The 72089-nt window shown below is 34.2% G+C and overlaps 1 protein-coding gene across 1 annotated transcript; it reads left to right on the forward strand.

Moving 5' to 3' along the window:
* Positions 1–10071: 10071 nt before the first annotated feature.
* Positions 10072–58067, forward strand: LOC126882745 (uncharacterized). Its single transcript, XM_050647736.1, has 2 exons — positions 10072–11608; positions 57715–58067. The coding sequence occupies exons 1-2, from the start codon at positions 10072–10074 to the stop codon at positions 58065–58067; spliced, it is 1890 nt and encodes a 629-aa protein (XP_050503693.1).
* Positions 58068–72089: the final 14022 nt, after the last annotated feature.

Below are 72089 nucleotides of genomic sequence, written 5' to 3' on the forward strand. Positions count from 1 at the left end.
GATCGGCCACATAAGCCGAATGACAACAAATAGAGTAGAAAGGACGGCAAGAGATGGTTCCCGGAAGATCACGAAAAGGATGGAACGACATTTATTTATTTATTTATCGTATGGCATAGATACAACAAGAACACATAATTTAAAAAAAAAAGTATATAAAACACTACATGAAGTATCACAAACGAACATCTAATGTATTAATATACTGTAAAACATTTTCGGTCGCATTCAGGAACTCATCGAAAACTCCAGGGTATCGCCTTCGGGGGCATTCCTCAATAATGTGGCGGATGGTCTGCCGTTGCGCACCACAATCACACTCAGGAGTAAGGGCCTTTCCCCATCTATGCAAGCTGTCAGCACATCTACCGGTCCCTGTCCTTATTCTGTTCAGCGCCGTCCATGTATTGCGGGGCAGTTCAAAGCCTGGCGGTTTCTGATCGATACAGGCCATTTGGTGTGATTCCTGTGGTGAGTCGCTCTCCCATTGTCTTCTCCAAGCGTTGGTGAGGTCGAAATGTTCCTGATGTAGGGAGGTGGCCCTTAACAATGGGGGATATCTGGAGCGCAGTCTTTTCATTTCGATATCAAGCTTATCATGGTGGATGGGTAGTTGATGGTTAGCCTCGATTTTTCGATATTCTCTGAGAAGAGAATGACTTCTTCTTAGTTTAGGCGGTGGAATGTGACTCAGAATGGGAAGCCAATAGTTCGGTGTTGGTCGAATTGTACCTGAGATCATTCGCATTGTCTGGTTTAATTGGGTGTCAATGATCTTCGTGTGTTTGCTATTGAGCCATACCGGCGAAGCATATTCAGCCGCCGAGTATACGAGTCCGAGAGCGGATGATCTGAGTACGGAGGCTGAGGACCCCCATGTGGTGCCACATAGCTTTTGGATTATATTATTTCGCGTCTTCAGTTTTTCTGCCGTTCTTTGTAGGTGTTCCTTAAAACTTAAGGTTCTGTCAAGAGTCACTCCAAGATATTTTGGTGTTGAGTTATGAGCGAGTAGTCTGTTTTCAAAGTGAACGGAGAGTTTTTTGTTGGCTTGGGCATTATTAAGATGGAAACAGCACACTTCAGTTTTCGTTGCATTGGGCCGTAGCCTCCATTTGCGAAAATATTCACCCATAACAGCAAGGTCATCCGTCAGTATTGTCTCTGTAACATTCATGTTATTATGTCTTGCTGCAATGGCCCAATCGTCAGCGTACCCAAATTTCTGCGAAGTTGTCCTAGGTAGGTCCGCGATGTATAAATTAAAGAGTAAGGGTGCCAAAACAGATCCCTGTGGCAGTCCATTGCTGAGCTTCATTTGGACACTTCTTAAGTTGCCCATTGTGACGTGAAAAGGTCTGTCGGTGAGCATGCTATCAATGAGTTTGGTTACCTTTTGGCACGGGATGGCACGGATCAGTTTGCAGATTAGTCCTTGTCTCCAGACGGTGTCGTATGCAGCTGATAGGTCAATGAAAGCAACGGATGTTTTTTGCTTTCTTTGAAAACCTGCTTCGATATGTGTTGTTAGGGATAGGATCTGATCTGTGCAGCTGCGGTTAGGTCTGAACCCTGCTTGCTCAATAGGTATCACCCCCAATATGGTGTTACTAATTCTGTTGTGGATTAAGCGTTCCAACAGTTTATAGACACAGCTCAGCAGTGCAATCGGTCGGTAGTTTTGGGGTTGATCATTTGCTTTTCCTGGTTTCAATATGGCTATAATGGAGGCCTTTTTAAGGAAATGGGGGATTTCTCCTGATTTTAATATATCTGTGTAGAAATCAGCCAGCCATTTCCTAGCATATTTGCCACAATGGAGTAAAAATTCTGGATGTATTTTATCGGAGCCGGGTGCCTTTCCAGATTTAATTTCTGATATTGCTGAGGTAATTTCTTCTGGAGTAAACTCGTCAGAGTATTCAGATGTAGGCGGGCATGCAGACTTTAATATTTTTAGGTCTTGTTTTACTTTGGTGGTGTGGTCACGATCTCTAGGTGCCCTTGAGTTTGCTACAATGTGGGAGGCCACTCTGTTGGGAACTATTGGTACTTTGTCTCTAGTTGAGTGTCTGCTACTACCAAGTTTTCTAAGTAAGGACCACGCTTTTCTGCTTGATTTACTAAAGTCTAGTTTTTCCACAGTTTCCATCCATTTTTGCCGTCTGGCTGTATCCAAACTGTGCAGCAGTTCGTCCGCAATTTCTCGGTCTTGGCTTTCGTTGTATTCTTGATACAATTTTTCGCATTTTTCATCCCATCCTGGGACATAATCTCTACGATATCCTCTGGGTATAGTTTTCTTCGCTGTAGATATAACTGCGCCAACAAACCTCATATAGTTTGTACGTGTTGGGGTTATCCATCCGAGACATTTGTCCAATCTCGCAGTAAAAGTCGCCCAGTCTGCTTTTTTAAAGTTCCACCTAGGTCGAGGGAAAGATGTTATTATTGGTATTTTGATGCCAACTTCTATTACAACTGGTCTATGTTGGCTATGTGGAAAATCTGGGAGCACTGTACGTGAAGCTGCCAGAGGTTGATTGTTTTCGTTTGTGGAGACAAAGGATAGGTCTGGGTTGTATTCTCGCCTCCAGGCTGCAGATCGAAAAGTTCCCCTATCTTTAGCGTCAAAGACTAAATACGTGCCAGCCCCTTCGCTCCAATTTATCAAAGCCTCGCCGTTTTGATCACTTTGTCTATACTTCCAGAGTTCGTGATGGCTGTTAAAATCTCCAACATACACTGAGGGGTGTGGGTGGGCGTGAATAACATGCGGAGGCCACAGGACTGCCGGTGGTTTATAAATATTGCTGACAGTAATTTCGCCAATTTGTATGGTAACCGTATGAATGTTATTTATGTGTGATGTAGAACATATGTGTGCATTTTCTATTTTGTTTCGTACATAGGTTGCTACTCCATAAGCTGGATGGTAAGTTGCACCCAGTAAATCGTAACCATGAATTCTTCCTCTAGCGAGAATTTGTTCCTCGTTTTCTACATGGGTTTCCTGAATTGCGACTACGTCGATATTATTTTCAATGAGTACCTTTTGAAGGTACTCACATTTACTTCTACTAATACCTTCTATATTTAAATGGCATATTCGGACGCTTGGTCCGAGTCGTTTTGTTGCTTGGTCCTGAGAAGGTCCCTTTAAGTTGTTGGTTGGAGGCATATCTTATTATTTTAATTATTTTAATGTGTTCCTTGCCAGGAGCTCTAGAGATTCTAGATTGTCTGGCTGCCTATTGTGCTAGTTCATTTAGCATTACCCAGGGTGCACGTGTAGTATTCTACTACGGACGCGAACTAGCTTTACACCCCGATGGAACGACAACTTACTGGAGACACATTGAGAAACAGACAGTCATGTCTACACAAATAGAAGAAGAAGAAGAAGAAGAAGAAGAAGAAGACGAAGAAGTTTTTTTGTTTAAATTTCTTTCAACTGCAGCTGGTCGTCATGTAGATGAAAAATTAAATAAGAGACGCAAAATTGTAGTATCCAGTAAAAAAGACAAAGCAGTTATTTTTCAATTAATGTTTAATTTTGTTATGGATGTACTGACACAGAAGGTAAGGGAGGTGACTCCTTTGGCAATGATCTTTGCAGATGATATCGTATTATTGGAGAAGAGCATAGAAATAATAAAAGAGGAGAAACTGGAGGATAAGGTGAGTTGGAAGTGTTGGAGAAAGGCTATTGAAGAGGGAGGACTTCAGGTTAGCAGGTCGAAAAATAAGTATAATACATATGTGGTTGGGAGGAACAGAAATGGGCAAATACATTAATAGTCGAGGAAATGAAACAGAAAAAATGGCAAAACCTCGCAATTTTTTCGTCCAGTATCGATTTGTACAAAAATTTGGGATTAGGCTCATTTCAACCTCTAGCTCATTTTCTATATTGAGCCGTTGTACGCTTTTGGTTTTTTTAGGGGTGAAAACTGAAAACTACCCCTAATTGTAAAAAAATTATAAAATAACATTTTAAACTTTAATATTCTCAACATTTCATTCTTATTAGTTACATAATGATTATTTTATGCTTTAAGATATAATATCATAATATTTCAAGAATAATTAAAATATAATATAATTAATTAAATATAAGAATAATTTCGGCTTGCATCGATTTGCATAAAAATTTGAGATTACCTGTACTTCATATTCCATATCATGTTCAAGGGCGTTGATTATTTTTAGGGGTGTAAACTACCCCTTATTGTCAAAAATTATATACAAACATTGTAAACTTTAATATGGGTAAAATTTGGTTTTGATTGGTTAAATAATGATTATTTTATGCTATAGGATATAATATCATATTTCAACCCTTAAAAACCACCCTTAGTAACATGGCATTTTTTATAAGTAGATAATTTAATAGATCTATACAGAAAAAAAACTAGAATTAATGAATTACAAAAACATTTATTTACACAAAAATACGAATTTACAAATATGTACAAATACAAATGAAAATGCTCTATAAGCGGACTATTCAAATTTTTCGAAAAAAAAAAATCGTTTTATAAACATAGCTCCTTTATTTTTGGTGATAAAAAGTTTTTTCAAAAATGATTTTGTAGGATTTTTGAAGAGCTATAAGATTGTGTAAAATAAATTCCGTAAGATCCCTTAGTTTTTAATTGGGGTGAGTTTAAAGTGCTCGATAAGGGGGTGTTTGCTCGTAAATAGAGGTCTTAAACAGCTATATCTCGATAACTATTCACTGTAATGAAAATCTATGCAGAAGGAAATTTTTGTTATGAAAAAAGCTACAATTTAGTAGTGTATCATTACTTTCGTATCTCCAGTATTTTCGGAGAAATTTTGAAGAAAATGGTGAAAAATAGGAAATTGCAAAAAATCAATTTTCCTTTAAACTCCAATTTTTCTAAAATTAGGCCTTTTAAATGAGTCAAACTTCTTGGGTGTATTGATAACACAAATATCAAAGGAATTGCAGAAAGGTGAAGACCAATTTTTAATTAGGAGGGTAGTTAGGGGGTTGTTTTCACTGATTTTTTCATAAAGAAAAGCAGGTACCGACTTTTTTTACATAAGTCACTCAATTTTTTTGCTAGACACTTTTGTTTTTTTATTTTGAAAGGTCTAATTATGTCCTTGAAAAAATATTATCTAACTTTTTCTCGAAAAATGCAAAGTATTCCCGTTATTTGGCTTTGAATATTTCAAATTACACATTTGACGAAAAAGCTAACTTTTAACATGCCGTATCTCGGTTTGTATTGGTCGGAAAAATATTATAGAAAAATAATTTGGTTTGTGTTACTAAAAGACACAATTTCGATAGCAACAGTTTTTTGATTAAATGCATATTTTTCCAGTTATTCTCAAAAAACTCTCTAAAAAAGTGGATTTTTCGTCGAAAAATTGTTTCGTCGAAAAAATGTAATATACATTTTTTTCTTAGAATTACGTTTTACATCTATTTACATGGTTAAAATTTAATAAAAAATTCCCACCCCCGAGATGGGGTGGCAAGCACCACCAAGGTTTTAGCGTACAGCGGCATGATAAAGAAAATGATTCTTGGACTATTCCCTACTTTCTGGGAAAATTTTAATAATAAGTAAATCCATTCTGGACGAAAAAATTGCGAGCCAAAATGCTACATTTCCTCGACTACAAATTGCTTAGGAAAAAATTAGTAGGAAAATTTAAACTTTGTCTCCTAAATAACGGAAAATGGGAAACTAGATCGAGATTGCCCACAGGATGGAGGCTGGTTGGTTCAACTGGAAGCACATGAGCGGGGTTACTCTGTGACCGAAAAATGAAAAAAAAAAAACTGTGTGGCAGAGGACTTGAGAGAGGAAGGTTTGAAAATAATGAAGAAAATACGATCGACGAAAATGGGTGGCGAAGGTACCCCATCAAAATAGCCCCGTCGAAAAAGCTCCGACAAAATAGCTCCGACATAATATCCCGCACACAAAACAGTTCCGACAAAATAACCTGTAGACAAAATAGCCGCGAAACAATTGCTCACCCACAAAATAGCCCCGACAAAATAGTCCCGACAAAAAAGCCCCCTTCAGAATTTATTCATTATGAAGTAATCCCTTAAAAATTAATTTTTTCGGAAATGGTAATTATCCTCTATTCAGATGTTTATCTTAACTACATTAAATAATAATGATCTTTTCAGAGAACTCGAATTCTGTGTCTTCTGTTAGGAAAAAACAGGAAAAAAATTCCTGGTTTTTCCTCGTGATTTACTATGGAATCACTAACACGAGAATTTTACTGTTACCATTGCGTGTGTTTGTCTTTTTAAAGACGGATCACATGCTATGATTTTTTTGTGACGGATATTCTTAAGTTAAAGTTGGTTTCATGTAGTCGAATGAACTATCTTTCAATAAAGTCGTCCCAGGAACGCATCGCATAAATATTGGCCATATCATTTTAAAGTTGTTCTGAAACTATTTCTTTGTGGCATTTTTATAATCAACTATTTATAATAGGAAATAAGCCACAATTTTACCATAAAAGATTTTATTAACGTTTCGAAGCCCAAATCAGGTTTCGTTATCAAAATACAAAATACAAAAACCCGATTTGGGCTTCGAAACCTTAATAAAATCTTTTTTTGGTAAAATCGTGGCTTATTTCCCATTATAAATAGTTGATCATTTTAAAGTCTTCTACTTTAAAATGTATAATATAGGTACTAAGTCTGAATTGGCAATAGGAATGAGTCAGATTAAATCAAATTATTAAAAGAATTTTTTTAATAAGCAGCAACATGTTTGTTTAATTTATTAATATTTTGTATTTTAACAACGACGTCCTAAGTGGAGGTCGAAGCGTTAGTAATATCATTTTTTTAAGTTAAATGGTGGCTTATTTCCCAATTTATAATAGTGATTTAAAATAAATGGTACTCCGTTAAAAGGTCCAACTTTTTATTGGGGGTGTTTTAGCCGGGGCTGTCTTGACCGGGGCTATTTTGTGTGCGATCTATTTTGTCGGGGCTATTTTGTTCACGGGTTGTTTTGTCAAATCTATTTTGTATCCGGGTTATTTTGACGGGGCCTTTTTGACGGGGCTGTTTTGACCGGGCCATTTTGACGGGTCACGGTGGCGAAGATTTTTACCTTTACCTGCAGATTTTTTGTTTTTTAGATTTTCAATTGTGTTTTGTATTCCATGCTTGCTTATGAGATCTATTTAGCAAGCAAATAATTCCTGGTGTTTGTGGTCCCAATGTCATTTTTTGTTCCTCTGGATATAATTTCTTTAGATAGTCAATCCATTCATCCTGTTCGATGTGTCTTGAGTCTATTAAGTCCTTCACCTCCGCTTTTTGACCTTTTATAAAGCACCATATTTTTTTGTATGCGATATGTCGTATACTTCTTATCAGCTTATGTGTTTCATTTTCTATTCTCTTATAATCTTCGTACGCTTGAATCATCTTTTTTGATATGTACTTCAGCAAGCTTTTTTATTTTTCGTGGATTCTTCCTGCACCTCTGTAAAAAGTCACGGAGTTTTTCGTTATGGGAGGGACTTGCTTTTATTTATCTTTCTTTAGCCCAGAGTTTCTTTATTTGATACTAAGATGTTTGTTTTAATTTTTGCCCAACTTTCCTCGACTATATGGCTTTGGATGATATAGGCGTTTCTGCATTTTTCTTCTATTCTTTTTTGGTATAAATACCTTGTTCTATAGTTCTAAGATTTTCAATTTCAACTTTTTCCTTATAGTAGGGGAGCAAAGTATGCTAAATGTGCAGTCACTCGAACGCTTTGGGGACCTATTGGGTTGTGAAGAGTAGGTCTTAAAACCAAAAAAAAGTTAAGTAAAGTTTTCCATTTTAGTGGGGACTTGTCCATTTTTAATTTAATTTTCCATTTCCAATAATCGTTTTTTAGATTATAGCGCCATCTATCCATAATTCGAAAAAATGTCTCGAATAAAAGTTACTTATTTTTACATATAGAATCCAAATCTGCAATAAAAATGGGGGCCCCCATTTAAGATTTTAAAGTAACCCCCCACCCCACCTCCGTGGGGGGTCGTGTTTAGTGCCATTCGATAGATTTTTCAAAAATATTGAATAAGTGTATTTTTCAGTTTTTTGATCTGATGTTCATTTCGCGAAATATCGCGGGATTCGTATTTAAAATATTAAATTTACCCCCCACCCCTCTCCGTGGGAAGTCGTGTTTGGTATCATTCCATATATTTTTGAAAAATATTGAGTACTTATTTTTTAGTTTTTTGATTTGTCATTCATTTTGCGAAATATTCGTTTTTTTCTTGTGAAATTTTTGGGACTCACCCATTTCCTTAAGAGCAAACAGTAGCGATCAACAGGTAGCAAAAACGCGTTCCTAGATTGCGGCTGTAATTTTGAATATTTTTTCGAGATATTTGGCACACGTATTCGTAATATTATAAAGAATGGAGGTACAGAGCCCAATTTGAAAAATATATTAATATGTGGAAATTACTCTGTAATTAAATACAATATTAAAAAAACGAGCCTGTACCGCCATTAAGAAGAACAAAAAAATACACTTTCTTCAAATAAACTTTTTTATCCTATGCCTAGATTTTGTGTCATTTTGGAACTACTAAAATTTTTTATTTCATTAGTAGTTCCAAAGTGACACAAAATCTAGGCATCGGATAAAAAAAGTTTATTTAAAGAAAGTGTATTTTTTTGTTCTTCTTAATGGCGGTACAGGCTCGCTTTTTTAATATTGTATTTAATTACAGAGTAATTTCCACATATTAATATATTTTTCAAATTGGGCTATGCACCGCCATTCCTTATTATATTACGAATACGTGTGCCAAATATCTCGAAAAAATATTCAAAATTACAGCCGCAATCTTGGAACGCGTTTTCGCTACCTGTTGATCGCTACTGTTTCACCTTAAGCTCCGCTCAAATCGTCATATTTTTTAAATATACACTGTTTTGCATGTACTTAACTTACCTTATCTTAATCTGACGATTTCGAGTTTTTCTAAGGATAGATTCTTTTTTCGGCCCCGCCTTAACGAACTCCCCTGCATTAAGAGCCAATATATTGTCACGGTCCCAGGCCGGTCCTGTCAACGCCAGAACTCTCTGGCGCCGAAGTGTCTGAAACCCTGTTCGTCGGCGAGACAGCTATTTACGTATCGGCATATCTAGAAGATCACCGAATACACCTTTTTTTATTGCTTTGTAAATAATACATATCTTTCGATTTTTTCTGGAAATCAGTAGAATAATTGTTTACGATTTAAATTAATTTGTTATATTTTATTTAATATTTATTTAAATCCCGCTGCGACGGGCCTGGACTGTTTTTGTCACAACATATAGATCCAAAATCTAGTGCCGAACCAGCCGGTTTTCATATATTCATTATTTTATGTATAATGACTTGGCCTCGAGACTGTGAAGAATAAACACGTTCTTTTTGTCACGCATTTTTGTAAAATTGTACAGTAGTCAGTTCTTAAATAAATTCGTAAAACTGTTATCTACGTTATTGTCACTCTACTGAAGTGAAAGAGATGTATTCTCATCAACCAATGGTCCTTTGTTCGCCGTATAGTGCATAAGATTATTGAAATTCAGCGTCAATAATAAATTACCAGTTTAAATTTTATTATTACCAGTAAATTCAGTCAGCCAGTTCAAGACGGCATATCATCACGGTAAAAAGTTAGTGAAATTTTCGATCGTCAACAACAAGCAGGTTTTAGAAGAAGTTTGTTTGCCGCTGTACAAATGTGAGTTTTTCCTTTTTATTGATTTATTCCTATTCTAACCAATATTTTTAAATATTTCGTTATCTTTCGCTTTGTGTGAGCCAGTTTTTATTCAAATTTATATTTAATGATATTTGAACTTTATATTTTAAATGAGTATGCCAATTTTATTTGTAATAAACTGAAACCTGAATTATTTTAAAATTAGAATCGGTTTTTTGGTATAAATTGCTTTCATTTAATTAATAGTATTTGAATTATTTCGGAATAGGATTGATATTAAGCATAAATTTCATTCATTTAATTAAAATAAAATGCCGGAATCAAAAGAAACGAAAGAATCCGAAAAGTTGCGTAAAAGTAGGGAATCTGTTAGAAATCGTCTCGATACCTTCGCAAAATACATTGATAAAATAGCTATACCGGGGTCGTCGGATAATTTGCCGGTCACCGAACTTTCAGTCAGATTAGATCGGGCTGAAACAATAATAGAGGAATTTGAAGTTGTTCAGGGTAAAATAGACGCGTTAGTAGATGATGTATCAGTTGAAATAAAGTATCGTGAAGATTTTGAAAATGTTTATTTTTCTACTATAGCAAAGGCAAAAGAGCTTCTGCAGCCTAAGCCTATTATATCTAGCAACGAAAATGCAAATCAAAGTTCAGTTTCTGATCGTAATAGCTCATTCAATTCAGGGATAAAGCTCCCAACCCTTCATTTGCGTCAATTTAGCGGGAACTATTCAACCTGGTTAGATTATCATGATTGCTTCGATACAATAATCGTTAAAAATAATGATATAAGTGACATTCAGAAATTTCATTATTTAAAATCATCCCTATCGGGGACAGCTGAAAAGATAATAAATTCTATTAAGGTTTCTGCAGCTAATTTTACAGTAGCGTGGAAGCTTCTTTGTGACAGGTATTCTAATGAGCCTTTACTAATCCATAATCACATCAAGTCCATTTTTAATCTAAAGGTAGTTAATCGTGACAGTTCTAAGTGTCTCCAACATCTAATTGATGGATTAACTAGTAATCTGCGATCTCTAGAATCCTTAGGGGAGCCAGTAAGCACTTGGGACTCAATAATAATTTTTATAATTCTAGAAAAACTTGATCCTGAAACTGTCAAAGATTGGGACAAGGAGAGTCAAGGTAATGCCCCTACGTCGGTAAAGCCTACTCTCGACGATCTTCTAAAATTCTTGCAGCATCGAGCTGATACTTTAGAAAAGTTCGAAGCAAGATCTATCAAGGGAGGTTCTAGTTCCAAAGATCATTCTCATTCTTCATCTCATAGGTCCAAAACTCATACAAGTCAATCATTCATCAATAATGGAGCTTCTTCAGATCTGTGTCCACATTGTAATGGTCCTCATAAAATGTCAACTTGTACTTCTTTTCAAAATTTAGATGTACATGCGCGCATGCGTGAGGTCAAAAGGGTACGAGCGTGTTTTAATTGTTTATTTATAGGACATCAAAATACCAGTTGCAAGTACGGTAAGTGCAAGAAATGTGGGAAGAAGCATCATACGCTTCTCCACGTTAATGCAGAAAATAGCAATTCTCCAAATGATACTCAATCCGTTTCTTCGGATAATCAAACTCCACAAACATTGTCATGTCATGCAGTCCAGAATTCGTTTGCACTGCTGTCAACTGTCACAGTCCAAATTCCAGATCGGTCTGGAGTTAAGCATAATTGTAGAGCCCTTCTAGACAGTGGTTCTCAGTCACATTTTGTCACGTATAGTCTGGTTTCCAAATTGGGTCTCTCCAAGGAACCTGCCGACATTTCAGTGGTCGGTGTCACTCAAATATCTTCAAGGATAAAGCACATGAGTAAGTTGTCAGTATATTCGTTATATTCTTCTTTTTCGACAACCTTAAACTGTCTTGTTACTTCTTCAATTTGTGGTCATGTTCCAAGTATTCCGATCGACGTAGACTCTGTCTCTATTCCATCGAATATTCGCTTGTCTGATCCAAATTTCAATATTCCTTCCGGCATAGATCTTCTCATAGGTGTAGAGCTTTTCTGGGATCTTCTGTGCGTTGGACAAATCAAATTGGGTCCTCAGAAACCCATTTTACAAAAAACCAAATTTGGCTGGGTAATTTCTGGCCCACTGCCCAAAAGGTACGATCATCAAATCGTCACTTGCAATTTCGCACATCAAAATGAATGTCATCATCTATCAAGATTCTGGGAAATAGAAGAGTGTCCACTTCTCCCACCTCTTTCAAAGGAGGAAATAGAGTGCGAGGAACACTTTAAATCGACTCATAAAAGAAATTCGGATGGTCGTTTTGTAGTCAGTCTTCCATTAAAGAATTCGACTGATACTCTGGGTGAATCTAGGAGCAGAGCTGGAAAAAGATTCTTTAATCTAGAACGAAAACTTCAGAATAATCCTATCATGAAGGATATGTATGTTTTATTTATGGACGAATATATTTCAATGGGTCATATGTCTAAGGTTGAGGAGCCTACAGACCCAGCTCACTTCTATCTTCCACACCATGGAGTCCTTAAGGAGAATAGTCTCACTACTCAGCTGCGTGTAGTGTTCGATGGTTCTTGCCCTACCACTTCAGGTGTTTCAGTTAACGATCTTCAAATGGTCGGACCAGTCGTCCAAAATGATCTTATATCAATTCTATTTCGATTTAGGCAACACACTTATGTGGCTTCTGCTGACATCGCCAAAATGTATCGGCAAATTCTCGTTTGTCCTTCTGAACGAAACCTCCAGCTAATTCTGTGGAGACGGGATCCTCAGGAGCCTTTGCAAACTTATTCTCTGAACACGGTAACTTACGGCACTGCCTCTGCCAGCTTTCTTGCTACAAGATGCCTGCTTCAATTATCTTATGAAAATTCTGAGCAGTATCCTCAAGCTGCAAAGATTATTAAAAATGATTTCTACGTGGATGACCTCCTGACGGGGTCTGATTCAGCCTCAGAGCTTCTTCAACATTGTCAAGAAATTAATCATATATTATCAAAAGGTTGTTTCCCTCTTCGAAAGTGGGTTTAGAACGACCCTTCACTTCTTACAGATATTCAGGATTCTTTGGTCCTTTCAGATCTTCCTTTCTCGCTAGGTTCTTTTGAAATTACAAGAACTCTGGGACTGCAGTGGTGTCCAAAATCCGACCTTCTTCAGTATCATATATCCTCTGACGTTCTTCCTAGAACGGTTACTAAAAGGTCTATACTTTCTGGGATAGCCCATATATTCGATCCTCTTGGTCTTCTTAGCACCACAATTATCATTGTAAAAATTTTAATGCAACGGCTGTGGTTGGAAGGCTTGGAGTGGGATCAAGCTGTACCTCTAGACATCCACACGAAGTGGCTTTCATTTCGGGATCAGCTCTGCCATTTAAACAATGTAAGAATTCCTAGACATGCTATCATTGCAAATGCTTCAACTATTGAACTGCATGGCTTCTCTGACGCTAGCGAAGCTGCATATGGTGGCGTTATTTATATTCGAAGTATTGATCACCGAGGTAATATATCGGTGCGTCTCTTTTGTGCCAAGACAAGAGTATCTCCTTTAAAAAAAATTAGCCTTCCTCGATTGGAACTTTGTGGAGCCTTGATATTGTCACGGCTCGTGAAGAAAGTCACAGAATCGCTCAGTCTTCAATTTCATGATATTGTTCTTTGGACAGATTCCACTATCGTCTTAGGGTGGATCAGAACCTCGCCACATATTCTTAAAACATTCGTGGCTAATAGAGTGTCTGAAATTCAATCCAGCACTTCGTCTAGCGCTTGGAGACATGTCGGTACCAAGGATAATCCTGCGGATTTATTGTCCCGAGGTGTGGAACCCAGTCTACTTGCGTCATCAAAAATTTGGTGGCACGGTCCTCCCTTCCTCATGGAATCTCCTAGTAGTTGGCCGGTCCTAATCATTCAGCCTGAGCAAGATCTTCCGGAGACTAAGAAAGTTACTCATTCTTTGGTCACAAGCTTCGTGCAATTCTTTCCATTCCAGAATTACAGCAATTTCTCGTTTCTCACAAGAGTCATTGCTCGTTGTTTGCGTCTCTTCCGAAATAGTTCAGGGTCAAGATGCAGAGTTTCCGATCCTCTCACCACCATACAGCTTCAAGCCTCTGTCATATGTATTGCAAAGATGGTTCAAGCAGAGATATTTCCAAAGGAACTTCATAACCTTTCCAAGGGAAAATCGCTGTCTTCTAAAAGTAAAATTCTTTCTTTAAATCCATTTCTGGATAGTGATGGAGTAATCAGAGTTGGTGGTAGATTACGCAACTCTAAATATGATTTTAATAAAAGACATCCAATACTTCTTCCTGCAAATCATCCTGTTACGATTATGATCTTTCGGTCGGAGCATCTAAGGTTGTTGCATGCCGGTCCTCAGCACTTACTGTCCGTCGTTCGTGAACGTTTTTGGCCTATTTCAGGTAGATCTATTGCGAAACAGGTTGTTCGTCAATGTATACGCTGTTTTCGTGCCAATCCTCCTCAATGTACACCCATGATGGGAGATCTTCCTGCATCTAGAGTAAATCCATCGTTTCCGTTTGCAATCACGGGAGTGGACTATGCAGGCCCGTTCACTCTCAAAACAAGACAAGGTAGAAACCCAGGTACTTACAAGGCTTATGTTAGTCTTTTTATTTGTCTAGCTACTAAAGCTATACACTTGGAACTGGTCACAGACTTAACTACATCTTGCTTCCTCGCTGCTTTAAGACGATTTATAGCTAGAAGAGGCAAGCCAGTTCAAATTATGTCCGATAATGGCACGAACTTCGTAGGTTGTCGTAACGAGCTTAAGCATCTCGGTAAGTTTATCAAATCTAATGAAAAACAAATCGCGGAATCATGCTGCAATGATGAAATCAATTGGCAATTTATTCCTTCGCATTCCCCTCATTTCGGCGGAATATGGGAGGCGGGAGTAAAATCTATGAAATCGCATTTAAAAAGAGTCGTTACGGGATCTCATTTAACTTATGAAGACTTTTCAACTGTGCTCACTCAGGTGGAAGGTATACTAAATTCACGCCCTTTAAGTCCTATGTCCTCCGATCCTTCAGACCTTTTACCTATAACCCCGGCTCACTTTCTGATTGGGAGGTCCATGAATTCCATACCAGAAGTAGACGTTTCTAATGTCAACCCTCTTCGGTTATCAAGATTTGAACATCTTCAGCAACTCCGTCAACATTTTTGGCGAAGATGGTCTTTGGAGTACGTTTCGGAGATGCAGCAGAGACAAAAGTGGAAGGTGAATCAATTCCAAATTAAGGTTGGTGCTCTTGTCCTAATTAAAAGTAAGGACGCCCCTCCTCTCCAGTGGTCCCTGGGACGTGTGGAACAGTTGCATCCAGGGGCTGACAACATTTCAAGGGTTGTCACACTTAAAACAGCTAAAGGACTCGTTCGTGTAGCAGTTGTGAACATTTGCCCACTTCCAAGTGAATAAAAGTCGCCAGGTGACAGTGATTATTTATTGACTGTAATATATTGCGTTTAATTTCATTTTTTAATTTATTGAAAGCTTTCCCTTTCAAGGTGGGGGGCATGTTTACGATTTAAATTAATTTGTTATATTTTATTTAATATTTATTTAAATCCCGCTGCGACGGGCCTGGACTGTTTTTGTCACAACATATAGATCCAAAATCTAGTGCCGAACCAGCCGGTTTTCATATATTCATTATTTTATGTATAATGACTTGGCCTCGAGACTGTGAAGAATAAACACGTTCTTTTTGTCACGCATTTTTGTAAAATTGTACAGTAGTCAGTTCTTAAATAAATTCGTAAAACTGTTATCTACGTTATTGTCACTCTACTGAAGTGAAAGAGATGTATTCTCATCAACCAATAATTTTTATAACTATATAAAGAGACATTTTTGAAATTAGAGTTAGTTATAAATTTGTAGTCGTCGGTCGAGTAATATTTTCGATGTTCGGACGCGAAATAAATGTAAATGTAAATTGTACATATGTATTAGACATTTAGATAAATTGTTGTTTTAGTGTAATCTTTAATAAAGCCGTGGATATTTTGTAACGAATAAAAATAATGCAGTATTTTAATGTTAAGTTTGTAAATTAGTGTTATTAAAGGATATAAATTCAGTGTTCTTTATTTCTTTAAGTGTAAGTTATTAAAAATAAATAAAGTCAATTAAATTAAGCTTAGTGCCTAAAAACATAAATAATAAAATAGTAGAGTCAACCACATAAAAAGACAAGTACATCACAATATGGTAGAGATACATTTTCAGGGTACAAGATTTCTCCCCATGTAATAATCTGGCGCGCTCGAGCAACTGCAAAAATCCCCGCTTGGGCTCCCCAACCATTATATGTACATATACAGGGTGTCCAGAAACTCTCCCGACAAACGAAGACAAGAGGTTCCTCAGATAATTTTAAGACAATTTAATCCAATTCACCTAGTCCGAAAATGCTTCCTAAGGGAGCTAGAGATATTTGAAGATGGCGTCTGGTAATTAGTTTTTCTTAAATACCTCCAGAACGCTTTAATTTAGAAAAGTGGAAACTGGTACGCTTATTTATCTTAGATAAATCGATTCCATTAATTACGAATTTTTAGTACCGGTCATAAGAGCCAGTTTTGGGTAGGGCAACTGGTATTTTATCGCATAACTTTAACTTTAACTCTTTAACTTCTAAGCATTTTTGACACTACATTATTAAATTGTGAGGTATTCTAGTTCTAAAAGAAAGTACTCTTACTTTAAGGCGGTAGAATGCACCGTTTTCTACTAGAAAAATCGATTTGAGAATTTTTCGTTCATTGAATCTGAAAAAAATTAAAATTTTTTTCTTCAAAAAAAGACGGTGTATTGTACCGACTTAAAGCAAGCGTAACTTTTAGTACTAAAATACCTCATAATTTAATCATCAGGTGTTAAAAAGGCTTAAAAAATAAAGACAAAAAAGTTATGCGATAAAATAACCGTTGACCTACCCAAAACGGACGCATATGACCGGTATTAGAATTTCACAACTAAGGAAATCGATTTATCTCTGGAAGATAAATAAACGTACCAGTTTTCGTTTTTCTGAATAGTTTTTTTTTATTTTTTTTTCAAAATCAACAGACGAAAAATTTTAAATCAATTTTTCTAGAAAACGGTGCGTCCCACCGGCTTAAAGCAAGAGTACGTTTTAGTACTAGAATACCTTGCAATTTGATAATCCAGTATAAAAATGCTTAGAAGTTAAAGATAAAAAAGTTATACTTACGATAAAATAACCGTTGCCCTACCCAGAACGGGAGCCTATGACCGGTACTAGAAATTCGTAATTGATGTAATTGATTTATCTCTGGAGGATAAATAAGTGTACCAGTTTTAGTTGTTCTCAATAGAAGCATTCTGGAGATATTTAAGAAAAACTAATTCCAAGACGTCATTTTCAAAGAGCACTATGTCCCTTAGGATGCATTTTCGGACTAGGTGAATTGGATTAAATTGTCTTAAAATTATCTCAAGAATCTCCAGTCTTCGTTTGTCGGGAGAGTTTCTGGACACCCTGTATAACACATGTGTTTTCATTCGGATTGTCCACAATACTGGTTTATGACCGCTTCCTATCTCTGCCAATGTTAGTGCCCTTACATGGAAAATTTGGGAAGGAAATAGATCTCTTTTTGAAAAAAGATAGTCGAAAGAGTATAGTAGACTACTTAAGACACTTTTGTTTTAAATAAATGACGTAAAATTTAATTGTCATAAAACCTTAAACCCTAGGCCCTAGGGAATGATAGTAGTACCTATTATATTACACTGTACGTTCGGTTTCTCTCCTCGAATGTGGAAATAACAGGAAATTAAAATATCATTTATTATTATTCGTCTATTTCGTGGATATATAAGTAGTAGTGGCTTTCATTATAACATACTATCGATATTTGTTTTATCAAAATATTTTATTTAGGGACTCCCGGAAATCGTACCTTTTATATTTTGTTGATTGTTATATAATACCCCTAAGCGCTAAACACCATAAAAGGCTCAAACACATAAGAAAAAGAATTAAACATATCAATTACTACTGAAATGCAATACTTTTCGAATGCGGTGTCCCATATACACAAAAGCTATCTCGTCCTTTTCGCTCTCCCGTTTTTACCATTACTCCGTCCTTTTTTAAATACCATTCTAAATCGTAAAATCTGCTCCTTTGTCCGCATAATACACCAAAACTGATATAAGTAGGTCCTATCTGATTCTAGATAAGTTATTTTATTTCGGTAAATGGCACAAAAGTGGAAACACAAAAGGTTTTTTGTGCCTGAAGCAAATTGTGCATTCGGCAAAATACAATATATCGGTTAGTGTTTGTTTTGTGTTATTTGTCGAGCCCTTCAGTTAGGCTCGTGAGTTTGAAAAACTTCTTTCTAGAGAAGCCTGGTATTTTTTCTACTGTTGTTAGGATTTCTTTATTTGTGTGTTTTTGATAAATCGATCAACAGAGGTTTTATTTATTAGTAACAAATAGCTTTAATAGTCTAGAAACGAAATTTACTCAAAAACAATCTAAATAAATTTTAATATTATTTTACACTTTTTTGTTGACAGCATCAACCATGAAAGGTTTTTAGCATAGGAACATTAAGTGACAAATACGGTGATTATTTCATTCATAGGAGGTTCTGACCAATAGAAAGCTACAGAAATCTAAATTAAACTGATAATTTTTGATAATTTCCCGTCGTCAAGTATATTACGTCAGATGCCCTTCGTTGCTACGAAAAAATACATTCAGTGACATTAATGAAAATTAATGTTTTAAAAATTATAAAAGTGATGACTTTCAACCGTGAAATATTTATAACAACTGTGTGTTTAATTGTACTAATTTGTACTTACATAAATAAATTACAATAAAATTTTGGTTTTGAACAGTTTTATTCAGGAAATAATCGCAACAAATTGCACTCGATCTCTAAAATTAATATAGAATTTTAGAGCTCTTGTGCAATTACTACTGACAATTTAAATTAGCATTTAAATATTTTTTTCTACAACCGTGTTAAAAATGCAATTTTTAGCACTCCATACGAGCGTTAAAAATGCTACTTTAAGGCACTAGTGCTTTAAAATTTAAGGCACTGCAGTTCGTATTGACCGTATAGTCAATTTTGATGTAATGTCAAAAAAATATAAAAATGGAATGTCAGTCAAGTTCAAGTAAAAGTTTTTGTAGATATTGTCCTGTAATTACGTTTGTAGAAAAATATTGTATGATATGCGTGTTAAAAAGTACATTTTTAAGGCACTCATGTGAATGTGAAAACTTTCACATGCGTGCCTTAAACGTGTACTATTAACACTTATATCATAAATATCTATTTTCTAAAACCGTGTTAAAAATGCAATTTTTAGCACTCCATAGGAGCGGTAAAAATGCTACTTTAAGGCACTAGTGCTTTAAAATTTTTAAGACACTGCAGTTAAAAGTGAATTGTCAAATTGTAAAAGGTCAAAATATTTATATTTCATTGATTAACATTAATATTAATAGTTCAACTTACGCAATTTGAAAAAGGTGGTTTAAAAGGTTTTTTAAAATTTAATTGAAACTACATTATTGCATTTTTAACACATTTGTAAAAAAAAACAAGTTTATGTAACGGTATAATATTTTCGCTAAAAATTTTTAGACATTCCCCTCGAGTGTAGACAACCAGTTCTACCTTTTACGGGTCATAGATTTCTTGGTTTCAGCAATTAATCAAAATATTGTATTTTATAAATTTATAACGTTTGTAGAAAAAATGTTGTATTTAAGGCACTCATGTGAATTGCAGATTTCGCTTCGCTCATTCTGCAAACTTTCACATGCGTACCTTAAAATTGTACTTTTAACACTTATATTATAAATAACTATTATACAATCCTATTATCCAGCGTAATTTAAAAAAAGTTCACGTTGTATTTTGTATAAGTAAATGTTATCCGGAAACCTTGTTCTTCTTCCCGGAAAAAGTTCTCGGAAAAATAGATCTATCATTGATGCAATATTTGTTATCAAACAGATAGCGGAAAAATCCATAGAATTTAATAAACCTGCATATTATAGTCTGTTTCAACGAAAATTTGACCCCCTCAGAAAATCAGAAACCAAGATCTTCTTCAAAGTTAAAAAAAACACGTCATTTTTTAATGGAAGGGGGACGAATTTTCATGCAAAATCATGCTCTCAAATGTAACCCCCTACTGATCCGCACCTACCCCCACTTTTTTTATATAGCAAGTGTGGTCGAGTGGCACATCACTTGAAAAGTAATGTTTTTCTCTAAACGACGCTCTATTTTTTTTTAATTTAAGTTTTAAGTTTGAAGATAATTTTGGACTTAATTTTATTATAAATTAGTTAAATCCAAAATTATCTTTAAGAGGATCGGTACGTATTTTCGGCTGCAATGCTATTCAAATAGGGATTCATTTTTTTCGAATCCTGAGAAAACTAATAAGTATTTTTGAAAAATTTAAACGCAGAATGAAAGATTACGTTATTAGCGAGGGCCGAAAGTCCCTGAGAACTTCTGTAATGTTTATTTTAATAAGTTACAGGGGTGAAAAACTAAGAGAAAATTTAGTGTGATTTTTAATTTCAAATATATCATTCAAAATAAACTTTTTATTTATTCTAAGGGACTTTCGGCCCTCGGTAATAATTTAGTCTTTCATTCTGTGTTTAAATTTTTCAAAAATATTGATTGGTTTTTTCAGGATTCGAAAAAAATGAACACAATGCCGTGGTAATATTTTCCAAATCTATCTTTGTCTTACAACGCACTCAGCCGAATATAATACTGTCAGCATATATTGTCAGTCAGACACTGACAATCAGTGACAATTCTAAATATTTGACATTGCATCGGGAATATGTTGAGTTATTGATTAAATATTATTGATATTTATATAGTGTATTTGATAAATAATTGATTTAACACGTGAACTTAATAATAAAAAGTTATCTATTGTGTATTATTTGTGGAAGATCCAAGCAGAGAATACATTAGGATAATATATTCTGCGATCCAAGTATTTTGTTGTTAAAGATGTTCAAAATTGTAAGCGTTCCATAACAATATATAATTAAAAAATCACTTTAACACTTTTCCTCTTTTCTCGATTGAGTATTAGTCTTTGTTGTGCAAATAAATTATTACAATCACTGAATACATAGTTAGTGAAAAAATTATCACATTTATTAACTGAATTAATAATTTGCAATTATAAAAATAACAGTTATCCAAGAACATTCAAAACCCATCTCTTTAAATTAATGATGACATTTTCAAGTACAATGACATTCTAGTAATGTTTACATATCTATACCAGTGTGAATTTTACTACGCGTAATTTGCCGTGTAAAGACAGAAAAAGTAGGGATACACGTAAAATATTTGCGAATTATGTACCCATAGCCTTAAGGTTATTCCGCAAATTAAAAAAAATTAGAGGGTCCTGTAGAGAAAACAAATACTTTTCACATGATGTGCCACTCGACTACACTTGCTATTAAAAAAACTGAGTGGCTGAGGTGGGGCAGGGAATTTTGCAAGAAAATTCGCCCCCCCCCCCCCCTCAATACAAATTCACATGTTTTTTTTAAATTCTGAAAAAAAAACTCTTGGTTTCTGAGTTACTGAGATGGGGGTCACATTTTCGTTGGAACACTCTGTATGTGCTTCGTTGATATGACCAAGGCTTTTGACAGAGTGCGAGTAAACGACGTGTTAGAAATAATAAGAGATAAAGGGATAAACCACAGGCTAATTAAGCTCAAACACGATATTAACAATCAATGTAAAACAAAAATAAGGGTAGGACATTTAACAACAGAAGACATAGTTATAAACACAGCAATTCGTTCAAGGCGATTTATTGAGTCCTTTCATATTTAATTTAATAATGGATAAAGTAATAGAAAACCATCCCAGAACAGCTGGAGTTAAGATGGGCTAGATTTAAGATGGGTAACACATTCTCGAGAGTAGTTAACAATGCTGTCCTTATCGTCGATTCTGAAGACAATCTCCAAAGGCTACTGCATGCATTTAATACTAAAGCTAAATAACTAAATATGCTCATCAATAGAGATTGCAATTGCTGGATCCAGCATCCGGCAATCCAGCTGGATCCAGTGCTTTTTTTAACATGCTGGATCCGCAAACGTGTCAAATTCGAAATAAGTTACTTAATGTCTTCATTAGCCTCTTTATTCAAAGCCGTGAGTTGGCAACTTGCCATTCTATCGCGCTGGCAGTAGCTCAGTATGCTGGAAAGATTTTATAGCTTAAAAGTTTGCATCGATAAAGCGTTGATGTACATTGATTCTGCAATAAAATTCTCTGCAGGCGAGTGGTCAATAATCAATGAGTTAATCGCCACTTTTAACCGGCTGTAGAAGCTCCTTACAGAATAGATCCCACTTTGACAACGCCAACACAACCATAAAATTTGTCTTAGACAAACTAAATAGCCAGGACTTTAGCCTTAATGCCGATCTATCGGAAGCACTACGCAACAGAATCACGGAACGGCGTCTCTAAGGCCGATGCCGCAGTGCAGGAAGTTTGGTAGGATGGTGGATGGTAGATACCCGCCTGGCGACAATCCAACTACTTATACCACGAATAATACAACGACGGTAGCCGCAGTGGCCTTCCACTACCATCTACCCATCCGATGGTCCGCCAGGCGTCTATCCACCCATATCAGTCGTGTTTGATAATCCATCCGGGTAGCCTCGCTATAAATATATTACATATATGGAGGAAAGCGTAATAAGTGCTGTTTATAAAAGAAGGGCAATAATTTTTTGCATAATCACATTTGTAATACACCCCAGAATAAGGTTCAAGAAGTCGCCCACGAGAAAAGTGGTCCAAATTTTTTTTAATCAAATTGCAAAAATTATTATTTTTGGTTCGGACAAATCTTTTTTAACTTTTTTAGACCATTCTGGACAAAAAAGGTCTCTTTTAATTTTTCTCTAAAGTTGGTGGTTTTCGAGTTATGTATAAGCAATTTAAAATTTGAAAAACGCGAAAATGGCTATTTTTAAGACTTAATAACTCGGTTAAAAATTATTATTACGAAAGTCAGAAAGTGACTAAATCAAAGTTTAAAGCCCCCCTACATGAATTAATGTATTACTAAGCTGTTTTTTTAAGTATTAACAATAAGCCGTAAGATCGTATTGACGCGGCTAAGTGCGAGTAAGATGCCCCATTGGACTGCCGGAATGGCATCTCTCTCGCACTCACCATAGACGGCCGCCCAATAATACGTGCTGGCGCTTATTATTATTACTTAAAAATAACAGCTTAGTAATAAAAAAATGACAAAAATTTTTTTTTACATTATTTGCCATTATAATTGCCGAAGATAGTAACATTTTTTTCGCAACTTTAGAGAGAGGCATGATGTCTCCTCAGCAGTCAGTTGGATACTGACTTCATTTCACTCTATTCACTGCGTCCAGGATGCAGCGACCCTCCACCATCCACCTTTAAAATCCACCATCCAAGCCACCATCTAGCATCCTGCAGTGCGGCATCGGCTTATGAGATTACAGGTACATTAGTGTATTTACAAAATCAAAAAAAGTATGACGAAGGACTAAACAATCCTGGTTACTTCCCCATGCCGAAAAATAATGCAATGCGACAAGAGATGAAAAATATGTTGATTCGTATAAATAAACAAGTAACTGTGGAACCAGTGCAAGATATAATGAAAGAAGATGGGCCAACTAATCCGGAGCCTGTGAATTTTACTTTGGAACAAGAACTTGAGATTGAATTGAAACGAGAAAGATAAAACATTTATAGCCAAAAAACTGATTCTCAAAAAGATTACGAAAAGATTTTGGAAAAGAATATGGCGGTTTATGAGCCCGAAGGAGTGAAAGGCGATCGTTTGTCAATGGTCTATGACTATTTGATGATCTTAAAACCGACCAGCACAGAGGCCGGAAGGGCTTTCTCCGCAACCGGCTATTGGGACCAGAACCTATTTAACTTCAAATCAGGCCCGAGGCACTACATAATTTTCGGGCCCCTAAATATTTAATAATAATAATGAAGTTAATGAGTTAATATTGATATCAAATTTTTTAATTGTTCTAAGACCTTCTTCTTAACATGCCCTCTCAAGTCCTCTTGAAGTTGGCGATTAACATGGCGAAACTGTTTCTGTCTCGAGCTATTCTAAATAGTTGTTCTGCTTTCTTTATTCCTGTCCACTCCCGGATATTCTTCAATCAAGAGGCCTGCTTTCTACCAATTCCTCTGCGTCCTTCGATTTTACCCATCATAATAAGTTGAAGAATATTATACAGGTCTCCCCTTACTACGAGTCCAAAATAGGCCATCCTTCTATATTTGATATTATCAAGCAGCTCGCGGGCAGCATTTGCTCTCTTAAGGACTGCCACACTTGTCAGAGTAGCCGTCCATGGTATTTTCAGTGTATGTCTGTGCAGTCACATTTCAAACGAAGGCCTCCAAACGATTAATGGTCGATATTTTTAATGTCCATGCTTCGACACCATACAAGAGGACTGACCAAATGTAACATTTAATCATGCGCTTTCGAAGTTTAAGTTGCAAGTTATCATTACAGAAGAATGACCTCATTTTTAAAAATGTCGTGCGGGCTATCTCTATTCTACATTTTATCTCTTTATCTGGATCTAGTTGTTCAGTAATATGGCAACCAAGATATTTAAAACTGGGTACTCTTTGAATTATATGACCATCAACATATAACTCTGAATCTTGATGGGCCAAATGGCTAAATACCATGTATTTTGTTTTTGAACAGTTTATGTTTAGGCCAAACTCTCTTCCCACTGTGTCAATAGCATTTAAAAGGTGTTGTAATCTATTCATATCATCACTTAAAATAACTGTATCGTCTGCATATCTGATTGTATTTATCAGAATTCCATTAACTTTCACACCACATTCCAAAATATGGAGCGCTTCCTTAAATATTATATCTGAATATAAATTGAATAACAGTGGGGACAGTATACCACCCTGTCTGACACCTCTTTGTATTTTGCATATTTCTGTTGATTTTCTTTTTATGCAAGCTGTGGCTGTTTGACGCCAGTATAATTTTTCTATGATTCGTACATCTTGACTATCAACTCCTTAATCCTTTAATATTTTAATTAATTTGTGATGTTGTACTCGATCAAAGGCCTTCTCATAGTCAATAAATACAGCAAATACGTCTTTCCTTTGATCTCGGCATTTCTGCAATAATACAATTAGTGCAAAGAGTGCGACCCGGGTTCCCAGTCCATTTCTGAAGCCAAATTGTGTTTCATCCTGGTCTTCTTCACATTTATCTCTGATTCTACTGTGGATGATACGTAGAAAGATTTTCAAAGTGGGCTCATGTGGTTCACCACAGTTGACAAATTTGAAAATTTATCTTATTTTATTACAATAAAATTTTTTTGATGATCTTTCCGGGCCCCATTAAAATGCGGGCCCGAGGCAGGTGCCTCACTGGCCTAGTGGTAAAATAGGCCCTGATTGGGACCGTGCAAGTTAGGTAAAGCGACACTTGGTTTCTACGCTCAACAATATTTTTCGCACTTTTAATTATATTGGCCAATTGTATTAGTCCTGGTTACTAAGAAATTGTCAAGGCCATAGTCCAAAAAAACTTATAAGAAGAAAAAGTCAGATTCAGGTTATGTTATTAAAACGTAAACAATTGTATGTAGTAAATAAAATTAGTTATTAAAATGCAGTACTGCAAGCAAAATACAATTAATTAAATTTACCTTTAAATAATAATTGCATATCATATCAATATTGTGGAGAAATATATAATTTTTCTTCTTCAATGACAGTAGGTATGAAATATACGTAAATTTGACATTTTCAAATGACAATATAAATTATTTAAGAAAGTTGCAATATTTCTCCGCTATTCGCGCACGATCGTTTCTCGTATCCCCTCCAAGTACTGGCACACTCAAATATGTGCAGTTCTGTGCGAAGTAGGTTAGGCCTATGTTTTTAAGGTATCACTTACATAAAACTAAATATATCATGTTTCTGTTGTTTAGAAATTTAGCATACAGACAAAAAAAAAACATTAAAATAATGTTTTTATTTTGAATCCACATTTTGCTTGATCCGCGCTGGATCCAGCTGGATTCAGGCCAATCTTGCAAAAATCCAGCTGGATTGAAAATGCTGCTGGATTGCAATCCCTACACATCAACACCGAGAAGACTAAGTGCCTAAGTAATTTCCAAATAGCCGATAAGATGCAAATTGAAAATTGACTCAAAAACTGAGGAACAGGTGAATCACTTCAAATATCTTGGAGCGGAAAGAACCAACTATGGAAATTTCTCAAAAAAGGTCAGAGAACAAACAATGAAAGCAGCTACAATCTCGGGATGCCTGAAAGAAATCGTATGGAAGAACAAATATCTAAATACTGAAAGCAAAGTCAAACTATATAAAACAAGAATAAGACCTATTATAACAAACATATGCGGCAGAAACAAGACCAGACACAAATAGAACGTTACAAATAATGAGAACAGTTGAAATGAGAACACTAAGAAGTATACAAGGCAAAACTCTACGTGACAGAATAATAAGTGAGGACATCAGACAAAACTGCGGAATACAGGACATGGGGAAGTGGGTCAGACAGAGACGAAAATATTGGAACAAACATATAAAGAAAATAGAGGACAGCAGACTCGTTAAAATCGCAAAACGATTAACCCAGTAGGTAAAAAGACCACAGCCTAGACCACCAATACGATGGCGAGAATGCTGGACATCATCGTTCGGGAAAGACTTGATGGCAATGAACAGGCAGTAGCCTAATAGCATGACCGATCATGCTAGAAGGAAGAAGAAGATAAATCTTGTTTTGTTTGTGTTGGCATTGAATGAGTCAAATGCAGTGTTTGGGTCCATTATACAACACTAAAACACTAAGAGTTACTATAATAGTGACAAGATCACATCAGTAAATTCATTTATTCTTATGTTTTCTAATAAAGCTGCTCCCCAAAAAAATATTAGCATCACATTAAAATCTACGAAAAAATAATCTGGGCACTAATGGGTTAATTTAATGATTATTGCTGTTACTGTCTTCGTAAGTTATATTGTTTTTTGTGAAACTCATCCCTTAATAAACCGTGAATTTATTTTTCCATCTTTTTATATTACTATTTTCTTATCACATTTAGACACGATTAAATCACGTATTAGACACATCTAATCTAATAATTAAAATATTTTGCTCTTTTTTCTTTATGTTTAGATTTACCCTGTATATTGAGAATATTCCATTTAAATATTCGAGTAGCTTTCCAGTACGTTTTCTGTAAATCGCCATATTGATTCCGCCATGTTCCCTCTGTTCCGTTTGAGAGCTCACGAAGAGATGTCGCTACGATTCAGTTAAAATTAAATTTGAAAAACGTCTTCCTCAAAGGCCGATCTCAAAGTTAATTCATGGGTTTCATAACTTTTGTTGTACATATATCGACTTTAATATTTATGTCTAGGTAATTGAATATCACAAATTATTTTTTTCTGAAATCGAAATACAAAAAATAGAATACTCGTTCGATTCTCAATTATATTTTTAGCCATTAGGAAAGTGTTAAGTATGTAATAAGTTTACAAATTAATTTACAGTTACAGTTAACAAACTCTTTATTTATTAAACAACAAAAGTTGTTTAATAATGCATTAAAAATAAATTGATGTAATTTAAAAAAAAAGTTTTTCATACAAAAAAGCAAATTGTCGATATTGGAAGTTGAAAGAGATGTTGACAAAATATAAGCTTATTAAAGAATTAAAAAATTTATTTTGACTACCAAATATTAGTGGCAATGTAGATTTATTGTTCAACTACAGTCGAACTCGCTTATTAGAATACCGGTTATAGGAATATCCCGGTTTTAGGAATAGAAATTTGAGGCCCGAAACGTTTTTACTAGACAATAATGATCGGTTATTAAAATATCCCGCTTATAGGAATACTTTTGCTTGGCTCGAGGGCTATTCCAATAAGCGGGTTCAACTGTATATGATTCAAAAGTCAACTATTTATACCTATCCGTAATATAAAGGATCCAAAACAGTTTCTCTCAAAGTTAGCTACGAAATCAGAATACCAACAAAAAAAAGTAAAGATATGGAACACTATAAATCGTAAAACTAAGAAAGATAAAGCATTTGATTCTGAGTAGACTATTATTGTTAAGGAGTTAGACAAGATTGAACACTCTCACCTGTAGGTACTTACTCGGAGAAGATATTTGCACGATCACTGACTGAAGCACAAGAATGTATTGAGTCAACTAAAAATTAATCAATTTATTTTAAATTGATTAATTTCAACGTTAATAACATCCGATATGCCGACGATACGGTATTAATTGCCACAACTGGCAATCTTCTTCCTATAGTTCTTCATACTCCTTGTTTTTCTTATCTTTTTATGTATTATTAATATGTATTTGTAATTCACATCGCTGTCACCTCATTACTGACGTGTTTTAGTATTTTAATATTAAAAAAAATTCAAATAACCCAAAAAGGAATCATTTTTCGAAAAATTACTATGAAATAAAAAGTATTTATTTAGATGAGATAGACCTAAAAAAATATTAGAGGAGATGCAGGAATTTTTTTTAAATTATTTGTTAATTTAATACTTTCCGGGGCACTTCGAAAAATTAAAAAAAAAAAACAAAAATAGATTTGAACTTTGAAAATTATATTTATAGAATCAAATAAAAAAGGTTTGGTGACTTTTTAGGGGCAAACTGATAGTCTATCACAGGAGTGGCCAAGCTTCTTGATAGTCCGAGCTATTTTTCAAAATTTTAAATTTTTCGCGAGCCGCAATTACCTAAATAATTATTTAAAAAGTGTAAAAAAGGTATGAAATTTTTCTCTTTGTGAAAGGTATGAAAATGTATAAAAGTGTTTGGATTTCACGAATATTAAAGTGAAATAAAATGGTTCACATCGTCTCAAATATGCAAATAATTCTACAAGCAGCCTTTACTAATTCAGGATACTTCGATTCTTCATCATCCTTCCATCTTTTTCTGGGACGGCCTACTGCTCTAACGTCTACCATCTCTGAAAAACACTGTCTTTAACACACTGCCTTCCACTGATCTTACCACATAACCTGCCCATCTTCTTTTAGCTTTTATATTATGTCTGACGAAGTTTTCAGTACCATACACGGTCACCAATTCAGCTTTGCGACGCCTTCTCCACTCTCGTGTCAATTCATCTCCTTGAGGGCCAAATATCATTCTGATAACTTTCCTTAAAAAAACCAACAACATATGTATTTCCCGCTGATGTAGACTCCATGTTTCAGGTCCATATAATGTAACAATTAGGCGAATAATTGGCATGTACAGTCTTAATTTAGACTGTCTTTTTAGTAGTTTTGATCTTAATAATAATGATAGGGAGTATATTTCTCTACTCCACGCAGCTATCCGTGCCCAGACCTCTTTTTATAATGTGGTTGTCATCTGTGATTACCGCTTCTAGATATTTAAACTCTTTTACTACTTCGAACTTGTGCTCATTAATAGTTATGTTCTGCCAACTCTTGGTCTTGGATTTTTGGTTACTAGTATGTATTTCGTATTTTCTTCAGTTATAGTTATTCGAAGGCCCAGACTACCTGTTTCTTTCTCGAGTTCTGAAAACACCCCTCTCACGTCTCTTCTAGAGTGAGTGACTGCACCTAAATCATCAGCAAAGGCCAAAAATAGTTTTGATCCTCGATTCGAAAATCCCCCTATCAGCTCAGGTGATATTTTACTCATTGCATATTCTAAGGTAAGGCTACATTGAATAGCAACGGTGATAAGGGTCTACTTATCTAAGTCCTAATTTTACACACATATTTTGTTGTCAGTAATTTAAGACATTTTGAAACACAAAAATTAAAGTAAGTAATTGAGGTACATTTATTGAGAGCCACAAATAATCCTTCAAAGAGCCACATGTGGCTCGCGAGCCACAGTTTGGCCACCCCTGGCTCTATCAGATCACGATTTTGCTAGAATCATTTTTGCATAGGATGGAACAACATTATTATATTTCACATATTATAACTAAACTTTAAATACTTCAGAAACGGTTTTTGAATATATTGATAAAAAATTACTTTTACACTAATCAAATTTTATAAATTTTGACCTTAACTTTGAGATAATTTTTCTTAGCATTCACGTATTGGTGATTGATGTAAGTTCTACATATACAACGTCCTTACTTCACTTTTGAAAGTCAACTCAGACTCAAGAATCCTAGTTGAACATAGTTGAACATACTGCTGCATAAAATAGGCAAAGAGCGAGAACTTTTCAACACAGTGAAAGTTAGAAAAACATCATACCTAGGCCACATACTGAGAACTAATAAGTACCAATCGACGCTGTCAAGCCAAAACGGCATAAACGACATTAACTTGATTTTTCAGGAAACACAAAAAACTGATTATTTTTATTTTTACCAATTCTGCTTATTTGCACAGTGATTCAAAAAAATTGGTGATTTTTTGTTCAAATTTTAATGTATTGTGAACATTAAATAAAATGGCGCTTATGTCCAATCAAGATAAAACATTGGTGAATATGCCAAACTTACCTCTGGAGTTTGTGTCGATCGCATCGTTGTAAGGTTAGTCAATATGGCGCTTAAAAGGGATATATGCCATTAATGAAAAAAGAAACGAAAATCAAAAATTGTCGTTTATGCCAACAAGAAAAATGATGAAATTACGAAGATTTTTGATAGGGTTTATTTTTTATTAATCAAAAATACATTCTAAGTTAAAAACAAAACCTTAAATTCTTTAAACATGTTTTGGTGCTAGGATGAAATACTTAAAAGTAAATATGAAATACTTAAAAGTGGATATCTAATAATAAGTAGTGGATTCTAATTCATAATCACTGTCAATATTTGGTTCAACATCCGTATTGATTTGATTGCTTGTATTTTCCTTATTTTGATCACTACTTATACCGGCATCCAAACCATTATCTGCTGCTAAGTTGAAACATGATGTGAGATCGTGACTAAATATTTCTTCTTCTACTGCAACGTCCGGTGGTTCCTCAAAGATAATAATGTCATTGCTAAAAGCTTCTGCAATGTTGGCATTATAAATGTCATAAACCTCTAAGGGAAATATGGAGGGATTATTGTCAGTCACTATATCATTTTGTACTGATTCGGTATATGTTTTATTTTTATTTAGTAAGGCCATTATTTTTTTACTTCTGCTATTCATGTGCAACAAAAAAATGGCATAAACGCCAAATATCGATAGCCATTTTTAGCTATATAAAATTGATTTGAACTCTATGCTGTAATACAAAATGAATTGTTCATCACATTAGTACAAAGTTACAATAGAATATTTTAAAATAAACTTTTTATTTGCGCAATTTTTAAATAAGAAACCTGCATAAGAATACCATTGAGGAATGGCACTTGTGTCAACCACGATGTAAATATGTGGTTTTGGCATAAACGCCTCATAGTTTTTAAAGAAATTCAGTGTGTTTACGCTTCAAAAATCAATACAAATTGAAAATATTGCAAAGGTAGATAATACCATGTTACTTATCCATAAAAATTGTAATAATACATACCTTTACTATTATTACTGGACCGAAATGTACACAATGATAATCTTACGGGCACTGGCGATTATGTCAATCGGTGTTCACGTCGGTGTTCACGTGCGTGACTAGACTGGCGTTTATAAATTTTTAAACCTATATTACACCTATTTCACTTTTTCTGCGGTTATTCAGCGTTGACTGTCTGGTGCGGAAATTAAAATCCTATTTTTTAGTGCAGCTAACTAAAAAGTGGTCATTTTGGCGTTTATGCCGTTTTGGCTTGGCAGCGTCGCAATATGCTCAACTAATAGTGAAAGAAAATATCGAGGGAAAAAAGTATTAGGAAGGAAAAGACTATCATGGCTAAGAAACGAAATGGACATATCTGAAAATGGACAGGGCTAAATTTTTTATAACTAATAATTTTTGAAAATTTTGTAAATTTTTTTTTGTAAATTTTGAACAGCTGAAGGCTGACAAGGGTTTGCAGTTGTAGTAGCCAACCTCCATTGAGGAGAGGGCACTGTAAGAAGAAGAAGAATGTAAACGATGATATTTTCATTTTTAAAAATAAAATTCTCTCATTGCTAGATTTATATTTCACAAATTATAGTTTTCATGATATCAAGAATGAAACAATATTACAAAATTGCATTAAATTATTATTTTAATTATTTCAACTGTTTTAAATATTTCCACCAAAAAAAATTATTTTCTCTTAATTATACCCCCGGGGGTGGGTGGGGATGAAAATGTTTTGGTACTGAATAAAGAATCCAAATCTGCAATAAAAATGGGGTTTCCATATAAAATTTCAAGGTTGCCCCTTTTCCCATGCCTAGAGAATGGGGTAGGAAGTCGTCTTTATTGTCATTCGAGCCAAAAACCAAACAGGTTTTTGAAAAATATTAAACAAGGGTTTTTCAGTTGTTTTCTTTGGAATGGTAGGTATTTTTCGAAATATTAGACCGTTTCCATTATTTTTCTAGAGTATGAAATATATCGTATTTTCCCATCCATCAATAAATCGAGAAAATGGCATTATATAGGCCTGGATCCCGCGTATCAAAAAAAAAGTTTATTAATAGAAAGCTGAAAATTTATTAATAGCTTAACGGTGTCTAGTCGGACAAACTTTGATGTACGGGAACACTGGAACAGGGGAAGTTTTAATTGTGGAACAGTTTAAAAATTTGGAACATCAGATTACGAAAACGTCCCATGTATTTTGTCGTACAGAACATCCAATTGATTTGTTACCCTTTCATTAAACTCTCATGCAAAAATCAGACGGCTATTAGGTACTAACCAACATGATTCCTGTGATTTGACATGTTCTTCGTGTTCCACTCATTAAAATGCTCAGTTAGTGATAAACACCAGTCTGATTTTTTTTGTATGAGAGTTTAATGAAATGGTAACAAATCAATTGGATGTTCTGTCCGACAAAATACATGGAACGTTTTCATAGTCTGACGTTCCAAATTTTTAACCTCTTACACAATTAAAACTTCCCCTGTTTCAGTGGACGGGGTCGAGTTCGCTCCCAATGATAAGAATTTTACCTGAATTAAAAAAGGTAGAGTCCGAATTGGCTCCCATAGACAAAATTTATTTTACCTAAACATGTCGAAAATATCACCCAGCGTTGTCACTTCTTTCAAATTTTCTCTTTTTGTTAGAAACAGGTACCTTCCTAGAAATATCTATGGGAAAGGAGGAAGACCTAACCCTTTGGTCCTAACTTAACTTTCGGGTATTAGAGTGTAGAGCGCAAACCGGCCGATTTCAGGTAAGAGCGCAAAACGGTCGAGCGCATACCGGCCGACACCGATAATTTGTGTTAAAATTGCCACATATGCCAATGTTGAACTAAAACAAACTCTAAAAGTATTTGTCTAAAAGTATAATTTTCCTATAAAAAGTCTATATCACTATGTAAATTTCCTAAGCAGTATAAATATTACACGATTTGGCAACAATGTCTAATGTTTCCGCGATTATATGAGAGCCTACCCGCATTCATGCGGGAGCCAATTCGTACCCTTCTAAAATATACCTGAACGAAGCGGAGCGAACTCGACTTCACCCGTTTCAGTGTTCCCATACATTAAAGTTTGTCCGACTAGACACCGTTAAGCTATTAACAAATTTTTAGCTTGCTATTAATCATCTTTTTTTTGGTACACGGGATTCAGGTCTAATAGTAGGTAGTAGGTACATTATTTCACGGTTTTTGCTGTAAATTTTAAAGAACCACTTGGATTGACATGAAATTCGGCATACGCACAGCTAACATGTCAAAGAAAAAAAGTGATATTGTGTCGATGTGTGCTTTTGCGCTGGGGTAAGTTTCCTCCCTTCTCGAGGGTGAAAAAATATACATCCAAAATAAGTCCTGAAATGGATAAACTGACTAATTTTAAGCAATTTTTATTCTATAGAGTTTTTTCGCCAATTCATTACTTTTCGAGTTGTTTACAATGTGTTCATTTTTCAGCAAAATAACCACGTTTTTAGAAAATTTTTAGCAAATAATTAAAGAAAGTATTTTATCGAAAAAAAAAACATTCTAAGCAAAAATATAGCCTGTAAAAAAGTGAAAACAAGTGCATGCACGAGGTCCCTAGACCTAGTAGAAGCAAAGTTATAGCTAATGAAAAATATATTCATATTCGCCAAATTTCAAATAGAATATTTCAACGTGAAATAACCAAAAAATTAAGCACTTTTTGGAGAAAACTCAATATAACTTTTTTAAAGAGTTTAAAAAGATTTATTTCTGTTTTTATAAAGAAAGATTCTACAAACAAATGTAGGCAAGTTACGCTCAATATACAGTTGGTTCCTTTTGTTTTGCCAAAAAAACTAATTAGTAACTTAAATGAAATTAATCGGTACCGCTTCACAAGTTGCTTTACTTATGTTGTGTTTATATGATCTGTAGGTGTCATCGATACAAAGTGCTTATTTTTGAAAAAATTTGGTTTTAAATTAAAATTTTTAAAAGTTTTAATTTTGAAAAAAATGCTTTTTTTCAAAATAACTTAAAAATTATTTGAAATAACAAAAATACCAAGCAGTAAAAAAGTCGTATTTGCTTTTCTGAATATTTTGTATTTTTTTTTGTAGGACAAAAATTGATTAAGATGTGGCTGCCATAATGTGTAGACACTCGTGATTACTGACTCCTTCAACCTCTTTCAACTACAGCCCGTTCAAAAATAAGGACTTTGCAACTTGTGAAGTGGTAAAGATTAAGCTCATTTGAGATGCTAATTAGGGGGTGCTTTTTCCGATTTTTTTTTTACCAAAAAAAAGGAACCAACTTTATTTTGAGCATAACTTGTTTACTTTTGATGGTCGAATTTTTTTTATATAACAAAAATAAAGCTTTTTTTAAACACTTTAAAAAGTTGTAATGAATTTCCCCAAGAAGTGCTTAATTTTTTGATTAATTCACGTTAAAATATTCGATTTGGAATTTGACGAATATGAACCTATTTTTCATTAGCTATAACTCTGCTTCTACTAGGTCTAGAAACCTAATATATACACCTTTTCTAAATTTTTTTACAGGCTATATTTTTATTAAGAATGTTTTTTTCTATAAAATACTTACTTTTTAAGTTATTTGCGAAAAACTGTCTAAAAACGTGGTTATTTTGTTAAAAAATAACATATTCACTCGCAAATAAATCGAAAAGTATTGATTTAATGAAAAAACTCAATAGAACAAAAGTCGCTTAAAATTAGCCAGTTTATGCATTTCCGACTTATTTTGGACATATATTTTTCACCCCCCGAGAAGGGGTGACACTCACCCCAGGGCAAAAGCACAAGTCGGCACAATACCACTTTTTTTCTTTGACTTGTTAGCTATGTGTGTATGCCAAACTCATGTCAATCCAAGAGGTTCTTTAAAATTTAGAGATTTTACAATAATTTACCATTAAAGAACGTACTATTATTTACTTTTTCATAACGAATCCAAATCTGCAATAAAAATGGGGTCTCTATTTAATAAATCAGAGTTTCCTCTGGCCCACCCCCAGGGGACAGGGAGTGGATATGAAGGGTAGTGTTTGGTGTCATTTGATAGATTCTTAAAAAATATTGAAAACGTATTTTTCAGTTTTTCGCGATATATTCGACCATCCCGCTTCCTTTAACACACCCTGTATAATTTACCCTATCTAAATTTTATATATTTTGTCCTTAACTTTCAGATATTTTTCCTTAGCATTCACGTATATTTGTGATTGATGTAAGTTCTACATACAACGTCCTTACGTCACTTTTGAAAGTCGTTGCAGACTGTAAGAATCCTAGTTGTACATAACAGGGCTGACTGTGATCGATAGGAGAAAACAAACGAGTCGCGAATGTCGTTGGCATTTGGCAAGTGACCAGTAGCCAAAATACAGTAATTCCCTACATGATAGATACTAGCCGGGTGCGGTGGACCTGATGTATTCCTCTTTCTTGTCGCCGGGGGAAAACGCCAAAGAATCACTGTGGATGATTGCGAGAGACGCGAATTAGCTAGATGGAGCGTAACTGTAGGAATTGCAGAATTTCCAACATAAATTGAATTTTCACTAGAATGCACCCTGGCGCAGACACTTATACTTTCGATTCCTTCGTATATATTTAATCAAATTGATGAAAGTAGGGATTATTGTTGATGGCTAATGGGTCATGTTGATCGAAACGGTCACTGGGATACCTTGTATTCGTAAAAAATTGCAGATTTCTTTGTAATCCACAGATATTAAGATGAACACATCGTGGATTACATTAAAAAAACAAATTAATGTACAGGGTGAGTACAGGGTCAAGGGCATAGACTAGAGTTAGGTTCTTGGTACCAAAATACAGTGGAACCTCGATAAGTCGGATTAATCGCGACCGCGACCGATCCGGGTTAGCCGGAGAATACGGTAAAAATTAATAAAATACGGTACACTTACAGATAAACTCGATTATAATTGCAAACACATCAAATACATATTCACAGTAAATCTTAATCACGTACAGTTGTATAAATTATCCTTTATTTCTTAGTAAAAAACTCAGTCAACGTGAAAAAATGTTTGTTTTGTCTGATGAAAATCGGTCCGGGTTGGCCGGGCTTCCGGGTTATCGGAGGCCGACTTATCGGGGTTCAACTGTATGCACTTTTGACCAATTATGGATTAACAAGCAATTGGATGGTGAAATGATTGTGAAAAGTAATAGTTTTAAGTACCTAGGATCAGTATCACAGAGTAATGGGGAAATAAATGGAGATACATGCAGTAGAATTAGATGGATGAATGAAGTGGAAGGAAGCGAGTGGTGTGGTGTGTGAGAAAAATTCCAAAGAAGCTGAAGGGAGAATTCTATAAAACAGCTATAAGGCCAGTTATGTTGTACAGAACTGAATGTTGGGCAGTTAAAAAAAGAAGAAGACCAGCGAGTGCATGTGGTGGAAATGAGAATGCTTAGATAAATGAGTGGAGTGACAAGGAAGGATAAGATTAGGAATAAGTATATTAGGAGAAGTTTTGGGGTGGCATCAATTGGTGACAAAATGAGAGAGCATAGGTTCAGATGGTTTGGTCACGTTCAACGTTGAGACGTCAGTTACCCAATACGAAGAATTTTTGATCTGCAGATACGCGGAAGGAGTATGAGAGGAAGACCAAAGAAGACCTGTCGGAGACCCTTAAGCAGGACCTGTGGGTAAAGGGGGTAACTGTAGGAATTGCAGAATTTCCAACATAAATTGAATTTTCACGTAATACCACTAGAGGTCAAATTATTTCCGGAAATTTTTTTGAGATCATGAATATTTTGAAAATTTCCCGAGTCGCAGACGAGGGAAATTTTCTAAAAAATATTCATGATCAAAAAAAAATTTCCGGATATTAATTTGACTTCGCGTGGTATTCGGTAAGAAAATTCCACACCAGATTTGCATTTGAAAATCCAAAGCTGCATGAACAGATTAATAGAGCGCCATAGCTTTGTCAGCAATTATTTAGGCTTTCAAATTCGTAATTTCTACTCATTGTAGTTGCATGGGAATACCATTTCAAGATAGAAAATAGTATATTCTTCAATTTTACATAAGTTTTGAGTAACTACAAGTGATAGAAAATGAATCAAAACTAAATTATGTAAACAAATAAAAACCAGTCTGTCAAAAATGTTCTGTTATTGTAAACGTCAAAAAATTTCCACTATAATTCGCTGTTGGGTACCCCACGAGCAAAAAATTTCCGATAAAATACCTCCGTTGCCATGGTGATCTGTCAAAATAACGTATTTTGATTGGTTCAAAATTACAGGTATGGAATTTTCACTAAAATGCACCCTGGCTCAGACACTTATACTTTCGATTCCTTCGTATATATTGTTATATTTCTATTTGATATGAAAATTAAAATTTGATAATTATAAACAAAATTCAACTTAATATAAAATATTTTCAATTTTCTCAACCACGGGCATATAAATTTAGAACAACCTGTATACAACAAATTGTTATATTTAATTTTAAGAAGTGATTAAATAAGACTCAAGTGAAATCGATAATAGGTCATAATCGTTGTTCGCGGAAGGTTCGATCATTAGCCGATGCTAAATAAGACTTAGTAGAAATAGAGAATAGGTCATTAAAATTTTGTAATTAGTAGAAAGTAATTTTAGAATGGGAATTAACTATTTTTCTTTTGAAATCCATTAAGCATATTTAGAAAGTTTAAAAATTGGTTTTGAGGAATACTGCGAATGAGAGTTGGTGGTGGAAGTTTGATTTGTGAATCTGGAAGGGATATTTAGAAAGTAGGGGAATGAATGACAAATAGAGATCAGAATGTTTTGAGCTGTCGAGAAGTGAAGTCCAGTAGTAGACGGTAGTGTACGGAGAGTGAGAAAGCCGGTGTAGTTCCGTGAGTGTGGAGTATCTATCGTGGAACGAGAGGTAGGCCAGGTTGAGAGTAAAAGAACCTCTTTGAGCCAAGAGTTCCCGGTAGCTGATTGCAGTTTCGAAAAAGGTAGAACACAGCATCACTACAGAAGCAGGAAGCGAGAGCTATACGAGATAGTTTCAGAGGAGAACATTACTGGAAGCCAGGACGAGGTTTTGATTGCAGCCAAGGATAGCAGGAAACGGGTCTTGTGTGAAGACATTCTCAGTTCACCAGAAAAAGGTCAGTCTCATTTGTTTGGACATGAATGTATGGGTTTTTCGTATTAAATACCACATTTAAAATTAAAGGAAACATAATCAATAATATCAGAAAAGCTTCATCAAACTTAAATAGAATTGTTGCTAATAAATCATAATAGTTAAATGTTAATAAAAACTTTCAATTGGAAACCAAAAGGAAATAAGATTCCCATGTGTAAATGTTATGTTTAAGAATAATAAGATATAGCAAATATTAAGCAGTGATTGCCATTTAAATAAAATAAACAATATTTTGATTACAATTGTAACCCATATGTGTTATTATTTTACTCTTTTCTTTCCTATCCCGATTAGGAACCATTAAGAAATACTTAGAAGCCACGTATGTAAGTACTTAATTTTATAAAAAGCCCTGAGATTGAAAACACATTGATATGTGATCTGGTAAATTAATTAGATTATTATTCATGCATTGATTAAATTAAATGACATATAAAAATATTATCTCATATCAATAATAAAGATCACATCAATATATTTACGGGGCTATCCTAGTGTAACAGTACGAAATTAATATACTTTTTTGGGAATTTCTAAAATAAAAAGTACTGTATCAATTGTTTTGAAAATTTGCATGAGCATTTATTATAAAAAGAAGTACCTACATGTAAAACAATTTTCATAATTTTTTTTTTAAATTAAACGATTTATGCGCTATCTACTGGCACCGTGAAATTAAAAACATAGCTCCGCTGCTGCAGTGATTGGGACTAATAGAGATCCTGAAACATAAAATTTCAAAGTTATTATTGAAATATGAGTTATTTTCTATACCATCAACTAGGGGTTTTTTGATCGGATAAAAAATGTCAATTTGGCGGTTTTTGAAACTGACAATTTTTTAGCTGATTTAAAAAAAATTTTTTAACACTTCATTTTTTCATATTTTAATAATTTTCAAAAATCCTAGTTGATAGTATAGGAAATAACTTATATTTCAATAATCACTTTGAAATTTTATGTTTCAGGATCTCTATTAGGCCCAATCACTGCAGCAGTGGTGCTATGTTTTTATTTTCACGGTGCCAGTAGATAGCGCATAAGTCGATTAATTTTTAATATTTTTTTATGAAGATTGTTTTGCCTATACTTCTTTTTATAATCAAGGCCTATGAAAATTTTCAAAAAAATTGATACAGTACTTTTAGTTTTAGAAATTCCCAAAAAAAGTATATGAATTTCTTACTTTTACGCTAGGATAGCCCCTTAATCAAATTGATGAAAATAGGGGTTGATGGCCAATGGGTCATGTTGTTCGAAATGGCCATTCGGATACCTTCTACTTGTAAAAAAATGCAGCCTTTTTGTAATCAACAAATATTAGGATGAAGTAGAATAGGTACATTAAAAGACAGATAATATACAAAGTGAGTTATAATGATAAGGACATACACTCGAGTAAGGATATTTAGAACAAAATTAGCACCTTTGACCAATTATGCATTAACAATTATTGGACTTCGTAAGTCCTAGGTTTTGACCCATCATGATCGGAAGTAGAAGCGAAAGTCGATATTTGAACTCTTCGTATAAAGGATACCGCACACATCTTATTGAAAATATAATGTCACTCTGGAAGGAATCCTGATTTCGGATCCGGATTTCCCTGGAGGGAAATGAATATTGGCAACAACGAACGTTGAATGAAGTAAGACAAAAAATAAGAGACCTAAAAAATAACAAAAGGACAGGAGAAAGTGGTATCTAAGCTGGGATTTTTAAGGAAAGCGGCGAAAGACTGAGCAGGTAACAGGTTAAATATGGGCACAAACAGAATTATATTCAATGGCCAGGAACAGTGCATAACGTACGCGGATAATGTGGTAATACCAGCGAAAACAAAAATATATCTAGAAAAAGTTTTCCAAAAGTTTGAAGAAGAAGCGAAAAGACACGGACTAACAATAAACCAAACAAAAACGTAATATATGGAAATGAGAAGAGACGTAGAAGACGATGAAGATAACTCAAGGTGAAACACACGATGCTGCTATAAAAAATAGAAGCATACAGGGTATAAGAGCCATATCCACGATGAATATCATTCTGTGGGACCAAGCAATATCTAAAGCGAACAAACAGCTCATATACAATACCATACTTAAAAGTGTAATCACATACGGCAGTGAAGTTTCGCCACTGAAACAAAGAATGGAGAAAATGTTACTAGTAACAGAAATGGACTTCTGGAGAAGAGCAGCAGGCAAATTAAGAAGAGGTCGGATACCAAATGAGAGAATCGAGAAATGATGGGAGTCATACATAACTGATGACATAAAAACAAAACAACTAATAAGGTACGGCCATGTACACAGGATGTCAGATGACAGGATCCCTAAACAGATTTTGGCGTGGACACCACAAGGAAGAAGAAAAAGAGGAAGGCCGAGAAGAAGCTGGAGGGAGGGAATTGAAAGAGAACTAGAGGAAAGAGAAATCCCTCCAGGTCTATGGATAAACAGAGAAGAATGGCGGTTAGGAGTCGGAAGGCGTCAGAGAACGCTGTAAACCGATCAGGGCCCCCGTTAGGGGTACTGGCGCCTGTGTGCCCCTGGATTTTGGCGTACTGGATTTTGGCGCCCCTTGAGCCATTTTGGATTATGTATTTTATTTTTTTTTGAAGGTAGGTAGGTGCTTGAAATAAACCAGAAAACTGAACTTTAGAATGTGAGTTTCACCCTTTCTCGGGGGTGAAAAACATATGTTCAAAAAAGTCCGGAATTGGATAAAATGACTAATTTTAAATAACTTTTCTTCTATAAAGATTTTTCTCTGTCAATCAATAGTTTTCAAGTTATTAAGTAATTTATGTTTATTTGAAGATTGAAAATAAAAAAAAATACTCTGAAACCAATTTTTTTTTCAAAAATGAGCACTTTAAACCGATGAAACTTACAGATCATATAAATAAAACTTTTCTTAAACATTTTAAAGAAGTTGTAATGAGTTTTCTCCGAAAAGTGCTTAATTTTTTGGTTATTTCACGTTGAAATATTGGATATGGAATTTGAAGAATAAGAACCTACTTTTCATTAGCTACAACTCTGCTTTCTACTGGGTTTTGCAGACTTCATATATAAATTATTTTTTTCACTCTCTTGTAAGCTATATTTTTGCTAAGACTATTTTTTCGATAAAATAATTCGTTTTTAATTGCGAAGAACCGTCTAAAAATGGGTTTTTTTGTTGAAAAATGAACATACTCACTCGCAAATAACTCGAAAAGAATTGACTTAGTGAAAATCTCTATACAACAAAAGTTGCTTATAATTAGTCAGTTTATCCAATTCCGGACTTATTTTGAACGAATGTTTTCTCACCCCCGAGAATACCCCAGGTATTCTCGGGCGTATTCCCCTTTTACCCCTTTTACCCCCAGAGTAAAAGCATACATCGGCACAGTAGGTATCACTTCTTTTCTTGTTAGCTATGGGTATGACAAATTTTATGTCAATATAAGCGGTTCTTTAAAATTTACAACAAAAACCATGAGTAAGTGGACTATTATTAGTAGGCTAAAATATCAAAATGAAACCAACAGAATAAAAGCATAACAAAATAAATTAAAATGCCTGACTTCTGACATGTTCTCGCAAATGGGAATCGGCAGTAACTGGATGATATACTAATAAAATTTCGTGTGTGTTTAAACTGAATCCTATTTAATTTCTCAACTTTTATTTTAAAATTAATTTTTGTTTTTTTGTTTCTTTACTTTTTTTGCAATTTTTGAGTCCGGGTTTTGGCGCCCGTGTGCATTGCACACTTTGCACATATGGTAGCGGGAGGCCCTGAAACCGATAGTAATAGTAGTAGAAGAGACGTAACAAATAATAGCAAATATATAAAACTGAAAGGAGCAAAAATTGAATTTTTGAAAAAGTAGTACCTAGGTAAGAGAAAATTTTATTGAAATTATTTAAAGAATTTGTTTGTCGTCTATTTCTTTTGCGAATATAATCGTGTAAATAAATGGCGGTATTTACCTAAAATATTTGAACCAATTACAATATTTTATGAGCTTATGAATACGTTTCACTAAAATCAAACTTTTTGAAGCAAGACTTATTTTCAAGTATTTGCGAAGTTTTCTCAACAGCGATTAAATAAATACAAGAGTAAGGAATATCCAAGTTAAAGTTTGATGTGAATTATGGAAAATAATCGTGTAGAAACCGCACACCGATTTTGCGCGATTATTAATCTTTCCATAGTTGGTATTTAATATTTGCTACTTGTCAATGCATTTCTGCTAACGTCAAAACTTTTCTCCTAAGCACAATTAGCTAGATGCATGCGAGATCACATTGGCGTCGACTAAAAGGCTTAAAAAAGGACGTACAGCGAATATATTTGTTCAATTTGCATGGACTACATGAGCATTTTTTTTTGTCTTAAATTAGTTTCATATTTTTTAATACTGTCGGTCAGATGGCTCGGTATGATGAGGCGCTCGATCGACAAATCTAGCGGATTTACGATCGAAGTTCTATCCCTCTATATATTGTTATGATCTGCTTTCTCTTACTTTTATATTAATTAGTATTTATTTAATTAATTATTCAATTGTCGCAAATCATACATAAACAAATTAAGAAAAATCTCAGGGTGCCTTTTTGTCATAAAAAAAATATCTAAATTATCTTAGGTTATACTTATCCTTTCTCGTGGCTTCAGTATTTCTTAGTTGATCCTTATCGGAATAAAATAGGAAAAGGAAATAAATAGAAATACCATAAATAAGCACATACAAATACCTTTATTATCAAAAGCAATGCTCTGAGAATTTATCAATTAAATCCTGTTGGCATAACTGTCCAAATGAAACCTTTACCATATAAATTAATCTAATTCAAACAAATATTTATCGCTTTGTTCTTGATACCATTAATAAAACAAGCTAAACAAACAAATTTAGGTATTCGCAAAACTACTTATACTTCCTATTAAATTTTTGAAATGTTGTAATCTTAATTCCTATGCTTTTACGCAAAAAAATTAACTTCTGATTATAAACAAAATCTATCACATAAGTTATTGACTGACCTTTTTGATTCACACACAATGATGTCTCCTCTTGACCCAAACAGCTCTTCCTTGTTGATTATGTTAGGCTACCAATCAAAGCCCTCTCCGTTCTCAGCATCAATCCAGCAGCATACCAGCAACTATTTCTCCAAAATACGAGCCAAGCCTTTTTTGACCAGTACTCGTTCAATAAACTCCAAAACTCTCCCCTCTCTTTCTCACAATAATAATCTCCTGATACCCACGTATCTTTTTTCCTTGGTGTCACAAATAATTTTAATAACTATAGTTCTTTTAACTTACCCTCTTGGACTTTACAGAATCAAAGAGGTATTTCTTCTCAATTTGATTTGTCTCTCGTTCCACTTTTCAGCTACTCTTCACTATCCAACAACCACTAGTACTTGCTTCTGAACTACTCACGAAAACTTTTGACTGCTCTTCTCGGACGCCGGTCACATAATAATCTCCTTTTCCAAACTGTCTGAACATTCAAACTTCTCTCTCCCCATTCCAAATTGCCAAGCCAATCAGAAACATTTCTCTCTCCACATTCATCTTTTTTTATTCGAAAAAACCCATGCATTCTTTCAACAAATACTTCTACTCCTGATAATTGCTTTTCGGGAATTCTACAAATATTCTTGGGCTTAAACAAAAGCATTTTTATAAAAACTAATAATTACAATTACCTGTGGATTTTGCCTTTCCCGTAACAAAACAATCTTTTTAAAATTAAAATCCGAAATAAATTGTCTTTTCACTTTACCTTATTTACAAATGTCTTTAATTCTTCAGGAAAAAACTCATTAAGGATAAACCCACTGCGTAAAAGCTGCCTTCTAATAAATAGTTACAAATCAATATACAGGGTGTATCAAATTTATATACCCGCGTTATATAAAAAAAATAAAGTTTTTATTCTATCTTTGATTGCCAAAATGATACACAATAATATATTGAAAAACAAAAAGGCCAACGTCGTAGTATAAAATTCTATAGAATCTACGACTTGGTCTAAAATAAACTGGCGTCTGATCGGCCTATGGAGGAGCGGTACGGCAAGGGATAAGGGCTTGCGGCTTGGTGATACATAGATCCCTACCGAAGGGCGTTGACGCCTAATAACGGTGTATATATATTTTTAGTACTTCTTCTTTTTCATCATGGGACATTTTCTATGTTGGATAAATCTCCTGGACCTGTCGTAATACTGCTCCCTCCTTTATAGTTATTCGCCTCGAATAACTGGTGTATCAAAGACCGGTTGAAGTCAACAGAGTGGATCAGTTTAATGGTATGAAGCTAATCTCTCGATATAAACTCCCTTGGATTTAGAGCTTCACGATACGATACAATATCAATATTTTTGAAGTATTGAGTATTTTATTGGTTATGCCAATGAAGTATCGTATCGAGTATCGATATGGGGAATACTTTCTTATAAAAATATCGTATTAATATTGATTTCGATACGATATCGATACAATACTCGATAAAATATCGACATAAAAAGGATTACATATCTGAGCTGTGTAGGCCCTTTATGCCCACTTTTGCATGCTTGGCAAATGGACATTATTCTAAAAATATTGCGAATATTGCTTATAACTTTTATGTATATTCTTATAACGATTGAATATGGCTGAATGCTTCTTTGAAAGTCGACAAATACTTACTAATTCTGTATTGTTTAAAAACTACTTTTGAAAATATAGGGAAATCCCCGGAGATTCGAAATAAATCGCAATTAAGTGTTTGTTAAAAATTATTTTTCAGTCATCATCACTTACTTCCATATTATTGTCACAAATGCCACATACATAAACAGTGTAATCATAACAGACATTTACTCACTCTCAAGAATTTCAAGTTCATGCACTCAAGTGTAAAATATTATAACAGCTGATGCTTGGGTTGCAGATCACTTATACTTTTATGTAATAAATAATTATGATCTAAATACCTATTCCGCAAAATATAATCAAACAACTGTGTCGTTTTATTTTTTTTCTCGATATCGATATTTTCAATAATATTGAGGCCAGCGTATCGACAATACAAGAGTATTGTATTGATTTCAGATAATGAGTATCGTATCGACATTAATATTGCTAAGGTATGTATTGTATCGGTATCGTATTGATTTTCGATACGATATCAATATAATATCGATATTTTTATCGAATATCTGAAAACTGGATGCGCTAGATTAAAAAGTTTATTTTCTACTGAACGGTTTATGGGCCTCTCAGTTTCGTTGAAATTTCGGACAGTCATTTCTTACGTGTGTGATTGTATAATCATACTGGTGTGTTGGGATACACAGCATCTCAGTAAACATCTTCTTAAGACAAACTCTTTCATAATTAAATTCCCGTGCTAAAAACAAATATGTTTGTTTTTAATAAATACGAATAACCTAGATTACCACATCGATACATGCTAGTATTTGATACAAGGTCAAGTTGCAATAATAATCAATGTATGTTTGTTAGCAGTCAGCAGTTTTGAATCACTCTCACTTTTTCTTACCAAAACATAAAACAAAACAATCGACCTTTAATTATACTTTCACAGGGAACAGATAAATCAATTAGTAGTTGAGATTCCAGCGGGTAACATCACATTAAGCAAATAATATACCACCAGCTACTTACCGTTAAATACTCCACGTATAAATAAATGTATTAACTGTGAGAGTTATTTACTACATCAACCCTTATGGTCGGGGGTAACCAACCCCTAATTATCTAAGGTGGCTCAGAAGCCAGGAGCCACCATACTGGGTCATCTCTTTCGAAAGTTGTCCCTGTGCTTACATGTCGAGTAGGGTGCCCTTAAAAATGAAATTTAAAAATTTTCACCTCTTACCCCCTAAAATGGTTCCATTTATGGAGAAACTTTATTGAAATCTGAAAATATTCAAAGGTGGCCCTGGGCCACTGAGATCCCATGCAATTGAAACTACGAATGTCTGCCAATAATGTAAAATATATAAATAATTAACCGCTTTTCAGTTACAATTAAGCACAGGAATAAAGGGTATTAAAATGGGTGAAAATGAAGTGAAATGTACTTGGACAACGATGATAATGCTAACGTTGGTGCTGCTGTGACTTCTGAAGGTAAAACCTTACCTAAAAGATTATTGGTGAGGTAGTATCAAGTCTTGGTCATGATATAAGCTCGATAGTCATCAATAGCAACTATATTCAGCGCGAGAGAGATAATTCGAGACAAGATTGCAACAAAATTAAAAAAGGACTTTTAGAAATTAAAAAGCTAATGGAGGTCTTAATTTTCAAGAAACATGTAGATCACCTTCCTGTTCTTGTGTCAAATGTCAATGGTGGATATGAACAGCTGCTTGGTGTTCCAAAATTACACAATGGAACGGGAATTGTCCAGGCAAATACCATTTTGGAATTTTTGCAGGAATGGGATATTGTTCATCAAGTCGCTGCTCTATGTTTCGATACCACTGCCTGCAGCACAGGGCCGAAGTCTGGGACATGTACCATTCTTGAACATAAGTCTTGAACATAAGACTTGCTTTTTTTAGCCTGCCGCCACCACATTTTGGAACTTATAGTTAAATCTGTGTTTGATGAGGTAATGAGTAGTAAATCATCTGGCCTCCAAATAAGCCTTTTCGAAAGATTCCAAGACAGCTGGTTAATTATAGACAAAAATACTTTTGAACTGGCTTCCACAGATCCTGCTGTTAAAGCTATGATTTCAAAAATCGCAAAGATATTTTAAATTTTGCCATTGAACATTTGCAAGGAGTTCAACCAAGGGATGACTACAAAGAATTCTTAGAGCTGTCAGTAATTTTTCTAGGTAGAGTTCCAAAGAAAGGGTTCGTTTCTATTATCTTGGAGCCATGCATATGGCGAGATGGATTTCTAAAGTTATATATTCTATTATATAGATGTGGTTGTTTCGCAGCCAATTTAAGTTGACAGCTTCGGAGCTAAAAGGAGTTTGTAATTTAGCGGTCTTCGCAGTCAGCGTATACTTGAAGGCCTCGATACAAGCACCATTAGCTATTAAAGCGTCATTCAATGATTTTCGGCTTATACAACAGCTCCTTTACTACCCGAACCAAAAAATCGCCACTGTAACGAGCCAAAAACTTAAAAACACTTATGGTATCTATCTGAACAACTCATCCCGATGAATCTTTTTGATTCCAGGATACTTCCAGAATTAAAAAGACTAATGGTTGCAGCTATGAAAAAAGAAGCTCCTGAACAACCTCCAAAACGTGCTAAATATGAAATCTTCTGCATTTTTGGGGAGCAGAGATCTGGAGCAGTTTTTCATTGTAAACTCCAAACAATTCTACAACATGACTTTTTGAAAAGAGATCCGCTTCAATGGAAAGATGATGAAAGTTTCAAGGCAGCCAAAAAGATTTATTCAAAACTACTTTTGAATAAAAAAAAAAGAAAAATGAAAAAAAATCGTGCACTTATTTTAATCAAAAAACCTTTCCTAACTAGATACTAATTAGCTTTCTTTGTTCAAATAATATATCGATGCCTACACAACTGCTTAATAGATATGAACCCGCCCATGTATGCAAGAGTCATAAATATACCAAAGTCGGGTGGTGTTGCCTGCTCCAGAGGCGTAAATAACTTTATTTCCAAACCCAGTCAACTGTAATAATTAATTACTTAGAGTATTTTGTTCAATTGCTACTGCAACCATTTATTTCGTGGAACTTCTTTTACGGGTGAAGTTGCGAACTGAAAGTTACAACGCGTCGCCTTGGATTTAACTGATTTCAGAAGTAATAACTTTTAGTTTAATGCGTGCATATTCTACACTGCTAACTGCTAGACCTGGACATGATTATAAGATGCTTTGATTATACAATAGGTGATCAATCACCAGATACCATAGAAAACGTAACGGAAAATTTGAAACTATTGAATTTCATGTTCAATAATTATTTTACATCAACAATTATTTGTACACATCAGTTTTAGTAGATGGTGTGGAATCACAGACTCTTAATATTAAAAGAGGAGTATGGCAGGGATTCCTCTTGTCACCCCTGCTTTTCAACGTACTCCGAAAGGATGTTCAGAAATGCACTTTCTGAAAAACAAACAGGGATAATAATTGTGAAAGGTAGGCCATCAACAGTTTGCGATATGCGGACGATACAGTACTCCTAGCTTCTAGTCAAGAAGATCTGCAAACACTACTTGATAGTGTCTTTGAGAGTTGTAGGGAGGCAGGTCTGGATCTGAACATGTGGAAAAACAAAATACTCGTAATGAATAAACAACAGAATATAAAACCGTCTATATATTATGTAAATAATACCAATTTTGAGCAAGTTAATAAAATTGTATTTCTACAACCGTGTTAAAAATGCAATTTTTAGCACTCCATACGAGAGTTAAAAATGCTAGTTTAAAGAACTAGTGCTTTAAAAATTTTAAGGCACTACAGTTAAAAGTGAATTGTCAAATTGTGAAACGTCAAAGTATTTATATTTCATTTATTAACATTATAGTATAAGAGCTGTGAGACATTTTTGAGTAGGTATTTTAGGCAACCTGAAAATTTTTCAGTTGACTTTTCCATGATATCCTCATACAAAAATGCCGGTCTGGCTGGAGGGTAGCGGTTATTTTCCCCAAAAATCCCCCCAAAGTTAAAAAAAAAGGTTAAAAATTGTTATTACAAAAAATATCATTGACGTGACTTTAAAGTAAATTTAAATATTCAAATATAAAAAAATAAACAGGCCAGGCGATTTGAGGGCGATTTTAACTCTGCAAGATACTTGCATGGGCGTCCCAGCATTATTTTCAAGGGATGCATCTGAACTTCAGAAGATTTCATCTGAATCTATACATACTATTAACGAGTATAAAATATACAACTATATATGCATAGCTATGTACATTCCTTCCGGACAGGGAGGTGCAATTGTTATTTTAACAGGGTATTTTTTAATATTAAAAATAAAAATTCTTAAAAACAGGTTTTTTTTGGTGAAATTTTCCAACTGCCATGTGATCAAACAAATTACGCGTGCATTATAAATGAAAAGCGCTATAGGTAAGCACCAGTGTGATAAAGAGCGTATACCGATAGCTGTTTGCGTCCTCTGCTGTAACTGAGCGAGTCCGTTCGCTCGAGAAAAATCACGTGACTTGGCGATACCCATGTTGTTGTAAGTAACTTTTTTTAATTAAAGGAAAATAATACGGACTATACAATAGATTTTGCAAATACTATAAAAAAAGACAAATTTATTATTATAAATATATAGGTAGAAAAGTATAAAACTATAAACTAAATTAATTCTGTGTCCGAATTTTGTACTTCTTCTTCAAACTCCTCATCTGAGCTTAAATATTCATTCACTTTTTCTTCGTCAGACTCCCCTCGAGACTCAGATTCCTCTTCTACCTGATCTGTAAATAGTTGTAATATGTATTTAGAGTTAAATAAAAATTAATTAGTGATTAATTAATTGAGTTGCTACGTATTCTTACTTATAATATAACCATTACTTAATACTTTTCCTTATATAACCAATCACATCAGGTTTTTTATTTCTTAGTATATGACCAAAATAGCGCATTTTTTTCCTTCATAGTGTTGAGTATTTCTTTTTCCTTTATCATCTTTCTTAATGTTTTCATGTTTGCTACATGTTGTGTCCATGATATTTTTTTACATTATTCGATAACACCACATCTCAACAATGGCAAGTCTTTCTTCAGATGCGCCCGTGATTGTGCAGGCTTCGACTGACGAGTCTGAGGAAGAAGAAGAGAATGAATATTTAAGCTCAGATGAGGAGTTTGAAGAAGAAGTACAAGATTCGGACACCGAATTTATTTAGCTTATAGTTTTATTCTTTTCTACCTATATATTTATAATAATAAATTTGTCTTTTTCTATCATATTTGCAAAATCTATTGTATAGTACGTATTATTTTCTTTTAATTAAGAAAAAGTTACTTAAAAAACTGTAATATATAATAATTACTCTAACGTTTCGAGGCACAACAACATGGGTATCGCCAGGTCACGTGATTTTTCTCGAGCAAACGGACTCGCTCCGCTAGAACAGAGGACGCAAACAGCTATCGGTATACGCCCTTTCTCACAGTGCTGCTTACCTATAGCGCTTTTCATTTATATGCACGCGTAATTTGTTTGATGACATGGCAGTTGGAAAATTTCACCAAAAAAACCTGTCTTTTTAGAATATTTATTTTTAATATTAAAAATTACCCTGTCAAAATAACAACTGCACCTCCCTCTCCGGAAGAAACATACATAGCTGTGTATGTATAGTTGTATATTTTATACTCGTTAATAGTATGTACAGATTCAGATGAAATCTTCTGAAGTTCAGATGCATCCCCTGAAAATAATCCTGGGACGCCCATGCAAGTATCTTGCAGAGTTAAAATCGCCCTCAAATCGCCTGGCTTGTTTATTTTCTTTATATTTGAATATTTAAATTTAGTTTAAAGTCACGTCACTGATATTTTTTGTAATAACAATTTTTACCCTTTTTTTTAACTTTGACCGGCATTTTTGTATTAGGCTATCATGGAAGAGTCCCCTGAAAAATTTTCAGGTTGCCTAAAATACCTACTCAAAAATGTCGCACAGCTCTTGGACCATTAATATTAATAGTACAACTTGCGCAATTTGAAAAAGGTGGTTTAAAAGGTTTTTTAAAATTTAGTTTAAACTAAAAACAAGTTTATGTAACGGTATATTATTTTCGCTAAGAATTTTTAGACATTCCCCTCGAGCGTAGACCACTAGCTCTACCTTTTACGGGTCATAGGTTTGATAGGTCTGGATCCCGCGTATGAAAAAAAAGTTGATTAATAGCAAGCTGAAAATTTGTTAATAGCTTAAGGGTGTCTAGTCGGACAAACTTTGATATATGGTAACACTGCAACAGGGGAAATTTTAATCGTGGAACAGGTTAAAAATTTGGAACGGTCAGACCACGAAAACGGCACATGTATTTTGTCCGACAGAACAGACTTAAACTCTCCGAACAGAGATTAAACTCTCATGCAAATATTAGCCTGCTATTTTATCACCAAATGGGCGTTTTAATGAGTGGAACATGTAGAATATGTCAAATGACAGGAATTATGACAGGCGATAAATAGCAATCTGATTTTTGCATGAGAGTTTAATCTCTGTTCGGAGAGTTTAAGTCTGTTCTGTCGGACAAAATAAATGTGGCGTTTTCGTGGTCTGACCGTTCCAAATTTTTAACCTGTTCCACAATTAAAACTGCCCCTGTTCCAGTGTTCCCATATATCAAAGTTTATCCGACTAGACACCCTTAAGCTATTAACAAATTTTCAGCTTGCTATTAATCAACTTTTTTTTCATACGCGGGATCCAGAATTATGATGGTTTCAGCAATTAACAAAAATATTGTATTTTTTAAATTTATAACGTTTGTAGAAAAAAAAAAATAATTGTGTACTTTGTACGCACGTAAGAAGTTATACTTCTATTACATATTATGTGATTTTAACGAAATTGATATAATGTACTTTAAACAGTTTATTTATATTTTATTTAAATATTAAACTAATGTTAATACTTACTACTTTCCAAAAAATTTTATCAAGACAATACCAAAATTTTTAAAAAATAAAAGAATAAAACGCGCACAAACACATTGAAAAATGCCACAAGGAAAAAATGATTTCTGAACGATAATATTTGTTGGCAAAAATTTTAAATACGCATTTTCTGAAAAAAAAAAATTATATAATAAATATACTTACAATCGTAAAATGCATAAAAAAATAAAATAATAAAAACATGCATCGGGATTCGAACCCGCGAATTTGGGAACGCTTTGATTCGTAATCGAGCCTAGACTCACTCATCCAATTACTCATTATTTGTCATGCGGAAAAATAGGTCAACTGAACGTTTTGCTGTTTGACAGTTATTCTGAATTTAAATCAAATTATGTAGTTTGATTTTTGTGGAAGAAAAAAGAAAATATTAAAATATAACAAAACAGTAAGAAAACAATATATTAGATGAAGATTGGTAGAACTTTTGTTGGTAATCAAATTAAGCATGTAAATCAAAGCATTACATACCTACTAGATAAATAAATCTACGCCAAAAAATCATAATTTAAAAATAAAAATCGGACCTACTTTCGGATTTCTCTTTAAAATCCCCATTCTTGAGAAAATAAATGTACATATTTCAACCTAATCCAAATGTACAATATGATTATAATAAAAACTGCTTACCAAATTAGAATGAGTCCTTGTCCAAAATAGTCCAAAAGTCCAAAAATATATATGAAAACTATTTAAAAAGGCAGTATAAGTATTAACTAACTTTTGTTTGTTGTTTCTTTTCACACAAATTTCAAAACGCAACAACCATAAATAATCAAACCACAGCTTTGCCACAGCCGACATATTGAATAATTTTTGACATGTCATTTGAACATCCAATCAGAACAAAGTTATAATGCGCATGCGTCGGAATCGTAGGTTTTAACATATAAAAATTCACCCTCATATCGAGCGTAAAGAAGTATAATTTCAAAAATATTGTGTATGATATACTTGTTAAAAAATACATTTTTAAGGCACTCACGTGAACTGCAGAATTCAGTTTCGCTCATTCTGCAAACTTTCACATGCGTGCCTTAAAATTGTACTTTTAACACTTATATCATAAATAACTACTACCTTGGACAGCAATTAAATTGTAACACAGAAAGTCACGGCGAAATTAGATCTAGGATAGAACAGACCAGAGCCGTTTTTAGAAGGATGTCCAAGGTGTTATGTAACAGAGACCTAAAATTGGCATTGAGGATCCCTCTGCTTCGCTGCTACGTGTTCTCGGTCCTAATTTATGGTGTCGAGTCCTGGACTGTGAGTAAACTGTGGCTTGTGACTGTGAGTAAACTGTGAATTGATTATCATTAGAGTCTCTTTTGTGGTGACTTCTTATAACATTTACGCACCTAGCTTTGTAAGTGCCTGTGTTGGTCTTAAAAATTCAAGATTACCGAAAATAAAATTTACACATTGTATTATAGTTTACAAATAATTTCTTTAATTGAGGAGGAATGACATTATGTGGAAGAGAAAAAATCAAGGAAATTAAATAATAAATCCAAACAAACGGGAAAGTTCGTAAAATTTTTTTTATTTTAAGGAAATATAAGTTAATCTATAAATTTTAAACACTCATAAAAACTTGATTACAAGAAAATATTTGAAAATCTTATTATAGTGTACATACCCTTCTAGAACAACATAGTTTTCTCAATTATAGAGCAATATAAAGACGAAAGGAGTAGGTACGTGTTGTTAATTGTGCAATCCTGTGGAAAATCCAACTAACAGTTGATTTTTTATAATATTTATTGACTTATTGACTGGACAACAATGATATACAAGAGATAAACATAAATCTTGGGCCGATTTCATTGTAAATCGACAGCATACGTAAGTGCCGTCAGCTCTTAAAATGTTACAATACATTTGTCGTCGGTTGGGGGTTGGGGGAGAAATGAATTGAAATATTACACGCTAAAAGTTGGACCCCAAACAGCGTGGCAAAAAGACATATTTTAATACGCTATGTTTGAACTATATTAGGAGTCAGATCGGAAATATAAAAAGGGAGCCGGAGTAATGATATTATATTACTTGTTAAATTGGATCGATTTTATCTTCCTTCTCCCTAATTATATTTTATCGAGCTTAAATAATATCTACAAAGATTTTACGACGCGTGTGGATTAAGTTTGAATATTTTCTTGTTTTTCTGAGACTTCAATAAAAACTGCTGCCAAAAAATGAATACAAGTAATAAAATTCACCAAAACAACCTTTGGTCGTGAAATTAAAATGCTTAAAAAGTTATATAAATACAGTAGAACCCCGCAAATCGGGACAGCTTGTTCGGATTCCGAAAAGTTCGGATTATCCGAAAGTTAGTCTAACTAATAATTCAAATCTTTCGTTGTCATTGATTTTGAGTCGCTGCACTTGTCTTACTCTCTATTTTTCCAAGCTTACAAGCTGGCAAACAGAGAATTGCGAGTGTATTTTAATAACAAGCTGTTGAAACACAATAAATACCCGAAATACCTTGGGGTTACTCTAGACAGAACGCTCATATTCAGAGAACACCTGACGGAAACAGCAGCAAGATTGAAAACACGCAACAATATAATACAGAAACTCTGCGGCACTACATGGGGGTCCACAGCAACCACTTTAAGATACTCTGCTCTTGGCCTGATATATCCGGTGGCAGAATACTGTGCCCCAGTGTGGCTAAATAGCAGGCACAACTACATGATCGTCTCCCAAATAAACCGTGCTATGCGTTTGATAACAAGCACAATTAAGCCCACCCCTACAATGTGGCTACCTACCCTTAGTAATATAGCACCACCCAACCTACGCCGCGAACATGCATTGGTATAAAGGATATAACAAAATAATGGACAGTCGCCAGCTTCTAGTCCACAACGACATCCCCGATATTCTTGGAAACCGTCTCCAATCCAGGTTACCCCCTCTACAGTCTGCTCAAGCGCTGCAGTAATCCAACTTTGACTTAAATACCAGATGGAGAGAAGATTGGGAAAGTAAGACAGATCCGCATTACCATAGTCTACCAAATATCATAGGAAAACCTAGCGAATTTGAACGTCCCCGTAAGATTTGGGCAGCCCTTAATTGAATTCGAACAAACTGTGGAAGATGCGCCTACTCCCTGTACAGATGGGGTACACTTCCCTCGCCTTCTTGTGACTGCGGCGCTGCAAGACAGACGACCGCTCACATTGTTCAGGACTGCCTACGCAGAGCATACGCAGGCGACCCTATAGATTTTGTAATGGCAACCGAAGGGTCAATCGAATATATAAAAAAACTGGACATCCGTTTGTGATGCATTATGCATAAATCTAAATATATTCTAGTGCAGTCACTGAAGGTTTTCACCTCCGATTTCGTTCAACCTCCATCGATTTTCATGAAAATTGGTGAGTAATTAGAGGATACCTCAAGGAACAAAGGTGACATAATTCCAACTTGCGCTTTTACCCTGGGGGTGGATGCCACCCCTTCTCGGGGGTGAAAATTATTTTATTAAAAATAATACAATAAGTAGATAGAGGGACAAATTTTAAGCAAAATTTGTTATATAAAGTTATTAAAATAAATCAACACCTTTTGAGTTATTAAAGACCAAAGATTTTATTTTTTCGTAAAAAATGCATGTTTTAAATCGGTTTTTCACGTATAAATCAAAAACTATAAGCTTTTACAAAAAAGTTATTATCACTGAAATTGAAGATAATAATAAAAAATTGAATACATTCCTTACATACAGAACTAAACTAATGTTAGTTCTAAGTGAGTATTGGCAATTGAATGTGTATTTTTTCCGACGAGTACTTAAATCTAAGTATTTAAGCTTAAATAACGGGAAAACCATGCAATGCATAAAATATTCCTTCTTAACATTTGTCAAAACACTTCGAAATACCTATCAAACGAGCTTCAGAACAAGGTAATAGCATCAAAATTAAGCAAGTTATAATGAAAATAAAAAAGCCGTTTCGAATTTTTTAGGAAAAAGTGAAAAATAAAACATACGCAATTTCCACAAAAATTAAATTTATAGTAATCCTTACAAGAACTTCTTTATATTAGCATAAGTAATGTTTTCTATAATTTTGACCTGTTTAGAATGCATATTTTTGAAAATAAGATGTAATTTAAAAAAACCATAATTTTTAAAATTATTGTAATTCTCATATTCTTTTGATAATAACTCCAAAACTACTCAATATATGTAAAAAGTTATATATAACCAAATTTTAGTTTTTTCTGTTTCAAATATTTTACCTGTTTTACTATTTCTATAGGGCAAAAAAATAACCGAGATAGATACGTTTAAATCTTAAATTTTGCTGTGGGAACCATGCAATCGGGGTCATTTAACCTTTTATTTTTTAAAAAAGTAAGGGGTTTAGAAGATTAGGTTCAACGTGCTTAAATAGCGCTTGGAATTGACTTTCACACTGTTTTTAGGTAAACCTGATACCGTAAACACGAACGGAGTTATTAAAAAAAAAAACAATAACATTTTTTGGAAAAATTTTTTAAAGATAAATTTTGAAAAAATTTTGGAGCATAAATTTTAACGCTATCAACATGTGAGGGGGCTCATTTGATAGATATTTTTATGTACTTTGACAAATGTTTATTAAGTTTATGTTATAAAATGCATCAATTTCCCGTTATTTCAGCTTGAATACTTAGAGTTTTTTACTCGCCGAAAAAAATATACATTCAATTACCTATAACTCACTTTTAGTTAACACTAAAAGGTTTTTCTGGTAAGGGGTTTATTTCATTTTTTATTAGCTTCAATTTTGATAATAATAACTTTTTTGTAAAAACTTACACTTTTTGAGTTATTGATGAAAAATTAATTAAAACCACGCATTTTGCTCAAGAAAAATTAAAATTTTTGCTTTTTAATAACTCAAAGAGTTTTGATTTATTTTAATAACTTTATATAACAAATTTTGCTTGAAATTTGTCCCTCTATCGAATTATGGGGTTATTTTTAATAAAATAATTTTCACGCCCGAGAAGGGGTGGCATCCACCCCCAGGGTAAAAGCGCGAGTTGGCACCATGTCATCTTTGTTCTTTGAGATATCCTCTAACCACTCACCAATTTTCATGCAAATCGATGGAGGTTCAATGAAATCGGAGGTAATAGCTCATTTCCACCTTCAGTGACTCCACTATTTTGTGATGTACTTAAGCCATATGCTATATAAATAAATTTCCAAGCTCCATTACAAGACGACCTCGTAGAAGTTGTATAATAACTTCCAGGATGTGAAAACGAAAAAGAAAGTGCAATTACAGAATGGATTGAAGCTGACGACAATGGGCTCCAAAAATTTACGAATGAAGATATTGTAAACTTGGTTCAACCTGAAGGTAATTCTAATGAAGATGAAGAAAGCCAGGAAGAAGTTTCCCTACCATATCGAGTGTCACATGCAAATTTTACTAAAGCTCTGGATGTGGATCTACCTTACGTGGAGCAGAACTGTGCTGCGTTCTCGGTCAATGTTGCTACACTTCCATGCACCAGAAGACAGTTATCGACTTCTTTAAGAATGCGCTTTAGTGCTGCAAACGTTCTCGCAAAAGTTAGGACAATATTTTTGGACACAAGTTGACTACAAGAAAATCAACGTAAGTTTCTTTTTAACCGTTATACGCACTACATATTATAAAGTATGTATTTATTTTAAGTTTGAAATGTTACAAGTCCTATCAATCCTATACGTTATTCAATATTCTGGTTTTACTCTGCATAATAAACATGTTTTAAGTTTTTGTCTTGAAGATTTAAATTTTTTTCACTTTTTGTTGGTTCGGATTATCGGGGATTCGGATTTGCAGGGTTCTACTGTATTTGGTAAATTGCTTATATTATAAAAAATAGATAAAATAGTCAAGGTCACGAAAACTAAAAAAATACAAACATTATGTAAACAAGAAGAAGTCGAGGGTGACTGATGAGATACCAAAAGTAATAAAAGAAATATAAATATAAATAAATATAAAAAACACTTCATAGAAATGACATAAATAGATAATATAGGAGAATTTTCTCGTAAATGATAGTATTTATTTTATTTTTATTTTAACATAATAAATATAAGTAATTTTTTATTTTTTATTCAGATTACGGTTCTTCCTTTAATAATTTTTTCAATGCATTTATATTTTTGGCGATAGTCTTTAATTCTTTAATATTTTTTATTTATTTCTTTCTCTTTCTTCTAGCTGATCTATCCATTTCCTTCTGGGCGTTCCCCTTCTCCTTTTCCTTCTACTTCTCAATTCTAATATTTTTAGTTTGTTTCTTGATGGTATTTTTCTTATTTTTCTTTCTTCTTTAGTTTGTTCATGTTATTTTTTTTATGGAAGGGGAGCCCAAACGGGGATTTTTGCAGTTACTCGAGCCCGTCAGATTATCATAAGGGGAGAAACCTGGTACCCTGCAGATGTACCTCTACCAGCTCTTAACACAGGGAAGTTCATTAAGGGGGGCCCGAAAAATATCTATTCTTAAAAATAGTCGAAATTATCACATTAAGATAAGGTTTAAGTACATGCAAAAGAGTGTATATTTCAAAAATCTGACGATTTGAGCAAGGAGCGATTGAGTAAGAAAATGGGTGAGTCAAAGAGTTTCACAAAAAAGGCAAATATTTCGCGAAATGAACGTCAGATCGAAAAACTAAAAAATACGTCTTCAATATTTTTCAAAAAGCTGTCGAATGGTACTAAGCATGCCCCCCGTGTAGAGGGGTGGGGGGTAAATTTAATAATTTTAAATACAAACTCCGCGATATTTCGCAAAATGAACATCAGATTGAAAAATTGCAAAATACACTTTCAATATGTTTTTGAATCATCTATCGAATGGTACCAAACACGACTCCCACGGTGGTGGACTGGGGGTTATTTTAAAACCTTAAATGAGACCCCCAAATTTTTATTGCAGATTTGGGTTTTTTACGTAAAAATAAACAAATTTTATTCGTGACATTTTTTCGAATTATGGATAGATGGCGTTATAATCGAAAAAAATCATTGTTGGAAATGGAAAATTAAATTAAAAAATATAGAAAGTCCCTATTAAAATGGAAAATTTTACTTTGCCTGCTCCTCCTAATATTTAACCACATTGAATACTGCTTTAATGATAATACAGCATAAGTTCTAGTGCAGTTCCTGCTAAGCCAATTCTCTCTAGTATTGCAAGAAGTTCCGGGTGGCTAACTGTATCGACAGCTTTAGTCAAATCAACAAAGATACACAAAGCAGGCTTTTTTGATCAATTTCTTTTGCTAGTTTACCAGTTACAAACGCATTAATATCTTGTGTCGATTTGACCTCACGAAAACCAAATTGTGTAAGATATTTTTTTTTATTATTTGTTCGTATCATAAGAACTTTTTGAAAATAAAGTATGAGGTAATGAAAAGGAAATTCTACGCCACTGAAAATTTCTTTATGAAAGACACTATACCACTATTACGCATAATAAAAATGTCAACCTCACTGTCATTAAACACAAGAAGCCATGGTTTCATAACCTCAATAAAACATTGATGTAAAAGTCATTTAAAATTTAAAAACGCTCCCTTTCTCCTAGAACGACGATTACAATCTAACCAATATTTTAGTCCTTTTAATGAAGACCATTATGTTGCGTGCTAAGAGGTACCAACTGAAATATTTAAATACCTAATATCTATAAATGAAATAGGGGATATATATCCGTTATCAGCTATTATATATCTATGAGCTTTCTGGTTGACGATTTAAATAAAAGTAATGATACAGTATTCATTATAATCACGTTCAATCGATATATTCCGGGCGAGTGAAAGAGACATAAATCATTTAATCTTTTGTATATTTTTATTTGTTATGAAACTTTAATTAAAATATAAATAAGAGAAATAAGGACATGAATAAAAAGTAATAAATTTTCAATACGGTTAGATAGAGGGACAAGGCTTTATATTTCTTGTAGAAGACGAGTCACTCCATGTCGGGCATCATAGAATTTTATTAGAATAATAAATAACTCCATATTTTTCTTTTTCCGCTTCTCATACCGTGTTGTGCTTCACAATATATCTCTAGTTCTTTGTCTGTGCCTGTTCTACAACTTTTCCTTCTTGTAATGGTGCTTATCTTCTAGAGATGTTGGCTACCACATCGACCCATCTTATTCTATTCACAGCAACTTTTCCTAGGTTATTAAACTCTTGATAATGCAGTTATAGATCGAACTCAAGACAAAAAGCCTTTCGTAGGCCCAGAGGAGGAAGATGGTCAAGGAGAAGATCTGGCAGAAAAGACTTGAAAGGCTGAAATGCTTGAAAAAGACTTGAAAATTTTCACAAGAAAACTAAGACTGTTGAGAAGATATTCCAAAGAAAGAGAAGGAAATCAGGATCATTGGAGATAAAAGATCAAGCCAAGAAGCGTAAAATGATTTCGAAAGGGATGAGCGAGTATGAGCGATATAGCGAGGCAGCGAGGGGTATCAGGATGGCGATAATACACAAACGCCATCCCGATTCTATATTGAGCCAAGAACATACAGACTTGGTACAAAGCAAATTGCTAGAAACTCTCCATGCAGGCCCTTAGGGCAGCGGCGGTGTTCCTCAATTTTAAAGATCCTCATTTAAAGCATTGATCTAGTACTGACTTTTTTTTTCTTTTATGGCCTTTGGGAGCTGCGCCCATTTAGCCAGCAACACTTCTTGAAATCGACGCCTCACCATACACCAAGACCATTACGAATCCATCTCCGAATCCATTACAAAAACAATCCAGGGTAGGTAAGGGAAAAAAAAAGAATGTGTGTGTGTACTTTGTACGCACGTTAGAAGTTATACTTCTATTATATGATTTCTTAAAAATAAATATACTTTAAACAGTTTGTTTTAATTTTTTTTAAACACCAAACTAATTTTGTGCTTACCGCTTTAAAAAAAAATAAAAAAAAGTATAGGATTGCACTGGATTCGAACTCAAGACCTCTCGATCTCTGGCCGAATGCTATACCAAATACGCTACGAAGACTGTGGCTGTATCGGTTTGAACGTACCTAATGACAATTCACGGTAACAAACAGAAAACGTGATGTATAATAAATATATAATACAATGTTTTAAGAATACTTATCTTACTCCTGAGGAAGACAAATCCAAAGACACAAAAATTATAATAAATATATTTACTAAAACACTAATATATTCTTTTCGCACCTTTTCTTGCACTGATATATTTATACATAACTAGAAAGATTTTAGCAACTAAACGCCATACTGTCTGTGTGCGCATGCGCGTAGTATTATGAAATTTTACTCTCAATCGCGCCTAAAGAAGTATAACTTCAAAAAAACTTTTCGCACCCAGATCGTTCAGGGTGACTAACCACATACTAAGTAGGGATACGGGGTATTATTAATTTACACGACTAATTTTATAATTTAAAGTTTCAATTTACACGACTTAACATAATTTAGCAGAATCCTAAAGATTGACGGTTTGTTCAAAGCTAGTAAGTTCATCAGATTATATGAGGGATATAATAGTTTCATATTCAACAAATTTCTTTTTGTCACATATTTGTCACATGCAAAAAATATATGATCCAAGTCACTTATTGTATGGCAATTTTCGCACAAATCCGACTGTACTATATTGATTTTATACAGGGTGTCCAGAAACTCTACCGACAAACGCAGACAGGAGATTCCTCAGATAATTTTAAGATAATTTAACCCAATTCACCTAGTCCGAAAATGCTTCCTAAGGGAGCTAGAGCTCTTTGAAGATGGCGTCATGTAATTAGTTTTTCTTAAATACCTCCAGAACGCTTCTATTTAGAAAAACGAAAATTGGTATACATATCTACTTTCCAGAAATGAATCGATTCCATCCATTGCGAATTTCTAGTACAGGTCATAGGCGTCCGTTTTGGGTAGGGCAACGGGTATTTTATCGCCTAACTTTTTTGTCTTTAATTTTTAAGCATTTTTGACTCTGAATTATTTAATTGTGAGTTATTCTAGTACTAAAAGGTACTCCTAGTTTAAGTCGATAGAATACACCGTTTTCTAGAAAAATCGATTTGAAAATTTTTCGTTCCTTGAATTAAAAAAAAAAAGATTCAAAAATAAACTATTTAGAAAGATGAAAACTGGTACATTTATTTATATTCCAGAGATTAATCGATTTCATTAATGGCGAATTTCTAGTATCGGTCATAGGCGTCCGTTTTGGGTAGGTCAACAGTTATTTTATAGCATGCCTTTATTGTCTTTAATTTTTAAATATTTTTGACACTAGAATATTCAATTATGAGATATTCGAGTACTAAAAGTTACTCTTGCTTTAAGTTGGTAAAATACATCGTTTTTTTTTAATTTTTTTTAACTTTTTTTTTCAAATTCCCAAAACTTAAAACTTTCAAATCGATTTCTCTAGAAAACGGTGTATCCTATCGACTTAAAGTAAGAGTACCTTTTAGTACTAAAATACCTCACAATTTAATAATCCAGTATCAAAAATGCTTAAAAGTTGAAGACAAAAAAGTTATGCAATAAAATAACCGTTGCCCTACCAAAAACGTACGCCTATGACCGGTACTAGAAATTCGCAATGAATGGAATCGATTCATTTCAGGAAAGTAAATATGTATACCAATTTTCGTTTTTCTAAATAGAAGCGTTCTGGAGATATTTAAGAAAAACTAATTACATGGCGCCATCTTCAAAGAGCTCTAGCTCCCTTAGGAAGCATTTTCGGACAAGGTGAATTGGGTTAAATTGTCATAAAATTATCTGACGAATCTCCTGTCTTTGTTTGTCGGTAGAGTTTCTGGACACCCTGTATACTAGATGTGCGGGATAACAGGCACGGCCAAATTTTAGTCGAGAGATAGTAACAATATCGTGTCTTGAAAAATCTAAATTTTTATGACAATAATCTGTCGGGATTTTCGGATGTAAAAGAGTATACCTTGTCGGACAATTTACACAGTATTGATTCCATTGGAGTTTCCAGTTATCATGTAATCTGGTTTTACTTATGGTTATATATTCTTGAAGTCCAATATCATTCAATGTTTCATCGCCACTGAAAATGCTGTCTGATCTACTTTTTCATTATTTTCTAGTCCAATATGAGCTTTAATCCACGTGAATACTATATTACACTGCTTAAGAAGTCGATTGAGGAGCTGGGCAATCTTTGGTATGGACTGAGTTTGGCACTGGTCGAATTCAAGAAGCTTTCTGTCTTTATCGCTGAGCCAGAATTTGTCACAGAACTGGTCTATGTTAAAAAGAAAAATTGAGAAGGGGGCCTCCAGGCCTACTTTATAAATGGAAAACCCTGCGCAGGAATCTAAAGGAGAAAATCTACAAAGCCTACTGTACACTTGGTAGGGTAGTATTCAGAAATCTGCAAGTCAAGAACGATAAGTCAGTTAATCAGGCGAGAGAACTGATCTACAGCAGATCTACTGATACTGAAAGTCTCGTCCGAAATCGAAACGTTAAACATTAGATAAAATGTAATTTTCATTTTAATCGATTGTGGCTTAATCCCATCATCAACATTCTCTTTGCTTTTATCCCTATGCGGGGTCGACTTCCCTAATTGCATTTCTTCACAAGTTTCAATCTTGGGTCATATCAATACTAATCCCCTTTACCTAAATATTCTGCCTAAGTGTCTAGACCCGGTCTTCTTTGGCCTTCCTCTTATACCTCTCCCAGGAACCTGCTGTTCTAAAATTCTTCGCATTGGGTGACATACAACTTGATGTTGAATTGTTGAACATGACCAAACCATCTTAATCTTTGCTCTCTCATTTTGGCATCAATTGGGGCCACCCTTAGACTTCCGCTAATATATTCATTCCTAATCTTATCCTTCCTTGTCACTCCACTCATCTATCCTAAGCATTCTCATTTCCGCATTTCCACATTTCGTGCATTCGTTGCTCTTCTTTCTTTTTAACTGCCCAACATTCAGATCCGTACATCATTGCCGGCCTTATAGCTGTTTTATAGAGTTTTCCCTTCAGCTTCATTGAAATTTTTCTGTGACACAATACACCACTCGCTTTCTTCCATTTCATCCATCTCTCCTCTAATCTACTGCATGCATCTCCATCTATTTCACAATCATTTCATCATCCAAAGATATCATTTTATTTGTAGTAACTCCATTTTTCTACCACAGTAGAACTCAAATAATTTTTAATAACTTTAATTTTGAAAATGATCTCTCACCACTAGAAGCAACAGACACAGTTAAAGTGAGGAGGATTCTCATTGAAAAAGTGATATTTGGTAGAGATGTAGTTACATATTTTCAAATATATATTTTATTATTAAGAGTTTTTAGTAGTAAAGTACAGTTTTTACTGGATCTAGCTTTTGTTAAAGAGCAAGACAGTTTTTTTTTAAATATCATGGTCACTTAATTTAATAATATCACTAAAAAATAAAAAAATGATCATAACCGAACATCACATCAAATCTACTATTTAACGAACTTAGGACTTGATCAATTATTCTAATACTGTCTAATTTCTATGTTGAAGGTACTTATCATTTAGCTGCTATATTTCTAAGATTCTCACAAATTTTAATTACTTATATGAAATTTATATGGCTTTACATAGCTTCTATCCTACTCGACCATCACTTAGTCGATGGTCTCCAACTACGGCGTCTATTGAATACTTCTGGCTAAGTCGGTGGTCACTTCAGTTCACCCCATAATTTGAATTTGTTTTAGGATTACTCTTTTTTAATTATTTTCGGTTGTAAGATAATTTTTGTCCTTTAAAGTTTCTTAAAAGTACCAACGAAAATGAATAATTTTCCTACGGCGTGACGTGGTACGCAGCCTACAGCGGGTGTTGGAGACCACAGCCTTAGGGGTTTTAGATTTAACTCAGGAACATGTAGTTTTATAATATCCCATCTTTTTGTGGAGGAATAGAAAAATAAGTAAAGTACTATATTTTACTATACTAGTACTATTGTACTATATTAAACAAGTTTACTATTTTATTGGACACTTTAGCAGCATCATTCATTACTAAATTTAAGATATGTGCAGCGCGTGGAACAAAAAGCTGGAAGATTATCCTACCCTTATCATACATGCATATTGGCACCGTTATCACACCCTTGACCTCTCATGTCTTTTAAATTTAAATTTTGTAATACGAGTAGTTCAACTACAAAATTAAATAACCCTTCCCCTGTAGTGTCAAATATTATTCGAGAAGCTAAAAAACTCTCTTGTATTTGAACTTTTTTAAAAATTATCGTTTAATACAACATAACGCAAAAATTAGGCTTATTTGCTTTGTACGACTCGAATCCGGGGTACAGTCCATAATTATTGAATAATATTTGGAACTATGCACCATACCCTACATATTATTTTTTACTTTAGAAAACATTAATACTGAAAAACAGATATTGGATATTATACTGTTTTTAAAAATACAATAATAGTAGTAATTGTTTATTAACACCAAATATAAAATAAGATTTTACTTATCATTTTTTCAGTAATTACACAATATTTGATTTTTGAGATTTCTCTATGAGTCTTTGAAAAAATTAAAATTAATTATGATTGTATAAAAAAATGATCTTATTTAAAATAAATATTTCTTATTTACCAAACTTTCCGTTTGGCGCCCTTTCGGGGTTGCGCCCGCGTGCGTCGCACGCGTTGCACGTTCGGTTACGGGGCCCTGCTCTCCTAACACTCTTCACACTTGCCATGGAATATCAAATGATATTCATCTGATCTGATTCATCTGGTTGTGGCTAATCCCATATAAACATAATATTCAAAATTTGTTTAGCTTGTATTTTGAGTATGTATTTCCAAAGTCTTATGTTAAAGTTAAACTTTTTATACTTATATTTTCATGGACTTTTCATTAAGTATAGCTTTTTACTATTAACTAGACTGGTGAAATTAACATAAACGTAATTTTTCATCCTCTTGTTAACCGAGGCGTTAATTATTCATCTTGTTTGTATCATTTATCGTTGATTAACAAGAGAAAGCAGATTGCGCATTAAGTTAGCAACAAAACGAGCGCTGGGCATAAAATAGCGCTTAATAAGAAGCTCCTCACCTCACGCATAAAATGCATAAAACAGAAGGAGCCGATATCGTGTCTGAGAACAACAAATCAAGGATGTTGAGAGCTGGTATTAAATGGATTATTTATATAACTATTTGCCCGCTAATTTATTTATATGCTGAAGTTAGTGCTCTTATTACCATATAAAATGCTGCTGTCTGCTTCATTATTATTAAAACGGTTAGCTTACGAGTGTCTTTGTGTGTTTAGATAGTCTGTCAATTTTCGAAAATTGATGAGACAAACCATATTCTTAATGACATCCTCGACAGTAGCGTACTAGAAGATGTAGTAAGAAATGAAAATAGCACAGTGTATTTCATTATTTAATTATATTTATTATTTATTACAAAAATAGTTTCAAAAGTTATGCATATGCATCACACAAAAGTTTCGCTATTTTCAACATATTATAAATACACATAGTTTCAAAAGTTATGCATCACCCCTAGCATTCACGATGTTTACGCTTTTATGTACCTTTATGAACTTTAATGTACCTTTTTTTTTTATAAAAAATAGACCATTTTTGGTTTTTTATTTTATTTGATTACCCATTTAATTGACCTGGTTTTGCCAAGGTGGTAAACATTTGAAAAATTTATTCTGATGAAATTTTCAAAAACGTGATTAAAAATGAATCGTACTTTAATTTCTGAGTTGGGCCGTATAAGAATTATCGATTTAGTTGAAGAAGGTCATTCACAGCGGTTCGTGGCGGAAAGAGTGGGTGTTTCTCAGAGTGATGTCTCACGGATATGAAATAGGTTCCTGGAGACAAACTAGATACGGAATAGAGCTCGGACTGGTAGACCCCGAGTTACCAATGATCGACAGAATAGATATATCAGAATTTCCATCTGTAGAAATTCTTCTGTGTCTGTACCAGCCTTCCAAAGAGAATTCAGGCATGCTAAAGGAGTCAGATTATCGTTGGCTACAATAAGAAGAAGAATTTTAGACTCAGGTTTGAGGAGTCGTCGACCAATAAGAGTTCCTTAGCTACAACCTAGACATGTTTTGGACCGCCTCCAGTGGGCTCAAGAACACATACAGCTCTCCAACAATTTTGAAATTTTGGGCTTCTTTTAGACGAGACCAGAATCTGTTTAAATAGTGATAACCGGCGAATTCGTGTGTGGTTAGTTGTGCACCTCTTGTTGGCTCTCGTCACACACAAATTCGCCGGTTATCACTATTTAAACAGATTCTGGTCTCGTCTGAAAAAAGGACAAAATTCCAAAACAGTTGGGGGAGCTCTATGTGTTCTTAAGCCCACTGGAGGCGGTCCAAAACATGTCTAGGTTGTAGCTGAGGAACCCTTATTGGTCGATGACTCCTCAAACCTGAGTATAAAATTCTTCTTCTTATTGTAGGCAACGATACTCTGACTTCAGTAGCATGCCTGAATTCTTTTTGGAGGGCTGGTACATACATCGAAGAATATCTACGGATGGAAATTCTGATATATCTATTCTGTCGATCATTGGTAACTCGTGGTCTACCAGACCGAGCTCTATTCCGTATCGAGTTTGTCTCCAGGAACCTATTTCATATCCGGGAGACATCACTCTGAGAAACACCCACTCTTTCCGCCACGAACCGCTGTGCATGGCCTTCTTCAACTAAATCGATAATTCTTATACGGTCCAACTCAGAACTTAAAGTACGATTCATTTTTAATCACGTTTTCAAAAATTTCACCAGAATAAATTTTTCAAATGTTTACACCTTGGCAAAACCAGGTCAATTAAATGGGTAATCCAATAAAATAAAAAAACCAAAAATGGTATATTTTTTATAAAAAAGGCCCATTAAATATGTGATAAAGATACTGGTAGGGGAGCAAAGTATGCTAAATGTGCAGTCACTCAAGCGTTATGGGGACCTATTGGGTTGTGAAGAGTAGGTCCTAAAACCAAAAAAAGTCAAGTAAAGTTTTTCATTTTAGTGGGCGCTTGCCAGTTTTTAATTTAATTTTCCATTTTCAACCATCGTTTTTTCCGATTATAACGCCATCTATCCATAATTCGAAAAAATGTTTCGAATAAAAGTTACTTATTTTTAGGTAAGGAATCTAAATCTGCGATAAAAAAATGGGGGCTCCTATTTAAGATTTTAAAGTAACCCACACCACACCTGGGTCGTGTTTGGTGCCATTCGATAGATTTTTCAAAAATATTAAATAAGTCCATTTTACAGTTTTTCCATCTGATGTTCATTTCGCGAAATATCGCGGTATTCGTATTTAAAATATTAAATTTACCCCCCACACCTCTCCGTGGGAAGTCGTGTTTGGTATCATTCGATAGATTTCAAAAAAATATTGAGCACATATTTTTTAGTTTTTCGATCTATCATTCATTTTGCGAAATATTCGATTTTTTCTTGTAAAACTTTGGGACTCACCCATTTCCTTACGCTCGGCTCAAATCGTCAGATTTTATAAATATACACTCCTTTGACTGTACTTAACTTACCTTATCTTAATCTGACAATTTCGAGTTTTTTTAAGGACAGATTTTTTTTCGGGCCCCCCTTAACGAACTCCCTGTATTAAGAGCCAATATATGGTAGAGGTACATCTGCAGGGTACCAGGTTTCTCCCCATATGCTAATCTGACGCGCTCGAGTGACTGCAAAAATCCCCGCTTGGGCTCCCCTACCATACGGCTTTATAAAAGCGTAAACATCGTGAATACGAGGGGTGATGCATAACTTTTGAAACTATATGTATGTTATGTTATAACAACTGTTTTCAGAAACTACTTTTATGGATCAATTGTAAAAAAAATAACAATGTTGACAGATATTTTTTGTTTTAAAAGAGATACTGTTTAAATAAAGAAATAAAAATAAAACAATATTTCTAATTAAAATGTAATAGTTTTAATTTCGTGTATTTTAAATAGGGGCAACGATGTAAGCCTGGATTCGAGAGATCTAATACTGCTAACAAGAAGTCGATAAATCATTTCTCGAGGCAAATTCTTCCATTCTTCTTTACAGGCAGTTGTAAGTTTATGATGGGATCTAGAAGAATTCCTTTGGACATAAACAGCTCTGGAGAGCACATCGTATGCATGGTCAATGAGGTTCATGTCTGGAGATATCGCAGGCCACTCCGACTGCGAATTCTTTCTGTCTTAATCGCTTGAGTCTTATGTGGGCTGGCATTATCATCCATAAATACAAAATTTTCACTCATAGCTCCTCGCCACTTAATCTCACATGAGGTTAAAAAAAACCCGTCACGTTAGACTCCCGTCAATAGCCACCAATTCCGTGCGTCCATTTGCCATAATAACTGCCCAAAAGATAACACGCCTCCAGCGAAAGGAAGTACCGGACGGTCAGTTGTGCAGCTCGTGTTGGCTCTCGCCAAACACGAATTCACCGGCTATCACTATTTAAACAGATTCTGATCTCGTCTGAAGAAAACACAAAATTACGAAACTGTTGAGGCAGCTATATATGTTCTTCAGCCCATTGGAGGCGGTGCAAAATATGTCTAGGTTGTTACTCAGAAACTCTTATTGGTCGGCGACTCCTCAAACCTGACTCTAAAATTCTAAAACTCTTGAAATAAATGGCGACTCGATTCTAGTTTTCTATTGACCTAGATATCAAAATATCAACAGGCACCGCTGGGAAATATTCCAAAAATGCGGTTCAGAGAAACTATATGAAACGAGTCTTTGTACTCTTATACAGAGTATGGCATTAGTAAAAATACAAAAATAGACGTCTATATTTTTGTATTTTTACTAATGCCATACTCTGTATAAGAGTACAAAGACTCGTTTCATATAGTTTCTCTGAACCGCATTTTTGGAATATTTCCCAGCGGTGCCTGTTGATATTTTGATATCTAGGTCAACAGAAAACTAGAATCGAGTCGCCATTTATTTCACTTATTCCCCGTTAGAGGGCGTTCTAACCTTACTCCGGTATAAATAGTTTTATTGTATACCGAGAACTACGGAAGTTTTGATTTAAATTTGTCTTCTTGCATAGCCTCCTTGACAAAAGGTAGACCTAGAAATAGCGCTATCGGGGGATGGCAGGAGACAGATTTAAATCAAAACTAAACCGTCTATTTTTGTATTTTTCTAAAACTCTTCTTATTGTAACCAACAATACTCTGACTTCTGTAGCATGCATGATGTCTCTTTGGAGGGCTGGTACAGACATAGAAGAATTTATATATCTATTCTGTTGCTCATCCATAACTCGGGATCTATCAGAGCAAGCTATATTCCGTATCGAATTTGTCTCCAGAAACCTACTATATTGAAGGCAACTGCAGTTTTTAGTTGTTTTTGTAGATTTATCCACGTGATTGAAGGTTTTTCGGCGACGACGTTTTTAAAAGTCTTCAAGAAGCCCCTACGGAAAAGGGGAACAAAAAACTAATATTAGTCCAGAAAAACCCAAGAAATATTATAGGATATAAAGGAATTTGCAAAGAAACACCGCCTTAAGTAGACTCCAGATATTATAAAAACATTCCCTAACATTTTAACTGAGGTTGACATGGCATATAGACCAGTAAGGACCTGTTTTTAGGTGGATGTGAGAGGTGGCATTCGGATTTTTGCAGGTAAAGTTATGTGATAACTTCGCTAATAATAATTGACTTATGCTCCTTCTCAAATATGCCCGGAACATTAATAAAAAAAATAAAATATTTGAAAATTTCAAAAAATTTCGTTTTTTTTTTCTACTTTCTTTACTTAAAAGTTTTAAATTAAAACGATTCATTTTGGAACAAAGTCGTACAGGAATAAAACAAAGATAATTAAATTTTCTATCAGATGCGATTGGTTAAAAATGTCTTAATTTATCACCCTTGCTGCAAAATAGCAATAAATATAAAATAATGGGGCAAAACAAGCCTGTCTTTATTCAATGATTTTCCATCACTTAGGTTACACTTGGAACCTCCTAATTCGCTTAGAAAATTATTGTAATGTGCTAAAATCGTACACCAAATTTTATTAAAATTGACTTACTAGATTTTGAATAATAATTTTGCAACCTAAACATTTTTTAAAAAATTAAAATTTTTTAAAATCTTCCACAATAAAAACTAGAACATACAAAGTTTTGTCAATTTTTTACATATAAAGAAGCACTCCACCTATCTAATGCACTTTACAGAATTGAAATCGGATTATTTAAGCAGCCTCAGTAATGTTTTAAAGTTATAAACAATTTTTTGGCTTATAAACAGATTAGTGCTGTGGCCAGGATGGGGTGATACGGGCTTCTTTATTTAGATGGACTTACCCAAGTTTTTTTTATGTATTTTGACTCGTAGAACACGAATTTTTTGGTTAACAGTTGATCCGGATGTCGATAAGTTTGTTAAAAACAAAGAACTTGAGGAATTACATAACATCGATTTTCGCAAAATAAAACATTTTTTTGTATTTCTTGGGTAATTCTAAGCAAAAAATGTTGTTAC

Source organism: Diabrotica virgifera, chromosome 3 (assembly GCF_917563875.1).
Source record: "Diabrotica virgifera virgifera chromosome 3, PGI_DIABVI_V3a".
Classification (NCBI taxonomy): Eukaryota; Metazoa; Arthropoda; class Insecta; order Coleoptera; family Chrysomelidae; genus Diabrotica; species Diabrotica virgifera.

What these genes read in the sequence shown, in the direction of transcription:
- LOC126882745 (XM_050647736.1), top strand. Translation starts at nt 10,072, where the DNA reads ATGCCGGAATCAAAAGAAACGAAAGAATCCGAAAAGTTGCGTAAAAGT. An exon ending in TTCAAGGATAAAGCACATGA is followed by an intron (nt 11,609 to 57,714) that starts GTAAGTTGTCAG and finishes AATAACTTCCAG; the next exon opens with GATGTGAAAACGAAAAAGAA.